This window comes from Tenrec ecaudatus, chromosome 10 (genome assembly GCF_050624435.1).
Source record: "Tenrec ecaudatus isolate mTenEca1 chromosome 10, mTenEca1.hap1, whole genome shotgun sequence".
NCBI lineage: Eukaryota > Metazoa > Chordata > Mammalia > Afrosoricida > Tenrecidae > Tenrec > Tenrec ecaudatus.
This window is the reverse complement of record NC_134539.1, coordinates 44519765-44591853: the sequence shown is the minus strand read 5'-3', so window position 1 is coordinate 44591853 and position 72089 is coordinate 44519765. Positions and strand designations below refer to the sequence as shown.

General features: G+C 46.1%; 1 non-coding gene across 1 annotated transcript; it reads left to right on the top strand.

Annotated features, from left to right (window-relative positions):
* Positions 1 to 54246: 54246 nt before the first annotated feature.
* LOC142460454 (small nucleolar RNA SNORA73 family) lies at positions 54247 to 54453 on the top strand. The gene has a single exon (XR_012786655.1). It is a non-coding gene; the product is annotated as a small nucleolar RNA SNORA73 family (small nucleolar RNA).
* Positions 54454 to 72089: the final 17636 nt, after the last annotated feature.

The window sequence follows — 72089 nt, the reverse complement described above, 5'->3', positions numbered from 1 at the left end:
GACAAGACCACACCATATCATGGTGTCTTCACCCTAAACACATCTGGGCAATCAAAAGAGCAGAATGGACACACAAGCCGAACCACACCCACTGCGGATTCCTACTCACAGCGAAGACTCTACCGAGAGCACTTCTTCCATGGTGGGGCTCGTAGCTGAACGGGGGCTGGAGGTCAAGAACAGTATGGTCACTGTGAACGGCTTCTGAACCTGCAAAGACCAGAGCAGAATTCAAAATCAAATGTGCAATGACTCCCAGGTGTTTCTGGCAGCCCTTGCCTGGGCTGCAAATTTCCCAGGAGAAGAGACGTCACAATGTAGGCAAAGTTTAAGAAGGCCCGCATTGTGGGTACCTTTTTGCAGAAGCAGGAAGCCGGGTCTTCCTCGGAGGAGCAGGTGATGGGTGTAGTTAGCAGCTTGGCGCTTCAACCACCGCACCACCGGGGATCCTTAGGACGCACGCAGAGGCATGCAAAGGGGAAAGACAGATGCCATGTGGAGGTCTGACCATTTACAAACCGAGAACCCAAGGAAAGTGGAGGACTACAGACAAGGAAGGAATGCCTGCAACCCTGAGGTGGTTTGGGCCTCCAGAATTGAGGGGAAATTAGTTGCTGGTCTATAAATCCACCCACCTGTGATATTTTTGCTACAGGAGTATTAGGAAATGTCGGTGACGATTGTCTAGACTATCCCTACAGATGTCAGAGTGAGTTAGAGCTGCAAGAGAAGCCTTAGAAGAACCCTGCCAAGCAGATGGGGAGTCCTTGAGCCAGTCACCCAGCAGAGGAGGCCCCATCTTTCAGCCGAGCTGTGTCATGAGCCAAGAGCTGTCCCTGGGAGAGTCATAGCAAATGTTGGAGTGGAGTTCAGAGTTCAACAACAGGGGCTAGTGGCCACTCCTTGACCCCGTAGTGGGAGATGTTAGGGGTGCCACTGTCCTATACCATCACGAACTGGTCTCTACCTCACTCCCCCTACTCAAATCTGGCACGAGTGCCTCTCATTGGCAGAGTCTAACCTGCATGGCGAACCCTTAGCTACTTGCCAGCCAAGGAATTTTAGTTTTGATCTCTAGCTTCCCTAGAATATGAAGGCATGACTGTGAATGGTGATGGATGCATCGGGCATAGAATATGAAGACATAACTGTGAATGGAAATGGATGCATTAGGCATCGCTGGACCCAACAAAATATCCACACACATGTCAGCGGCTGTATACTTAGTGTCTGCGTAGCTGGGTTAGGATCCAACTCCCATTCGTGGGGCTCAGCATCACTCCTTTGCTGCCAGGGACCATGTGGTACTTGAGATCCAGCCTCTATGCTTCACTTCCTCTGGCTTCTATGTTCTTCTCCCTTCGGGACCAGTCTCAATCCTGATTCCCATTGTAATGTCTAGACTCAGTGACTGGCTGCCAGAATTCTCGGGCTGTCATAGTGGGGTCCCTCAGTGGCCTGATTAGCTAACCACTCTGCTGTGCTCTCCAAAATCTGCCCCTGGCTTACTAGACTGTCCTTTTTCTTATCATCTGGGACTCATCTGAGGGCCTGGTGCTGTAGTGCTAACAGGTAGCAGTTTGAAATCACCAATGACTCCTTGGGCGTGGTGGAAGGGAAGGGGGATGAGGATGAGGTTTTCTATTCCTGTAAAGAGTTGAAGTTTTGGTCGCTGTGAGTCAAAATTGACTAGATGGCAGTGAGTTTGTTTGTGTCTTTTAGGATGCCTCTGGGTGGTGCTCTCACCTTCTAACCAAAATATGAATGGTTTGAACCAACTGAGAGGCACCGCGGAAGAAAGGCCTGGGGACCTACTTTAAAATGCCCTGGGAACTCCGTTGGGCAGTTACGCTCTAAAACACTTGGGGTTGCTACAGGTAGGAATTGATTTGAAGGTGGCTGGTTTGGTTTGGGGTTTCAGGGTTCCCCATTGTCTTTGTTGAGTCCTTAGAACTTGGTTCAATAGGCCATCCCCTTGGCTTTCCCCATCCGCTATGGGTAGGGACTATGAGGGAAAATTCCAGGCCCTGGGAATTTAAAGCAACAGAGCATGAGCCCAGCTGTGGCCTGTGTGCTCCTGGCACCAGGAGCAGAGACAGCATCACCGCTCCCGGCTCCACAGCAGCAGCCAATCACTTGGCACGTTCAACTGTTACCCAGCTTCCAAGGATCAACAGCCACACTGTTTGTTAAAATCACAATGCGCCCCTTCTGTTGCCAAAGATGGAACTGTAATTTTTCCCTCCTCTCAAAATAAATACTTTGCATGGTTCTGAAAAATTTTAGCAATTAGCTCATACCCTCACCTCTAATTAGCCACTGGCAAACTCAATTGAGGTAATAAAGCTTCCTGATGGAGAAGCATGAATAAGCACCAGATTCTAAATCTACTGGGGAAGTGACCCTGATAAATCATTTAATAGTCACCATAATGTAATTTTGCAGGTTTGTTGTACACACACCACAGAGAACATATTAAGTGGATCTGAGCCATAAGAGAGTCTTAATGATTAATTTGCCATATGCTCCTGAAAAATCTCACTTTTTGACAATGTGCATCTACTCTTTTTCTGATTAATAAAACCATCAAGAAAATCTACTTCTCTTTCTGCCTCACTAATGACTCCCTCTAATTCACACAGATACCCTGGGATTTGGTCTCTTTTTTTCTTAATTATATTTAAATTCCCATGGAAGTTAGTAGAACATAGCTATTTACTCTTTTATTGTGTATTTGATTTCAATTGTTGGCAATTGCTTTTTAATAATTTTTATTGGCTATTCCGCAGTGACATCATGAGGAAGATAATCACTGTTCCTTCTTATTTACAGAAAAAATGTTGCTGTGGGTTCAGGTGACTGACTACTTTGAGACCTTAGCCAGTGGTTGGTGGTGGTGGTGGTGGAGGTGGTGGTGGTGGTGGTGGAGGTGGTGGTGGTGGTGGAGGTGGTGGTGGTGGAGGTGGTGGTGGTGGTGGTGGTGGTGGTGGAGGTGGTGGTGGTGATGGTGGAGGTGGTGGAGGTGGTGGAGGTGGTGGTGGAGGTGGTGGTGGTGGTGGTGGTGGAGGTGGTGGTGGTGGTGGTGGAGGTGGTGGAGGTGGTGGTGGTGGTGGTGGTGGAGGTGGTGGTGGTGGTGGTGGTGGTGGTGGTGGTGGTGGTGGTGGTGGTGGAGGTGGTGGAGGTGGTGGAGGTGGTGGAGGTGGAGGTGGTGGAGGTGGTGAAGGTGGTGGAGGTGGTGAAGGTGGTGGAGGAGGTGGTGGTGGTGGTAGGCCTAGATTAGAACCTGTGGGATATAGAAAGATTTCTTCCAAGTTGTCTCCCCCAAATAATGCCAAACCTAGCTGCTTGCTACTCATGGTAAATGACTGTACACTAGGAGGTCAATGAAAGCAGGTCAGAAGTTATTCTCCCTGGGGGTTGTCAGCCATCTAGAGCAATTAGATATATAGTCTGTCCCACCTGAAGTAGGGACCACTTCCTTCTGATAAGGATAGTAGATTGTTTCTCTGAAGCAGAGTCCAGAGAGGTCAAGCCCACTCCAGGGTGACCAAGGTTAGGCATCCATATTGAGTCTAAGGTCTGCCCATTTTGTCACATGTATATCCCTAGTCCCTCCCCTTCCAATTACGTGTACATCCCTAGCACATCCCCTTCCTGTCATTCTCATGCCTATCGTACAGCCCCTTCCTGTGACAGGTGTGGTCACCTGTGATCACGACCCCTAAGTATATAGGGGCCTTGGCCAGAAATAGGGAGACTCCTCCTGCCCTTTCTGCCTGCCCTGTGGGCGGACCTGGCTGGTGAGATCACGGCCGTCAAGGGGGTGAGCATGCTACTATGAAATGTGTCTGACTCCTTTATTTTACTTTCTCTCTTGTTCTCTATGACTTTACGATAATCTTTATAAGTATTTTAACCATGCAATTGAGCCTGCAGAACCCATGCTTCGTTGGGGGCTGGTTTTCCCCACAGGAATCCATATATCTCGCACAGAAGAACTAGAAACTAAAAACCACTAGCCATCATGGCAACAATTGATAGCTGTGGGGAGCCCTAATTCTGAGCAAGAAATTCACCCCACTGAGTCTCAGTTTCTAGGTCTGTCAGTGGGCTGGTCAGGAATCCTATTGCGAGGCTCTAATTAAATAGCAGCCGTGGACGGAAGATGGGTCTGTAGAGCACTAACAGCATCCTGGCTCCCAGGTTCGCCCTGTGAGCAAATGCTTGGCATATTAAATGGTTACCCTGGTGTTTGTGCTGTCTCCTTTCTCGCTTTTCCCCGAGGGATGGTGTCTGTCTGTCTGATCCTCCAGGGATGCTGTCTGTCTGATCTCTGGGCAGGTGCAACAGAAAGACTACTCTTCAAGTGAATCATTGCCCGTGCACACCTTTGTGCATCATTGTCCTGCACACCTTTGATAACAAGGGTGCCACTGCCCTTCCTGACCAGGGCAGAGGGGGCTGCCCCTTCTCTATCTGTTCAGTTACTCTAGTACTCAGTTATCAGCTACCAGTGAGAGCTTCAAGTAGCTCTCCACAAACGGGGTCTCTGATGATTTCCCAAAATCGTACAGAACACCAGGACAGGGAGAAGTCTGCCTGGCTCCTCCTTTCTCAGCAGTGGCGAGGTTCTGAGCCCAAGGCAGCTTACCGGGTGGCCCAGGGAGCAGGGGCTTGTGCTTCCCGGAGGCTGCAGGCTGGTGAACTGCGCTCGCTCCCTGTCTCCTGCTCCCTGCGTCTAGTCACTCTCTTTCCCTTGAAATCACCACCTGCCGGCATGTTCTGCCTTTGCTGGCTACTTCTTAGAGAAATAATTGGTACCTTTTCCCTCTCTCCTGGTGTCTGCATGGAGTCTGCACAACTCACTCACTCACTCACTCACTCACTCACTCACTCACTCACTCACTCTCTGCCACTGAGTCAATGATGACTCACAGCGACCCCCTGTGGGTCTCCGAGAGTGTAACTGTTTACCACGGGAGTAGAAAGCCCAGTCTTTCTCTCGAGCACATTTTGCATAGTTTTGAAACACTGAGGTTTTCATTGGCACTGGCACCTCACATGGGCCACAAGCAAACACGCGATGAGGCGAGGGACATCTGCGGCCAGCATCTCCCATAGCTCACTCAGCACCTTGCTTCAAATGAGGAACAAGTGCCTCGTCTGTGGGCATGCGGCTTGGGAAGTGGGCAGCACATTCGTGGGAAGAAATCAGTGTCCCTTTCTCCTGGTGGATGCAGGCCCATGCCTTGGCCAGCAGAGAGGAAGAGGGATTTCAGTACTTCTCCAATTTCCCCCTCAGGGGAGAGCTTTTGGGCAGCAGCTGAACCACTGTACGGTGAGGCCCATCAATGGCTTTGGCAACCCACAAGAGAAGGAAAGTGTTTGAACTGCATGACCGGGTCTCCTTCCAAATTAAAACTCGTTCTCTTCTGATCTATCCCAAGTCAAGAGCATCTGGTTTAGACTTCTCCCTCTGTGTGTCCCCGTCCCCTCCCCCGCTACTTACTTCTGACACCTGCTACTGTCCCCTCAGGAGTGCTTGTGCCCTACCACCTCCAGTCAGGGAGGGCCACCAAGTCCTCTTGAGGCGGGGTTGGCCCATTGACATTCCTCCCTTAGCTCTAGGGTCTCTTCTCTCTCCTGTCCTCACCTTAGTTTCAAGGTAGGCGGCCCTGCCTCCACTCCTCAAGGACCCCAAACACCCTTCAGTGGACTTGTCAGGGGCAGGAGGCTCCCTGCTGGGGGGAAGGAGGATCTGGGAGTTGCTAGCTGAGTCTTCCTGTTTTGCAAAGGTCAACCCTGCCTCCCTCTGCCCCCACCTCCCCATGAAAAATTGTCAACCTAGAGGTTCTTCTAAGCCCATGACAGCCAGGCCCAGCCTGGTTATCCTAACAACATTTTCCTTCTCTGCCCTAAGTTAGATCCAAATGAGCCTCCTAGAAAGACTCTTGGCAGCGAGAGAGAGAGGAATCTCAACCCACCCTTCAGTTTTTAAGCACGTGGAACCGGCTCTGCCCTCTCCAGGCTGTGAGCAGAGCAGGCGCCTGCGCACTGACTTCAGTATCGGCAGCATTGAACACAGAACTTGGCACACGGCAGGTGCTCAGCAGCTGGTCATTAATTAGACCGACCAACTCTCCCAGATTGCAGGGTTTCCAGGGACTGGGAGCTGCAGGAGGGAGACCTGGTGCCGCACTGGTTAAGTGCTCAGCTGCTAGCCAAAAGACTGCTGGCTCGGACCCGCCAGCTGCTCTGTGGGAGAAGCTGTGACAGTCTGCTTCTGCAGTGATTTACTGCCTTGGGAACCCCGGGCGGCATTTCTGCTCTGCCCACAGGGTCACGGTGATTCAGAATCCACTCAAAAATGGTTCAAATGACTGTTCTGTTTTAACTTAAACTACTTTAAAATTTTATTTTAGAGACAAATAATAAAAATTTAATTTGGGGGAAGGGGTCCAAATATCTAACCTAACAAGCACATTCTCTTCTCTCTCTCTCTCTCTCTCTCTCTCTCTCTCTCTCTCTCTCTCTCTCTCTCTCTCTCTCTCTCTCTCTCTCTCTCTCTCTCTCAGTTTGGTTATTTTGGGAGGTTTCAGTTTAAAGCTGGACTGGTCCTGGACAACCTGGGACGGTTGGTCCCTGTAGTCACGCTAACAAATGGGTGCATCCCCTGACTCCGCTGTGCTTGGGGATAATCAGGACTCAAGACAAAGCTCTTCCGTGGGCGGTTTCCTTCCTGGTGAGGAGGACTCTGGGGAGAGTGATCACTTAGGCAGCAGCTCCCTCAGGGCTCCGCGGCCTTCTGCCTAGCACCCTCCTGGTGAAGGTCCTCTAGTGCCCCTGTCACTGGGCTATGGGAATAAAAGCGAGGCTTGCGTAAGGCAGAGCCTCTTAGAGAAGCGAAACTCAAACTCTGTCCTCGACCAGTGGCAGGCAAATGAGTGATAATAACTACGTCGGAATAAATAGATGACACTTTCATATAGTGACTCACCCTTGCTGTCCTAAGGAGAGTTACAGTCTCAGAAGCACCCCAGGGCAATTCTACCCTGTCTTACAGGGCCACGATGAGCCTCAATCAACTCAAGGGTGGCGAGTTCGAGTTTTAGGCCACAAATATTCCCGTGAAGAGAATAAGAGATCAGTGGTGAAGTTCAGAAAACCTCCTAGCCACAATCCAACACTTCGAGAGAAGGAGTTGCTGGGCCTTGGGGCTCAGGACATAGTCATCTCTGGAGACAACCAGGACAACTGGCATGCCTCGTGCGTGAAGGTGGATTCTACATCCTACTTTGGGGAGCAGTGACTGATGTTTTAAAAGCTTGTGGGCACCCATCGAAGGTGGATCTGTGGGGATTTCCTCATCTGGAGCACAGCAGCATGAAGAAAATTGAAGATACATGGAAAACAGTCCACGGGACCAGTGGGCCACAGGAACCTCAGTCTCCACAACCCTGAGACCAGAAGTAGACGATGCCCACATACCATCGCAACTCCTCTGCAATGGATCCCATTAGAAGATTCTGGGTAGGGACGGAGAAAATTGTGAAACAAAACTCAAAATGATAAAAAGTAAAAGACTGGGCCTACTGGTTGGATAAAGACTGGATGGTCGCCCTTCAGGCCTGGAACTGAGCTCGCCACATTGGCTCGACTTTTGTTAGCCTACAAGGGTAACAACAATGTTAGGGACGTATGCACCCTTTAGAATAACCAACCACTTGAGACCCAAAGGGTAGCATTTGTCCAAGGACAAAGTTCAGGAAGGTAGGAAAGAAAAAGGCACGGAAGTGGGAGGCAGCGGGAGAAAGTGGGATAAGCATCGTTACATTGAGAGGATTGAGAACAATGGCAGGAAACAACATACGTCTGACTTGTTGAATGGAAAATTGATATCTCCCCCCATTCACACAAAAGTGAGAACATGAAAAGACGAGTGAGCGGTAAACCTCCTCGCAGTCAAAGGCAGAGAAACCAGGTATGACCCAGGAAAACAAGACCGTCCTGGGTTTTCTCCGGAATCTTTCCGAAGCTGTTTTTTTTCCTCCTACTTCTTGAAAGTCGAAGTTCTTCAAGATTCTATTCCCTTGGTCCGCTTCTTAAGAACGCCTGGATGACCTCAAAAACGGAAATTGAAAAAATAAGAACCGCCACGGACATCATTAATCACTTTCACAGCCTCCGTTGAAGCGGTCTTTTGAGTAAGTATTAAATCCATCCCCTTTGCTCCATCTCCAGGGGGGGTTCCATATGCCAGGACACCATCCTTCTTATTGGCCTCATCATATTCTCCACTGCCAATCTTAATTTTCCCAATTGATGCTTCTTATTCCACCCGAGCCATTCCATCCTGCAAATAGGCCTGCTTCCCTTTCCATCTTTGGCCGACTTAGTGAGTGGTCCAACCCCTCTTCTCTCCTCAGTCCAGTCACTGGGGAAGACTTCTCCCAACCAGGGCCAAGGACCTTCTGACAACCTTCTAACGAGTCTCCCTTTTGGCGTGCCAGTCATTTACTTGGAAAAGTGCCAGGAGCTTATGATTCCATATAGGCCCTGCGTTTGGTAAGCCGACGATCAGGAATTTTTTCCCCTCATGACCTGACTAGAAGGCGAGCTGAACCCTGGGGCTTGAGAAAGGTAACCTCTGCCCGAGTGACACTTGCGTGCATCTGCCCGAGTGACACTTGCGTGCAATGCTGTGCTGGAGGCACCTAAAAGCACAAAGACTAGGGACGCCGTGGGGCTTTCTCTGAAGCGACATGCCTGTCTGTGCACCGGCTTGCTAACAGATGACAGGTGACGTGCTGACTTTTACCTGGTATTTGCTTTCATGGTGACTGACAAATGACTCAGGTCAGGTCTAACCACAGGGTCATGAGAGTGCTCCGTGTTTCAGAACAAGACAAATTTGGGCCAACACCCCAGCTCCACCACGGACTGCGGAGTCGCCTGCGATGCTACTTCACAGGGCGGCAACGGCACTCCCTGCTCGCCTCACCGGGTTATTGCTCTAATTAAATGAGATCAAGTATGCGAAATGCTTCAGGTCTTAAAAATGTTCAGTTATTCAGTAACGTGTACACAGGCGCACAGCGAAGGGGTGAGGTGCTGTCTGGGGTCTCACCCCGGGTACGGGACTCTTCCCCCTGAAACAGGCAGGGGCTTCTCCTGAGGGATTTGGGCATTCGTTAGGAATGGAGGATGTACCACCTCATGCACTTTCACATACAGTTCCTACTTTTATCCTCACCAAAGCCTTTTACATGAAAAATTCCTATCCTCACTAATAATATATAAGTTAGTTTGGGAAATGAAGCTCAGAGATTGGGTACTGATTCTCACAGTATCAGCGAGCAGCGGCCCAAAGCCAGGGCTGCACATGAGAATCACCTGGGAGCTTTGAAAAATCTCATTCTCCGGCTCCAGTCCAGGCCAATGAAATCACAATGGTAAGTGCTGGGGTCCAGGTATTGGAACATTGAAAGACTGCCTAGGCGACTTCAAAGGTACCCCTGTAGCACAATGGCAAGGCATTGAGTTGCTAACTCAAGGTCAGCAGTTCGAACCCATCAGCTGGTCCCTGGGAGAATGATGAGGCTGTCTGCTCCTGTTGAGATCGACAACCTTGAAAACCCAAAGGACGGCTTCTACGCTGTGCTCTAGGTTGCTATGGGTTAGACAGTGGATTTGGTTTCTGGCTGGAATGGCCGTCCAGGGTGATGCTCTGCACACTAGAGTTTTAAGAAGCTGCCCCTGGTGGTGCAAGTAGCTAAGCACCTACCTCAGAACAAAAGAGTTGGCCCCTCAGGTCCCCCTGGCCGCACCTGGGAGGAAAGGACCGGTTGTCTGCCTTAGAAAGGTCATCCCAGTCACTGAAGACACGAGGGAACGTGGTTCTACCCTGACACAGAGGGCGGCTGTGAGTTGGAAGAGACTCGCCTGCTTTTTAAATTATTATTGTTCAATCATTTTATTGGGTGCTTGTACAACTTTTATCTCAATCTATCCCTCCATCCATGTGTCAAGCACATTTGTACATTTGTTGCCATCATCATTCTCAAAACATTTTCTTCTACTTGAGCCCTTGGTATCAGCTTCTCATTTTCCTCCCCCCCTCCCTCCCTCTTGAACCCTTGATAATTTATAAATTGTTATCTTTTCATGTCTTTCGCTGACTGATGTCTCCCATCACCCACTTTTCTGTTGTCCACCCCCTCACCTGCTTTGCTGATGTTGCTGTTTTGATAAAGAGTTTAGAAATGCCTTTTCCCTAAACGAAGCGATTCACTAATTCACTGTACACTCCCCTAGGAGGTCAGCCTGACAGACTCCCCTCAGCCCCCCCCCCACCCCCGTCCCTGTGAATGCTGGAAGGCCGAGGGGTGCGCATAACCACGTCTGTGAGGATGAAGCAGGATCGGGCAGTATTGTCAGAGACTCCACACAGGCTTGCTTGTATCGGAATGGATTCGAAAGCACCTAAAACAGAGGGCGTTCTAGAGAGTATGTCGACTCGCAGCCAGAGGCTTGCCTCTGCTCCAATACGCAGTCCTCCAGTTGACCAGCCCTGCGGACTCCCTCTCGGCGCCTGTGTGCGCCCTGGAGAATGTGATGTTGGGGCCATGGCACCGATTACTGCTAAGCAGCCTGAACAAGGGCCACGGGGACAGCCAATCTCCACGGCTGGCATGCCTCTGCCATCCACGGGTTCCCTGGCATGCCGAGCAGAGGCCAAGGGCCTTTCCACTCAGCCTGTCAGATCCATTTCCCTCCCCCCTTTGGTTTCCCATCTGCTTCCTCACGCGGTGTGTGGCTCAGGTTTGTCTCCGCCAAAGGCAACCACAGCGGCTCTGGCATGGGAGGGCAGCATGGCCCTGGTGGGCGTGTGCCATGGGAAGAGGGGGCTGTTGCTCTCCCTGCCCTGGGGTCTCATGGCCCACACTGTTCCCAGGGGTTCACTCAGCTATGAAGATACAGGTCTGGAAAGCCGAAGGCCGACAGCCCCTCCAAACAGCCTCTGTACCCTCACCCCAGCAGATCTGCCCGGGCCCCTCCCAGCCCAATGCTCTGTTGAGCTCTCTTGAGCCAGGGAGCCTGAAAACCCCTAGTCAGGACAGAAAGGAGAGGTCACTCTTTCTGGCTGTTGGTGTGCGAATTCAAAAGAAAGCCTTTCCTGCCCCTGTCTCCCTAACAAAAGCGGACCTCTTCTTCGGGGGGCACTTGGTAGGTCTGGAATCAAGCTGGGGCTATTTCCCCACCATCTCCATAGTCATAGCAACAGCTTTGATTAACGAGGTGGCCCATTAGAGGGGTAATGTCAGCCCTAATCAGAAACGCCTCAAGTGGCTCTCTTTGCATTTTGGTAAATGGTGTAATCACATTACGGGTTCCCTGAGTCTGGGAGCTGATTGCTGTCGTGCAAGTCTGCCTGATTTTCCAGGTTAAGGGGTGTCAGGGGGCCCAAGATGCAGCTAATCACTGCACATTGTTTTGAGTGTTTGGAGAGAAGAAAGAGGGTTCCCAGGCCGCCCGGGATGTTCCTTGCCAACCCTGCCTTCTGAGTCGACAGACGTGCTCTGGGCTGGTGGTCTCCTGGTCAGGGACCCCTCCCTGAAGAGGGCTGGCTGCGACAGGAGCTGGTGGGTGATTGTTGTGGCCGAGAGTGAAGAAAGCAGAGCATGGCGGGCATGAGCTGGACTTGGCTCTTCCTGCCCCTCATCCATCAAGGGCAGTCAGCCCCAGGTCATGCCACTGGGCTGGAAAACTGGCAGGAGAAGGCCCACTGAGGGCCTGGAGATAGGAAGCAGCAGGGGGACAGGCACTGCCGCGGCACATAATGAGTGGGGACTTGACTTGTCATAACAGCGCTTGGCTGTTTGGCAGGCCCTTGCTTTGCTGAAGAATCTGTCGAAGCTTCCCACCGCAGGGTAGATTCATTGCCCCCCTGGGGAAGAAGGATGTGCCCTCCTCTCTCCTTTTGCCAGTAGGGAAAGCCAGGCCAAGAGGGGCGGCACCTCTCATCACCAGACACAGAACCGATGATGCTGGGTTCCACCTCCCAAGGGGCACTTTCCACCTGCAGCCCCCTCTCTGTTGTCCAGCGGAGCCGCGTTTGTCTCGGCCAGCCTGAGGATGATGAGAACAATACATCGTCACCACCAACACTGAGAAATGAAGGGGACGACTGGGAGCATGCGCACTGAGCCCCCTGAGGCTATATCTGAAAGCAGAACAGAAACAGAAGACAGGGCACTCTGCTTTTTCCCCCAGGTTGGAGGTCTGCAAACACTTTGGGGCCATTAGATCTGCTCCTTCGGGGTGCTATTTAATGCTGAGCAGAACATTTCCAGTGTAGGCCGGGGCGCGGGTTATTTATTTGTTTTGGTGTTGAAAAGCATCTCTGGTGTAGCTGAGGAAAATGAGGCAGTGGAGCGAGAAAACCCTCAAGTCTTCAGACTGGGCGGCTGGAAGCAATGCTCTGGCCAGTTGGGCCAAAGTTCACATCAGAGGGTTGGACGCCCTGTCCCAGGGCCGGTTTGGAATTCGGAGAGTTCCCCAGGGCCGACCCAGCTCAACTCACAGAAAAGACATCATGACACCACGAATCAGGCTGGCTTCAACCTTGATTTTCATTCCAGGCCAGCTTCCTGCTCGCCAGAGTCAATGTCGTTTCCACGCCTAAGTTGGATTTGACATTTGAAAGGACCCAGGCTCACTGCCTGTCCTACGAGCTCACAGACTTTGCGTTGGACAGCATGGATTTTCCAGGTGGGGGTGGACCTCAAAAGGAGGTACCAAGGGAAGCTGGCATGGGAGCTAGTAGGGCTTCCCCAGCCGCTCTCTGAAGCATTACAGTGTACTTCCCACTAGCCAGGCCCTTGATCATCTCTTCCTGTACAGCCAGCGGATGAGAGAGCAGGAAATGAATGCAAACCAAAGACCAGGGCCAGGCCCCACGCAGCCAATAGCTTTACGCTCGACCCACTAGAGAGGGACGTTTGTCTGACTGGAAAACCACAGAGAAATGAATGAACATGACGGTCAGGGTTTTCATCTGGCCCCTGCTGGTGCCCTCACCGCAGAAGTCGCCTTCTCTCAATGCCTCCTCCCTGCTGGCTTAGCCGGACACTCACCCTGGGCCAGGCTCGATGGAGGTAAGATTAATAATCTCCTCCTTCCCCCAATATGCAGGGCTCCCCAGACCTAGGGCTCAGGGGTCTATGTTTGTTACTGCCTCTTCTCCACTAACAAGCTGCCCCAGAGCTGGGCATGCCGGGGCTGAGCCCTCCATGGCCGGAGAGTAAGGCCCTTCGCCTTGAGGCCCTCCCATACCTGGCTCTACATTGTACCCTCCCTGACTGGCTATTCTAACTGGCACCCACCCCCACGGGAATTTGATTGGGCACTGCCGCCATTTCTGGACTGGCTATAGCTGATTCTAACTGTCTTTGGTTGCTCGCCCCACGTCCTCACTCACCCCAGGGCATGCAGGATCTGTCGTACCACCTTGCACAGTCGTTGCTCATAACTTGTGTGTGGTCCCCGCCAGAAGGTGGACCCCCGGGAGCAGCACGCTCGTTTGTTTTTCTCACAGCACCGGAGTGAGCGCAGCCTGGCAGGGTCTCTTAGTGTTTGTTGAATGAACGCCTACCTGGGAACGCAATGCCCCAAGCCCGCAGGGGCGGAGGTCCTGCACTTGATTTTGCTGATGCCCTTCCATCTCTGTGTTCAATTTAATTGGAGGCTTGAGGTTAGTAGGAACCAACACCGAGAGAATTTTGTCACTCCTGAGAAGACACCCTCTCTTTAAAAAGGTCTGTGCTTGATGATGGTAGATAGATAGACAGATATAGATAGATCATAATCACAGACATGTTTCTCTTTTGTTTGCTTTGCAGGACTGTTTCATTTCTCACCATTTCACCAGTGTGCAAATTCCCATTTCTTAACATTAAGAAATTCTAGCTTGATATAGACAGGTTGGAGGGGAAATAGCAGTTGGTGATGAAGAGTTGACACTGGCCACTGACAACTAGCCAGCCATATGCTTTTGTTTGCTCAAATGGAAATTAAAGTGATTGTTGTATCCAGTGAGTTCTACTTTTTCCCCCCTCGCAGGTATATTTTCCTATTAACGTAATAATTCTGTTTCACTGATGTGAGTCCCAAAGCAGGTCCTTGCTGTCCAGGGCTTTGGGCCAAATCAGTTAAAACCTTGGCATGACTTCCCCGATGCTGACACCAGGTGGCAGTAGCGTGCCACAGTCCTTTGGCCCCAAGCACAAGGCGGGTGAGTGAGCATCATACCAGAGGTTGAATGAAGACAGTAGCTTTTTGACCTGGGAGGCCAAAGCCATGGAGCGATTTCCTTCCTTTCCCTGCACCCCCAGTAGAAAAACTCTCTGCTTTTTAGAACAATTATTATTTAAAATTAATTTTTGGGTCCAAAAACAGTTTGAGGGTAGCCATGGCCAAACCCAGGGTGCTCACACTCCCAGATTTCCATGATGCATCATTTTGAGGGCATGGTCGGCCAGGTCTGGTGGCCTTGCTGCTCCCCTCCATCTCTGACTCAGTCATGAAAACCCACCACCCAGCAGGCAGCCGTGGCATTCAGCGTCCCCAGGGGAGCATCCATCCATGAGCTGAACCATGGTTGATGGGTTTATCCGTTTCCTTTTGTTCTTGCCTGCCACCTTCAGGAAGAGAGAGTGCCGAGCCTAGGCAAAGGTGGGTCCGATCCTGAATTTCTTCTCAAACATGCAAGATGATTCTTTATAGCAACATTTTAACAAAGCCCAAACTCAGCAAGAGCAGTTCTGTTTTCCCCAAGAGTGGCAATTTGGTTGTATAGGCATTTAGCCTATGTGAACTGAGCACCAATTACAGTAAGTGCCTGGCCCTATACTAAGTTCAGGGACTAGGGACATGAACTCATCTCACCTGTGTCTTGCCCACCGGGAGCTCCTAACCCCTGGGATGGGGTGTGTGTGTGTGTGTGTGTGTGAGCAATCTGGTGCTCACACAGAGGTACAAAGATGGCAGTGACCAAGGTCACAGGGAGCAGGAGCTTCTCTGGGAGTCTGATAAGGTTGGGAAATAAGGGGAGACTGAGTCACCAGGTAGCCACTGATCACAGGCCCAATTAAAGCTGGAAGGACTTAAAGCTAAATACAATGGGAAAAAAATCACCCCCTTGGGCTTTGATCAAAGACTCTATAGAAGAATTCTTATCCAAAGGCAGAGAAATGTCCAGACTTTATGGATCTATGGAGGCTGAATGAACCCCTGAAGTTATTGTTCTGAGATAACTTTTAAACCTTAAACCAAAGGTATTCCTAAAGTCTTTTTTACATGCGATAATAAACCGAAACAAGCCCCACTGCCGCCCAGTCAGTTCTGTCTCCTAGCAGTCTTTTCTAGGGTTTCTAACTTGTTCAAGGGTTTGTGGGAACCAGCAGCCTCATCTTTCTTCTCTGGAGCAGCTGGTAGGTTTAAACCATGGGCCTTGCAGCTAGCAGCCCACCATGGATTCCGCAGTATCACTGAGAAAGGGGCCTTGTTAACATCGCGGTTACATGTTGGGCTGTGATTCTCAAGGTCAGCAGTTTGAAGCCACAAGCTGCTCCTCAGGAGAAAGACAGGGCTTTGCTTTCTATTCCTGTAAAGAGCGACAGCGTCTGAAACTCACAGGGACAGTTCTACCCTGTCCTGGAGGGTCACTAAGAGCCGGCATCGACTGGATGGCAGTGAGCTTGGTTTTGGGATCACTACAAAATATCAGCCAAACTCACCGCCATTGACATGAGTCTGATTCACAGCGATGAGTCGGAGGATCAAAGTCCCTTTGGGTTTCAGAGGCTGTAAATCTTTCCAAGAGCAGATCTTTCCTCCATGGGGTGGAATGGCAGGTGGGCTTGAGTTGCCAACCCAACACTGCCTGGCTCCTTACAGGGCTGCTTCATTAGTGAGGAATGTCTGCCTTGAGCATTGCCCTCTTCAAAAGTGCTATCGATGAAGCATCAAATTGACAACAGAGACTTGGTTGGTTAGTTTGGAAGCCTGGGGGCAGTGAGTGCCCCTGGAAGGGTGGTGGGGAAACAACTCTGAAAAGGAGGATGAGAGGGATCACACAAAGAATGTAAACAATGCCCAAAGAATGTAAACAATGCTGTACTAAACTATACAGGTGGTTGAGTCCACGTAGAGTGTGCTGGGTAGGTTTTCAAGAATGGTTAAGCGAAGAAGACAAACCACACACAAGTCAGTTCCTCAGTGGCCCTTGCCACATGTTCCACTGCGTAATACCTGGTGGGATGCGTGGTCACCTGACCGGACAGCTCCGATGGTGCTCCTGTGCCTGCTGGTCCAGAATAGTTTCCCAACCTCACCACGATGGGCATTTTTATTCTTAAAAAATGTTGCCAGATAATTTTTGTGGCAAGGGGCCTTCCTGTGCACTGTGGGACATGTAAGGACATCAACAGATGCCAGTCGCCCGTCTCCTCCCCTGCCATCTAGTTGTGATGATGAAAAGTATCTCCAGGCATGACAAAATATCCCCAATTGTCAAGGACTGCTCTAAAGGACACTTGGAGGGAAACGAGTGCAGGCTAGATCATAAGCAGGGGGAAGAGGGCAGAGTGCCAGGGTGCTGGTGCAGTGTGAGCTGAAGGTTCTTAAGTCAGTCTCGAGAGCCCAGGTGCAGACTGCCTGAAGGAGCCCACTCCAAAGACCCACCCTGAAAAGCAAGACGATGGCAGCAAGACAGACTTGGTCCCATTGGCCCGTCCCAGGCCCACCTGCAACCTGCTTCCCGCCGTCTTCATTGGCTCCTTTCGCCAGTGGTCCCAGGAGGAACTCCAGAATCACTGTGAGAAGGCTGCTTCCTTCTCGCCGGACCCCTATCTCTCTCTCGGTTGCTAGACTTGGGGCCTTGTGGGAGGATCCCCCAGGGTTTTCTGGTAACAGTCGTCAGGGCTCACTCCATCAACAGGGCATCGTTTTAACGAACGAACGAACGATCTAAGCGGTCTCCCATGGTGATGCTGTGAGCACAAAGTCGCTCGCACTCTGGGGGCTCTCTGCCCAGGCCCTCTCGTCTCACCCCTTTTCTGGGTCGGTTTCTTCCTGTCTTCAGTTCCAGATGCTTCACAACGGACATCCAATCCCCTTTGGGTGTGATAACTCTGGGCAAACCCTTTGACTGGAAATGGTCTATGTAAATTTTGGTGAACATCCTGAAACAGAAGTATACTTGATCTAATGCATCCCCCTTAAGCAAGGTCACACAAGTCATGGCTCCCGAGTCCACGGAAGGCTCCATGCTCTTCCCATTGTGTCCATTTCGTGGGATCTGCAGTAGGAGGCGGGGCAGGGCAAGTACCCTGGTTCATACACGCTGGTCTGCCTTGTTCTAATCTCAGTTCCTAATTTCTCTTTTCTTGTCATCTGTAGCCCTGGAATCGAACCAACTCCTTTGAGTTTCTTTTGTAAAATAAACACTTTATTTTCTTCCTATAGCTGAGCACAGTACCTAGTAGAAGTTTAATTAATATTTCCTGTATTGGAGCCCACCAAAGACCGCGAGGCACCTACGTGTAGCCAGACAAAGGCAGGCTTTAGCTTGCTGCAGGAGAAGAGAGAGCAAGGTGTGCTGGGAAGAGAACCACATGGAGAGTGTAGGCAAGGCATCGGCTTGTGCTGGCTGATGCTAAGGAACTTACCGTTTTCCATGGACTTGACTGTGACCTCCAGTAACCCCATGTGTGTCAGAGAAGGAGAGTTCTTCATAACTGGTCTTTCAGAAGCTCACACGGCCTGCTTCCAAGGTGCCTGTGACTGGACTTGAACCTCCAATCTTTTGGTTAACCACCAAGTGTGTTAATTGCACTATCCAGAAACTCGGATTCTAAGGAAGGATAAAGGAAACCGCCTTTTTTTTTTAATTGGATACTGTCAGGAAGTGAGGTCAACCCAGCAATTTAGTGTCTCAGAGAGCGTTGCTCAGGAAGTAAGATGAACATAACAGGGCTGTGAATGTCTTCGGCTAGAAAGCAGTCGTCTCCAAGAAGTAATTTTTCAGCTGCAGTGCAGCCTTGACTCTGTTTTGTTACAAACATTAGTTATCACAGCCTGACTGACGGCAGGGTTGATCTTCACGTTTTCAGCTAAATGAGAAAATGTAACTGGATGACTGTTTAACTGGAACCAAACGTAGAAGCAATTGCAGTGGATCGCAGGCCAGAGGGAGATGCCATTTTTAAACCAGCCTTCCACATTGATTCAGGTGATTGCTTTTTTTACTGACTTTGAACTACCTCAGTCTTTAGTATAGTGACGTGACCTAGATTCTTCGGTGGCTCCATCTACCATCTTGGGATAAAATGGGATGTACTTGGAAATGTTTTGACCCCTCTTCATTTTGATAAAGGTCTCTGGGTGACACTGCCTAAAGGTCAACAGTTCAAAAGCACCTGGAAAATGAGTCCTGGTGAGCTGCTTCCAAAAAGATCGCTGCTGTTGGGAGGTGCCATAAGTCACTATCGATTCATGAAGACCTCCTGATGCAGAGCAGAACTGCCCAGTAGGGTTTCTAGGCTGGGATGTTTGAGAAGCAGATCACCAGGCCTTTCTCCCGTGGAACTGCTGGGGTTGGGGTGGGTTGACCCAGCAATTTATTGGTCAGCAGCTGCGTGCTCAACTGTTACCCCAAAAGACCACCATGGAATAGCTGCCCTTTGTAACACACTTGGGCTCCGTGATGTGGACCCTACTGGGTAGCCCTGAATTAATCAGATAGCTCTTCCCAGGACACTTTGCAGGTGGTCAATGCTCCCCTTTGGATGTGCTCGCTACACTCCAGATGTCGCCGGCTCACAGCCAAGAAAAATAAGCTCAGGACTTCTAAGCTCATACACCAAGCTCACGCGACTCACCTTTTTCAAGCTCACCTGAATGGAAGGGACTTTCCTAGTGCTGTTCCCTCTAGCTGGGATATGCTTCCCCCATTACCTCTAGCTTCTCAGAGTGACTGGCTACTCATGATTCAGTCCTCAGCCCCAACATCGCCTCTTCAGAGAGACTTAACTCTTCTGATGCTCCAGTGTACAGTCTCCTCCTGCACCCCTATCTAAAATGACTGTATTTCGTCTTTTTTCCCCCACCATTCCCATCTGCTCACTCAACGTTGAGCTTCATGAGAGCAGGGACTGTCTGTCTTATTCGTGAATGGATTTCCAGTGCCTGACACTTGTTTGTTGAACAAAGGAATAACATGGAGGAAGCATATTTAAGTGAAGATTTTTAAAAAGGAGAGGACTATGTCTTATTTCTTTTAGCACCTGGACATCTGGCATCAAAAAGTGCACATGCGATTGGCAGGTGTAGCCAAAGGATCATTCGACTCCCAGGTACATGCCCAAGAAAAATGAAAAGTGTCCAGATAAAGACTTGTATAAATGTTCAATGTAGTCTGGTTCCTACTAGATAAAAGACGGGAACAATCCAAATGGCCATCAAGTGATGAGTGGGTGTATCCATAAAATAGAATATTATTCAGCCTTAAAAGAAGTGACATACTGATACATGCTACAGCATAGATGAATCTTGACAACATTATGTTACGTGAAAACAACCCGACCCGAAAAAGCCACATATTGTATGATTCCTTTTATCTGAAATTGGTCCAGAAGAGGCAAATCCATAGAAACAGGAAACAGATGAGTGGTTTTCAGAGGCTGGTGGGATGGACGGATGAATAGAATGGGGAGTAGCTGGCTAATGGGTACTGGTTTCTTTGGGGGGCAATGAACATGCTCTGGAATTGAGAGGTGGTGAGATTTGTACAACATCGAGAATGTGCCTAAAACCACTGAACTGTATGCTTTAAAATAATTAAAATGATGAATTTTATGTTAATGAATTTTACCTAAATTTTTAAAAGTGGGGAGTGTCTAAAACACAAGGGGCTGACTCTCCTAACTCACCTACAGATAATCTGAGAACAACTTAAGGCAAGTCTGTGACATGATTTTACTCCCCCACCCCCACCACAACCCATGCTCAAAAACCAATCAACCAACCAACCAACCAACCAACCGACCAACCAACCAACCAACCAACTGAGCCTGGAGTTGGTTCCGACTCACAGTGACCCTATAGGACAGAGTAGAACTTCCCCACAGGGTGAATCTCTTTTCCCAAGGCTGCCTAATTTTTCTCCTGAGGAGGAGCTGATGGGTTCAAAGCACCCATCTTGCAATTATGAGCCAAACACTTAACCACTGCATCACCAGGGTGTTTATGAACTTACCAAATAGATATCATTCAGTTATCGAGTCACTGTTTATAGGATTAAAAAGATTCCTTCAGAAACATCTTGGCTTCCAGGCAGACCTTTGGGAAGATATTGACAAGTATGTATGGAAGGGAGAAGACCTGCATTGGCTAATATTACTGAAAATGCTGCTAATGGATGTAGAAATGTTGACTTAGGCCCCAGAAACCACCTCTTCATCTCTCTGCCTTCAAGCCAAGGCCCTCAAAATCAACATTTCTAAGAGGATGCCCTTTGGTGGGATTTAGGGGAAGGGGTCCAGCCTGGCAACATCTGGAGGGCAAAGAATACCCCAACAGCTGGAATATGGATTCAGAGGAATTCCCACCAACTAAAGAAACAAATAAATAAGCAAACAAATAAAAACCAGCCCATTGCTGTAGAGTCTAGTCTACAGCCTTACAGAACAGAGAACTGTCTCACGGGGTTTCCAAGGTGGAAGCAGCCAGCACATCTTGCCCTTCAGGACGATTGCTGGCTTCAAACTACTGATTTTCCAGTGAGAAGCCAAGGGGGTGACTACTGGGCCACCAGGTCTCCTTACAGGGATCCCCGGGAGCCCTAGAAAGATAGGAGGGAGGCCTCTTTTTATTGTTAGCTGTGACCAGAACTCTAGTGCAGCCACTGAAATGAACCTACTCTCTCCTGAGACGGGTGGCGTCCCCTCCTGCATGACTTTCTCTCAGCCCTTATCCCCCGGCGGCCTGGTGGGATCACATTTGATCTTTCAAACCTGAGCTAAGCTCCTTTATTGCCCATCTTCTACTTTCACTGAACCCTGCACACACAAAATTCCCTGTGTTGGAAGTCACAAGCTTCCATGTCTGTTGGCCCTGGGGAAGAGGTCTAAAAGCCAGTATCTCTTTTGTGTGAGAAGAGCTTGGGGGTTGGGCACATGTGATTGCTTCCCTGTAGAAAAACCTTGTCCGGCAGTTCTACTCTGCTGATCCGGCAGGGTTGCTGAGAGTTGGGATTGACTCACTGACAATGGATTTGGTTTGGTTTGCGTGAACACAGGCCGGGAAGGGGGTCGCTGGACATGAGTATTGTTCATAGGATGGTTGGGGAAGGGATCTCTGACAGGGGTACACTTGAGCGTTCATCTGAGGCACTCTTGGAGCAAACCAGGCTGAGGAGTGGAGGCAAAAGAAGAAGAGGATCTGACCACAGGACGTTCTGGCCTCTGGGGCCTGGGGTGGGGACATGGGGGTGGGGTCAGAATGACAAGGAGCTCCAGGAGATGCAGAGGGATCCATTAGAGCTCATGGCTGTCACACAGGTGGAGGTGGACATGACTCAGACCCAGTGGAAGCAGTGGACATGGGAAAACGTGGTCAGGAACAGGACACATTTTGAAGGTAGACCTCGCAGGATTTGTTGGTCAAAATGTGAACGAAGAGTCCAAGAGGACTCCAATTTAAGTCACCTGGAAGGATGGAGTCACCATGTCCCCATTCAGCAAAAAAGTGGGAGAAAAGCTCTATATGGAGAAACCAGATTTGGTCTGGGGCTTGTTACATCTAAGGTCTTGTTTAGCTGTCCAAGGGGAGATGACAAGAAGGCAGTTGTAGATCAAACAGACATGTCTGATGGAAGCTGTCCACTTGAGAGTTGACTGAGTACTGGTGCCCTGTAATGCACAGACTAAGAAGGGAGCATTGTCTGGCAGGTGAAACAGATACACAACAGAGCCGAGCTACACAAGGCACATCTGACGAATCGGGCCCTGGCTCAGCTAATCATTACAGCATGGGGCACGAGGGGACCCTAGGCCAAGGACACTGAGAATGAGTGACTAGCGAGGCAGGATGCGGCCAGTCATGTTCTGGAAGGAGGGAGTAAGCTGAGCTGGGAGCTTGAGAAAGAGGACAAAGGACGGACTATCGGATTTTGCAACTTTGAGGTCACTGGTGACCTTGCAAAAACTCTTCCAATGAAACCATTGGACCTCCACACTGATTAGATTAAGAGAGAAAGCGCGGTGATGAAGTAATGATGGTGAGCCTGGACAATGCCTTTGAAGGGTTTGTATGTTAAGTGGAAAATGAAGCCTTAGGTGAGAAAGTCTTTGAGCAAGTGGGAAGGGACAGGGGCCGTTGACGAGGGCAGGATGTGGCTTAGAAAGGAGTGTGGATATTGCGGTGATTTCGGATTTCTCCTTTCAAAAGAGAAGCCTGTGCGCCAGGGACTTAATCTCAGAGCCACTTTATACCCTGCACTGTGGGCAGGCGGAGATGGACAGGGGAGGCAGCGGGCTGACATTATCTAGGTCTTGAGGTGGGCTATTTGTGGAACACCATAAAATATTGATATATCACATCTAAAATAGCTAAGTATATGAGACATCATTGAACACTCAATTCTATCATGGGCAGGTGCCACAGGTATCGGGAAAAACTTAGCATTTGAAAACTTTCCAGCCACTAGCTTAATGTACACATGAATTAATTGGGAAATGCCCGACCCGGTGGCATTTCTGCAGCTCGCACCTGGTCTAGGCTGCAAAATACTAGGGCGCCAGGCAGCCAGAGATTGCCTTCTCTTTCCTGCAATCCTGACAACATCCAGGAGAAACATCCCAGATGCTGTGGTCATTCCTGCACGAACATGCAGCTCACTGGTGGGAGGAGCCCTGGGTTACCCTTGGCCTACTAACCACAGGCCAGCAGTTTGGATTCACCAGCCACGACCTGGAGAACAGGAGGCTCTCTGCTCTGATAAAGCTTTACAGCCCCAGAAACTCATGGGTCCTGCAGGGCCCCGGTGAGTCAAAACCCAACATGTGTTTGGCTTTTGAGTCACCTGAAGCCCAAATCACCAGCACTAAAATTCAACATTAGCATAGCAGCTATGGACTGGCTTGTGATTACAAAGCCCCCAAGGGTACTCTCACCTGAGCCAGGTAAGTGCCACAGGAGCACTGAGCAAGGATTGAAGAGGGAATCTACAAGTGGGGGAGATGCAATGTCACAAAAAGCAATGGTACAGATTTCTCAGAAAGCAAGGACAGACTATACTCCAGGTCAGGATCCACTCCTTTGTCTCAGTTTTAAAAGAACCAGGCTTCCCTGGTCGATAATCCTTGTCAATCACACGCGGTAGTTTATTAAGCTCTGACAAAATCCGTAAGTCTCAGAGAGGTAGATAACGCCCAGAGGCTGCATGAGCCACAAACAGCAGACCTGGGATGAAAAGAAGGCTCCGGACACCCATTTCAGTGCTTGTTCCATGAAAAGAAATTGTTAATGAGGAATTGGGTATCAAATAGTAAGACATATACATAAGTCAAGATGTGAAGTAATACTGGAGAGCTTATAACAACAACCAAAAAGCTGACCTTTGACCTGCTACCCTGTCCTCAGAGGTAGCCAACCCACTTCTAGTTTTTTCTAAAATGTATCAGCATAATATGATTATACCATACTTGTGCTTATAATATGCTATACTTACATATAAATAAGTAATATATATAATATGCTTATAATTTATAGAAATAATCTGCTTATAATATACTATACTTAAATTTCATGGAATTATAAGGAAGCTTCAAAAATTTATGGAAAAATTGAATTAAAAGATAATGGAATCTTTCTGTGAACTTTTTCAAGTCCCTTCATACTGAGTGAGCTCTTTTTATAGTAGATGAAAATTTCAGTTTTTAAAATATAAACACCATCCTGTTTTCCATTTTCTTTCCAAAGGGAATCTTCCTCAAACAGTTTCGTCATAATTTATTTATTAAATTTACAAAGTTTCGATTATTCTGATTATGCACTTCTCATGGCTGAGTCAGGTAGTGTACTATGATGATTTCTTTTTCTTATACAATTATTATTATTTTAATTCCAGAAGTAATGTGTGCTCTGCATGTACCCTTTGGGTATTACTTATTTATATAATTCTCTTCCTCTTTAGACCCGAACGCCTGCGGAGCAAGAGCACAATGTTGTACATTTCACAGACTGCTTGCCTCCTCGGTTACATAGGAACTGGCACATCGTAGATTCTCAATAAAGAGGCTGCACATTTACATGGATACTTTCTTTAGTGGATTTGTCAATCCATTTGTTTTCCAATAGAAGCACTGTTAGCATGTGGGGCCAGACACATCTTTGTTGGGAGAGATTGTCCTGCATGCTAGGAAGTTTAGGATCCCTGGAACCTGCCTACTAAATACTAGCAGCTGCTCCCAGTCTTTGTGACCACCCCAAGGCATTCCAACCCACTTCCAAACACTTCAGCAATGTTTGTGGGTATGATATCACCCATGATTGAGACTAACTGCATCCCACAGTGTAGGTGTCCAGCACCCTCAGCTATGACAGTGTATCTGACTGGCGCTAGAAGCAGCAGAAATGCAGAATTAAGAACAGAATGAGAACTCATAATTGTTGTATAGATGGAGGTCTTCGCTCTTTGGGGAGAAAGATTTAGTATGGTGCAAAGATTTGAGGTTGGCTTCCATTCAGAGATATAACATGGCCTAATCAAAAGCAGCGACCTCATGCTAAAATGTTTTGAGGTATCTCCCTCCCTACATTTCCCAACTCAGAAAATCCCACTCGTCACCCTTACGGGGGGCATCCCTCAGTATCATGTGATGATTTCTCAACTATATTTGATTGAACCAAAGATAAACACTGTATTTCCCTTGTGGGTATTACTTATTTACCAAATTCAAAGCGAATTTAGTTCATCAGTGGTGGGTACTTGAGTGTAAGGGTTATATAGACTTGAGATGAAGTTTGCCACGTGACAGAGGGAAAACCACACAATATACAAGTCAAAGTTTTTGGAGAAGGGTATCCCCTAACACCACTCTTACTCAACATCATGGTGGAAAGTCTGAGCCCAAACCACTAAACAACAAAAATAAATCAGGAATACAATTAGGCAAATAAGAAGTAAAGGTATCGCTACTTGCAGATGATATGATTTTATGATAGAGAACCCCAAGGACCCCAAGGACTGTTGGAAACGATTGAGAGATATAGTAAAGTGGCAGGCTCCAAGATTGACAAGCATAAATCAATTGTGTATGTGTGTGTGTATATGTATATATATATCAAAGAGACCTCCAAAAACTACAAGAAAACAATGCCATTTAAAATAGCCACACATAAGATGAAATACCTAGGAATAAACCTAGTCAAAGAAACAAAAGACCTATACAAAGTAAGATTACACAAAACCAAAAGAGACCTACATAAATGGAAGAACATCCTGTGTTCATGGATAGGAAGATTTAATGCTGTGTAAATGTCATTACTACCTAAAGCGATCTACAAATACAATGCAATTCTGATCCCCAACGTCATTCTTTAAAGAAATGTAGAAACTAAATGCCAACTTCACATGGAGAGGGAAGAGGTCCAGGAAAAGCAAAGAACTCCTCAAAAAGAAGAACCAAGTAAAAGAACTTGCCTGTCACACAGCCACAGTTGTCACAACCGCCTGGTACTCGCGCCATGATGGACACACAGACTCACAGAGCAGGGTAGGAACCCCAGAAATAAAAGTATCCGCCTACAGGCAAGTGATTTTCAACAAAGGACAAAACATAATTACGTGGGAAAGGGACACCCATTTCAGTAAATGGTGCTACAAAAATGGGAACTCCACCTGCAGAACTAACCAGGACTCATACCTGCCTCACGGCCAAAAAACAAACTTAAAATGGATTAGAGACTTACATGTAAACCCCTGAGCTATAAAAATCACCAATGGGAAATTTGGGACAAACTTCAGGGCCTTTTTGTAGGGCATTCATGGACTACCAAATATAATAAAGGAAACACTCACAGTGGAAATCAAAATAGATGACTAAGACCTATTAACAATAAAATATGCATGCACATCAAAAGATTTCATTAACGGAGTAAAACAAGAATCCCCAGATTAGGAAAAAATCTTTAGTAATGTCACAATGAACAATGGACTAATTACTAAAGTCTATAGAATCCCATAACACCTCAATAAGAAAAAAAAAACGAATTCAATTAAACGATGGGAAAAAGACATAAATAAAAAATTCTCCAAGGATGACACTTGAATGGCTAACGAACACCTGAGGAAATGCTCACGATCCCCAGCCAGTCAGGAGATGCAAATCAAAACAACGAGATTTCCCCTTGCCACAATGATAGCCCAGTTTAAAACTAAAACAAGAAACAAGAGAACAACAAAGGTTGGAGAGGGCGTCAAGAGGTCATTATGCTTATACACAACTGGTGAGCTTCTAAAAATGTAAAACTATTGTGGAAAGTGTTATGCTGATACCTAAAACAATTGGCAAGAGAAATGCTGTACCATACAACCAACAAAACCTTTGCTCGGCATACACCTCAAAGAAATGAGACAGAGCACGAACAGACATAAGCGCTCCCATATTCATTGCAGCACTGTTCACAATAGCAAGAAGCTGGAAACAGCCCTGATGCCCATCAGAAGAGTGGAGAAGAAGCTCTGATACACACACACAATGGAATACTATGCATTCCCTCAAAATCAGCAATGAGACCATGAAATACCATGATGAGAAGAGAGGCAGAAGACCAGCTAGTTGCTGCCATACAGCACTGCTATGGTCACCCCAAATCAATAGATGCTTCAACCAGAGTGATAAGTGAACCTTACTGGAAAGCCAACTAAAGATGGAGGGGGAAAGGAGGGCACCTATGTCTCTGAGAAGGCAAGTACACTTCTGTTAGTGAGTAAGCCAGGAGAAGCAATTTCCCACCAAGGGAAAATATGTAACAACATTTACCTAGAACCCAAGGGGAGAACATACCCAACACTGCATCCCTAGTTGGACAGCTATGACTCAGTTTCTACCCAGACCTTGAAGAGCCAGGCTGTGTGCGAGAGGTGACTGGGACTTTGGGCTCTGTTCTTTTGAGGCACAAAAGGCTGCATCCAAACACCTTGATATGGAAAGCCCACCAAGTGAACTGGGCTTTACCTCACTCGCCTGTAGTGGATTTAAGGAACCGACATACTGTGTTGGGCTTCAGACTGAACGCCATAGTGTGGAAAGAAAGATGTATATAACTACTCTCTGAAGGTTATGATATTGGTGGCCGTGTACCTTTTGTTTCAGGTCTTGCTTTGAGGGTGCCCAATGAATGGTGACCCGGGCCTACTATATTTACTATTTTAATGCCCTTCTTTATTTTTAATGGCATGCATTAATTTGGTAGGCATGATTCTGCTTTTATGAATGAGTGTTTTTGAAAGTTTTGCCCTACCACCAACCCCATTATTTGTGTAACTAGTGTCTAGTCACTTAAGAATTTAATCTGTACAGTCAATAATTCACGTATTCCCTTTTTTCAAAGGCAATTGATAATTTCCCTTTCTCAACAATATTTTAAGTTCTATATCATTGACGAGAGAAGGACATCACGCTTAGGGAAGTACCAAGGCGGCACAAAGGGGAAGACCTTTGATAAGCTGGAGAGACAGGGTGCATCGATGGGCTCAAGCATACTCCTAAGAAGGGTGTGGGGTGGCACAGGACCGGGCATTTTCTCATTCTATTGTACATAGTGTCACGATGAGTTGCAACCAACTCAATGGCACGCAACCACATGACTATGATTTATTGTTCTCTATCATAAAATGATAATGATGTCTCTAATGAGAACTAGAGACATATATAAGCCACAGATCTATGGATTGGTTTGGGCTTTCACTTAAGTCTATCCCCATCTAAAACAACTGGTTCTTACGACATGGGTCTGCTTAATGTTTGCTCTCACGAAGAGATCGCTGAAGATGCGGGTGCTATTGAAAAGCGCAGAGAAGAAATCGGGCTATCAAAAAGATTAGTTTCTGGGATCTCAAAGGCCTGTTTTTAACACAATCTGCCATCTAAGTGAGGTGTCAACCAATTCCACATGGAAGAAGCACACCAGCCAAGGGTTGTAAATAATAAAGTCCACATCTAAAGGAGGGAATGGTATCAGAGTTTAATTCTGAATATCCCATTTACAGAAGGACAGTGGAGCCCAAAATTCATTTACAGGGTCCCCACAGGGATTAAGCCTCAGGTGAATCCCCTCTGACCATAGCTGATGAACGTGAATAGCCTGGCTATTATAAAGTATTTTAAAGTTGATTAGGGCATATGTAGGTGGGTTAGTGCCCTGTTCCCCCACTACCCATGTAGTTTTCTTTTTTTCCCTGCCTCCTTTTTAGTTGGCGGCCATAATGTACCCCTGGATTTGATCTGGCCCTGTCATACTACCTGGTCCTCACAGTATATTCTTATATGTATAGCAAAGAAGGAAAGCATCTGATGTATAGATCTAAATAAATGTGGAGTTGTAGTCTCATGCCTTTACTTATCTGAATATAACCATTAAAAAGACAGCCCCTGCCGTCATGTCGACTCAGACTCTTATCAGTCCCCTAGAACAACGTGACCCGCTGCACAGCTCAATCAAAGCCTCCACTGCCACTGAGTCCGTTCCTCTTCTTCTCCTTAAAAAATGTCCTTACGACCTAAGTCTACACCTTTACGGAGAAGTATGAACATCTCGATCTTACCTGAGAGCAAAGTGTGCAGATTCAGAAAATATAAATTGTCCTAATGGAGTATTTCTGTTTTGTCTAGTCTTTGTTGGTGGGTGTTTTTGTTTGCTCGCTGGCTTCTGTCCGTGTTTTGTATGGTTTTCTGTATAGGACTTGGACTTTAGGTAGCTCTATAGAGCCAGTAACTGTATTGCTGATTGCCTAGGAACGGGGCAGGGGGACAGCAGGGGAAACGGGGAGCTAGCACTGAGTATGAGAAGAAAATGTTCTGGAATTGAGTGTGGGGATGATTACACAGGTCTTCTTAATATGATGAAAGGATTAAGTTGCATGCTATATGAAACATACACGGAAAAGCTATTAGAAAAAAAATTTTCTGGAGAGCAGAGAAGCCATAAACAAGGAGAGGAAGTACGCTATTGGTCTAGGAGGAATATGATTCAGCCTTACGGACAGGAGGAAAGAAGTGAGAGTATGTGGCCCCAGAGAGAGGGGAGAGAAGCAGAGATGAAAATAGTCTGCCATTGTCTTAATCTTAGCCTACTCTCTTGACTATCAATTGGTTTCTGGCCTGTGCAATCAATCACATTGACTGTAATGCCTTGATTTGAGCTGTCATCAGAGTTGGATCATTTCAATCACTTAAGCCAGGAATTAAGAACCAGAGTCAGGAAGGTGCAGGGATTGGTCTGTGGGGTTAACTTGCTTGGACAATGTTGGAGGAGACTCAGAGGCTTTAGAAGTTGGGTAGCCCCTGTAATGGGAGTAGACAGCTGGGTGATGTGGCCTCTCTACATGAGAAGCAGAGAGGAGGCTGTCATCTCTGTGAACTTTGTTTGCTGCCTTGCTGGACTTGGCTGATAATTTTATCATTCAGCCAGAAGTGGAAGAGGCTTAGGGACTTCTATTCTGGACCTAATTCTGACCAACTAGGAAAAATTGCTTGGCAAAGTGAATGTGACAGGAACCCGGGAGAAAGCAACAACATCATCTTGATGTTTGGAAAGCTGAAGGGATTGGAGGTTGGGCAGGTAGAATGCTGAGCCAGGGGCCATTCACACATTTATCCAGTACGTTCTTACAGCAGACCTGCTCTGTGCCAGAACCACTGTGCGTATCGGGACCACAGCCTAAAACCAAGAAAAATCCCTACCTTCAGAAAGTTTATACACAAGGGCTTCAAATGCTTGTGGAAAAATTGAATTTAATGAAATTTTTTTCATGAACTTTTGGAAATCCCTTCATATTTCATAGTAAACAAATGAATGAACACAATAATGTCAGCTATCTTAAATTCTACCAAGACCGGTCAATGGAAGAATGATTGGGGGTGAACCAGGAATTGGAGGTCAGGGAAGATTTCCCTGGGGAGGAGATAGGTGACCTAAAACTGAGTGACAAGAAAGGACCAACCATACAAAAAGCAGCTCATGAGAGGGCTCAATCAATGCAATCCTCTTGGTAGATTTGGCTTAGTTTTTTCAAGGGCACTAAAGTAGTATATGACCTCCCTAGGAATGACAGTGGGCCTGTGGGATTCACAAAGAACATTTTCTCACTGCCATTACTCTTGGCTGTCAGCGTAACGGTCAGAGGCAAACCTCCAGGAAGGAGTTATCGATTGAATTGTGTCCTCCCAAATATGTACCCTGTCCACTGTATAAAGGATCCGATTTGGAAATGGCCTTTTGTTCTGCCAATTAGGTGTGATTATGTTAACTAGTGTAGGTGGGTCCCAAACCTAATCACCTGAGTTATAAAAAGAGCACAGTAGACACAAAGACACTTGCATAGGCAAGAGAGACACCAAGCAAAGACCAAGGAAGACCAGGGAACCCACTGAATACCCAGGCTACCGAAAAGGGAGGAATTGACATGGCCCAATCCTGATTTAGACTTTTTTCCCTTAAAATTTTCCCCTCATATTGTCAGTGAAAATGCACAAAGCAAGTCAAACATCAGAAGAGATTTTCACTCAACAATTTTTGTACCATTGGTCGTTTGGTGACAGCGGTTGCTATCTCACCCCATCTCTGCTCCAGCTTCCCTGTTTCTATTTGCCCAGTTTTCCTGCCTCCTTCACTTTGCTTGTGGGCACATGGTGCCTGTTTGATCTCATATAGTTGAATTTTTAGCCTCTGGAACTGTTTTTTAGAAAACAGATTTCGATTCGCCTAAGCCACCTCCTGGTGGTGTGTGTGTTAATAGCAGCCCTTGGGAACTAAGACAGATGGACTACTGAATGCATAGAATGAGTGGGCACTTGAGGGTCCCGTTTATGTTTACTCACATAGCTAGACATTGTTTACTTTGGGTTGTTTGTTGGTGGTGGTGGTAGACTCATGGAGACGAGACAAGCATACACCATGCATTTTGATTTTAACCAAGAATTTGATGAGATCTCCCCTGGTTTTTAATACACGAATTGTAAAAATGAAAGTGACCTTCTTGTTTAGCCAGATGAGTGACAGCGTCCAAAGGATGGTCTTGGAGGAGGGGCTCCAAGCTCAGTCAGTGTGTTTGTAGAAGCCACCTTGTACCAAAGATAGGAATTAGGAGAATGTAAATTTAAACTCTGTCTAAAGCCAGCCTGTCTAATAATCAAAGCTATCTGGAGCTGCTTTAGAATCAGGACACAAATGAGCAAAATTGATGGAGCAGATGGCGAATGTTTGGGGGCTGGTCTCATCCACCATGATCCTCTAGGATTGTGTGATTCAGGAAAAATAACTGAACAATCCCTTTGTTTATGCACCATTTTCTCTCTGTGGCTTAATAAAAGTCCTTCCCTAATAAAAGCGGCAGCAGTCACCCACACGGGAAAGCTTCAAGTCTTTGTTTGCTCCTCTCTCTGCCCCCCCCCACCACTGTGCCAGTGCCCTGTGCATGTCCTGCAGACCACTCCTCTTCCTTGTTCTCACTGCCATTGACCTAGTTCAGGCGCCCATCCTCTCCTGCCAGAAATGTTGTAGAAGTCTCCTGTTTTCCTACCTCTGCCCTCTTCTGCCCTTTCTTTGTGGGTGACCAGAATGATATGTTGACCAGAAAGAAACACGTGACGACTGGGACTGAGTGGGACGGCCTTGTTTTTCTGGGTCTTGCAAGTTTTCTGCCTTTGACAATCCCACCACTTTTCTCGCTCACTGTTTAATGGGAAATATTTTTATTTTCCTTCTCTGTTTGTTTCCCTCTCTGTACTCTTACACAGGTTCCAGCATTCACAGGTTTTATTATATCATCACATCTCTCCCTATGCTAAAATCTTCACCGAGCCTTCTTTCCCCAGAGAGAAACTCTGCAGTTCTCAGATTGTCCGCTGGCTCCAACCTCTTCTCCTGCTTCTCTGCTGCTCCCACATGCCTTGCAGTCTTCTGGTGGGTCCAGCACTTTGGGCTCTTCTGAAGGCTACATCCTCAATGACTATGTTGTGTTTCCCCAAGAAAGAATAATTACTCTTCCACCCTTATTCTACACTAGAGTAGCAGAACTATTTAAAACTGTATAAATATAATGGTATATATGAAGGGCTTTCAGAAAGTCCAAGGAAAAATTCCATTTTCTTTCAGTTCCATTTCCCCACAAATTTTTTGAAGTTCCTGCACGCGTGCGCGTGTGTGTATGTGTGTGTGTGTGTGTGTGTGTGTGTGTGAGAGAGAGAGAGAGAGAGAGAGAGAGAGGATTTTTTATTATATGAAATTGGAGACGGTGGGGTGGTGGGGGGAATGGGGAGAATGAGGAGCTGGTAGCATTGATGATTGTATACTCCAGATGATGGCACTGACCAACAGAATTGTATGTGAACGGATATATTGGATTGTATTAGATATGTCAATAAAACTATTATATAAATATAAAAAAATAAAATAAGAAATTGGCTCCTGTGATTGTGGGGCCTAGTAATTTCAAAATTCATAGGTTAGGTGACAGACTGGAAATTCCCCAGTCTGCGTCCCACAACAGTAGACCAGGCAGAGGGCAGCGAAGAGCGCTAGCAGGATGTCTTTTTATAGTCTGGACACAGAGTGCTCTCTTGGGACCTTTCCAGCGTGGCTCTGAAGGCCTTCAGCTGACCGAGTGAGATGCACCCAGACTGTGGCAAGTAATCCGATTTACTTACAGTCAGCTGACTTAGATGCTGGTCAAAGAACTACTTCATAGCAACATATAGACCAGTGCTTGCGCAAATGCCCGGACACCACAGCCTAGCTACATCGACACATAAAACTAGCCGCTAAAATTCCCATGCAATAATTGGGTTCATTCATTCATTATTTTTCATTCATGTAAGACCTAATAGGTGCCTACTATAATCTAGATCTATGCTAGGTGCTGGAGATGAGTAAAATGATACTATTTTATTTATTATTTGGCGGGTATTTTGATACGTGTTTCATTTTCATGACCTCACGTTTCATCCAGCCCGAACAGAGAGGCGATTATTACCTTGATGTTAAAGATGAAGAAACTTACACTGTGAGAAATTAGCCAGCGCACTCAATCAAGAGCATACCATAGAGATGAGCCTGGACTGGGATTCACACCTGGGAAGCTTCACCCTAAAACGTAGACTTCCAATCCCTGGGCCAGGATGCCTTTCACCTCGGACGAAGGGGGACAAAACAAACCTTGTCCTCCTTCAGGGAACCCAGAGACTGGTGCTTCTTGTTGCTGAATGTTTACTCAGTGCCCAGGTATTTCTGCCTTGAATTGCAGTTAGCTGATCCCATGCATAGCTCCTTCATGGGACTGCAAGTGCTTAGAGGACAGAGCTCACACCAGCCCATTGTGTTCACCCCCAACTCCCAGGTGCAGAGACAGTCTCATTGCACATTTGAAGACTGAGTGCAGAATACTTAAAGTGTCAGTCCAACTCTGCTGCAAGTGCTCCTGGGTACTGGGGTTTAATTATAGGCAGCTCTGGGCTTGCACAATGGGGACATTGACAAGCTGATGCACATTCACCAAGGAAGTGGAGGGGTCTGTTTGGAATGTTATTTATAAATGCTGCCTTCCTTGGCATTTATTGGGAAAGTATTAAAATAACCTGTGAATCTGTTAGATCTTTCTGTTCCTCGCTTTATAAAGGATTGTTTTGGTCTTGAACAAAACTGTGGTTTTTGTTTTGTTTTTTTCTTTTGCATGTAGCATTGTGTTTATATGCTGAGAGTAGTGTAATGTTAATAGCAAGAAAGCAATTATAACTGTAAAAATGGAATTCAGAAGTAAAAAAATTTCTAAAGCCAAGCGTCACCGGAGGACAGTAGCACAGTGTGCACTCTCCCATTGCTAATGGTTAACAAGTCTTGAGAGCCCCCTATGTGTCTGGAACTGTTTTAAGAGCTGTGCATATGTAGACTTAGCTATTTTATTTTAGACTTAATTACATTATTATCTCACTTTACAATCGAGGGATGCATAGGGGTATAGAGCAGTTTAAACATAGGTCTCTATTTAGTATTGATCACATTCTGGTTTGGGTATAGGAGGCCCTGACTGCTGAAAATGGTTAGGCATGTAGCTAGTCACCAAAATGTAGGTAGCTCAAACTGACTCAGAGATGTCTTGGAGATCTACTTCCAAAAGGTTACTGTATTCGTCTGGATTCTCTTGAGAAGCAAAGCCAGTGATTATTTATCTATCTACCTATTGATCTATCGAGAGAGCAAACAAAAGAAAAAAGAAAAGGGTAAAGACAGAAAGTGAACGGGCACTGTCAGATGTCAGATTGTTGACTGCAAAGTTAGCAAGTTGAAACCACCAACAGCTCCCCGGGAGAAAGATGAGGCTTTCTACTCCTGTGATGATTTAGAGTCTCAGAGACTCAAATTGATAGTGAGTTTGTTGTTGTTTAGAGAGTGAAAGTAACGTCAGGGGCTGATGAATTCCAGATCAGTTGGAAGACTGAACATTGATATCATTTTGCAAAAGCAGATGAGCCCAAGGTCAGCAGGAGGATAGGTCAGCTAGCACAGCCACCGATGAGTCCTGGGATTGACGGGCAGTATGGCAGGCATTTGGCTCAAGTCCACAGAACTTGGAGGTTGACAGTGTCTGACCTAGATGCAGGACGTAGACCCAGTCAAAAGCAAGCACGCTTCCCTCCAGCCTCTAGTTATATGGCAGTTGGCCACCCCCTGAGGAAACGTCCTTTCAATTGCATCAGGGTTGTGACATGAGTGAGCCAGGGAGTTGTACCCTATTCTAATCTTCTTGGAACGGATTGGTTGCTCACCAAAGATTGCATTATGGAGTTGATTTCACTCTGTTAGGTCATATCATGTCCTTAATTTCCAAGCCACTGAGAATCCTGGCACAAAACCATCACAGTTACCCATTGCCATTAAATAGATTCCAACTCATAGAGAGCCTATGAGACCAAGGAGAACTTGCTCTCCTATGAGACCAAGGAGAATTTTTGTGGAAGTAGACTGCCTTATTTTCCTCCCATAGAATGGCTGGCGGGGTCCAACTTTTCCCTTAGCATCCCAGCATGTAACCACTGCACTAGAAACTCCCTGCCACATGTGAGTTACCACAGCGCAGAAGAGATTCAAGGGCAACATTTTATTTTATTTTTGGATATGGGTATGTCCGTCTTTTCTACCAACTAGTTCTTTGAAAGTCACGACTGTCTGCAGCACCTCTGTACTTTGCAGCCCGGTGTGGTGTTTGGCACAGAGCAAAGCCTCCCACTGTATCGTGAAACTGATCTGGGACCAGGATTCCCCCACCCCCTCTCCTACTGCTCACTGTGGGAAAAGCTCTCCTTTCCCAAGAAATGCCAACACATTCTTCCAGGACTGACCTATGAGGAAATTGCAAATTAAGTTGAGTTTTTCTCCAGTTCAGTAAGTCAAGTTGATGATTGATTATTGAGTTCAACCAGGGCATGCTTAGATGGTTGAAATAGTTAATGGTCTAATTCTAAAGCAGGAGCCCTGGGACAGAGTGATTAAGCAGTTGGCTAACCAAAAAGTCAGAGGGTTAAACCCATGGGAGAAAGACTTGCTCCATGGGAGAAAGCTTTGGCAATCTGCTTCTATAAAGATTCCCAAAGCCACTGCCCTGGAGTCAATTAAAACTCATAGCAACCTTATAGGAAGAGCAGACAGAGCAGGATTTCCTAGGAGATCTCCCTGTGGTATGGCATAAGAGTTAGACTGCTCGACCCCACCAGGGAAGGGAGTGGAACAGAAAAGGAAATAGATTGTCTGGTGAGGGAAAGGAACTGACTACCATACCCAGAAGGAAGCTGAAGCAAATGAAGTGGGAGGAAGGGAGTGGAGCACACCAGGGCCCACCAAGCTCAGAGGACGATAGCCTGGCTCAGAACAGCCAATGCACAGAGAGGACCATATGGGCAGCCCCACTGTGAGATGCGACATCCTGCACTGACCCACCGGACAGTGCTCCAGGACAGTGCACGGGACAGCACCGGAGACACAGTGTGGGATGTGTGATCGAGCTGACCCCACCACACTAAGGCAAAACACTGGGGGCATGCAATAGAGCAGCGGGGGAAGCAGAGCAAGGCGGTCCCGAGGGAGTATCAAGGATGGACTTTGGGGCCAGGGCATGGCACCCCATCAGATTCATCTGGAAAACACTCCTAAAGGTCAATAAACAGACCTTGAACTATTAACAGGTGTTTCTTTCTTTTTAAATTTTAATTTTCTATTTATTTTTTCTCTTCTTTTAGATTGTGTATGTCAGTGGCTTTTTTGTTTGTTAGTTTGTTGGTATTGCTGCCATCGCCATGTTCTTGTGTGCCACTTCGTTTGGTGCTGTGGAGACTATCTGTAATTTACGTGCTTATTACTATCTCTGCAGGTCTATCTAGATAAGATAGGCTGGATAAAAAATGTGGAGAAGAAAACAATGGAACCAATGGTCCTGGGGGACATGAGAGTGTGCGAGGTGGGGGAAGGGAGGAGGTGTTGGCCAACACAGGGACAAGGGAACAACGAGTGGTTCAAAACCAGTGGCAGGGAGATGGGAGGACTGGTAGGGAGTGACCAAGGACAAGGTAATTGAGAGGAATTACTGAAACCAGAATGAAGGCTGAACATGGTAGTGGGACAGGAGGAAAGCATAAGGAAATGGAGAAAGGAATGGGAAGCAAGAGGCATACATAGAGGCCTAAATACAGACATGTACATATGTAAATATATTTATGATTATGGGGGAAATAGACCTATGTACATATATTTATAGGTTTAGGAGTAGGGTAGCAGGTGGACACTGGGCCCCCTCACGCACATTCCCTTAATACAAGAGCACTTTGCTCAGCTAAATGGTCATTCTGTGATACCCACCTTCCTGACATGATCGCTGAAGACAAACGTGTGCATAAGCAAATGTGAAGAAAGCTGATGGTGCCTGGCTACCAAAAGATATAGTGTCTGGGGTCTTAAAGGCTTGAAGGCAAACAAGCGGCCATCTAGCTCAGAAGCAACAAAGTCCACAAGGAAAAAGCACACCAGCCTGTGTGATCATGAGGTGTTGAAGGGATCAGGTAGCAGACAACAAAGAACAAAAATCATCATTGTGTGCTCACCTTTCCCATGTAAACGCTGAAGACAAATGTGTGCATAAGTAAATGTGGTGAAGAAGGTTGATGGTGCCCGGCAATTGAGAGATATAGCATCTGGGGTCTTAATGACTTGAAAGTAAACAAGTGGCCATTTAGCCCAGAAGTAACAAAGCCCACATGGAAGAAGCACACCAGCATGTGTGGTTGTGAAGGGCCTAGGGGACCAGGTATCAAGCACCAAAGGGGGAGGGGAATCAGATCATCATGAATGAGGGGAGCATGTGATGGGGACCCAATGCTCATCTGTAGACAACTGGACATCCTTTTCAGAGGGGTAGTGGGGAGGAGATGGGTCACTCAGGGTGCAGTGTAGCATTGATGAAATTCACAACCTTTCTCTAGTTCTTAAATGCTTCCTCCCACCCCCCTCCACTATCACAATCCCAATTCTACCCTGTAAACCTGGTTAGACCAGAGGATGCACAGCGGTGCAGATGGGAACTGGAAACACAGGGAATCCAGGACAGATGAACCCCTCAGGACCAGTGGTGAGAGTGGCGATACTGGGAGGGAAGAGGGAAGGGGGGCTAGAAAGAGGGAACCAATTACAAGGATCTACATATAACCTCCTCCATGGGGGATGGGCAACAGAAAAGTGGGTGAAGGGAGACGCCGGGCAGTGTAAGATATGATAAAATAATAATTTATAAATTATCAAGGGTTCATGAGGGAGGGGTGAGTGGGGAGGAAGAGGAGGGGGTAACAAAAATGAGGAACTGATTCCAGGAGCTCAAGCAGAAAGCAAGAGTTTTGAGAATGATGAGGGCAACAAATGTATAAGTGTGTTTTACACAATTAATGTATGTGTGGATTGTGATGAGTTGCATGAGCCTCAAAAAATGATTTAAAAAAAAAAGAGTTAAGCTGCTAACTGTAAGTTTAGTGGTTCAAACCTACCACCTGATTTTTTTTGAAGAAAGATGGAGCTGTTTTGGTAAATATTTACAGTCTCAGAAACACTATATAGCATACTTTCAATTGCCTCATATGCATGTGAAATCAGGATAATAAACAAAGAAGAAGAGGAGTGGATACATTTAAATAATTATGCTGGTGGAGAATATTGAAAATATTCCACGGGCTGCTAGATACATGCTGTTCCATGTATCTGTGTTGGGGGAAGAGCTAGAATGCTCCTTAGAAGTGAGGACATAAGATTTTGTCTCTAGAACTTTGGATATGCTATAAGGAGGGCCAGTCTCTGGAAAAGGACATCATGCTTGCTAAGAGTCCATGAAAAAGAAGATTCTCAGCCTGTCAAGAACTCTTTGGTGGCATGATCTCCCATGGACCTGTTCACACTTTTAGTCAAACCCTTGCTCAGTTTGGATGCTTCTTCTGCCTTTTTAAGATGATTTCACCTGTTTCCATTTTGACCTGTAACCTGCTGATTTTGCACTTTTGATTCTCAGAAGTCTACTTCATTCCCCTTCATTTAAATTTGCCTTCTGGTGGGTGTTAACAAATCCAGGGACAAGGGAACAACAAGTGATCCAAAACCAATGGTGAGGAGGGGGTAATAGGCCTGGTAGGGCTTGATCAAGGGCAATGTAACCGAAAGGAACTACTGAAACCCAAATGAAGGCTGAACATGATAGTGGGACAAGAAGAAAGTAAAAGGTAACAGAGGAAAGAACTAGGAGGTAAATGGCATTTATAGAGGTCTAAATATAGGCATGAACATATGTAAATATGTTTATATATGATGATGGGAAAATAGATCTATGTGCATATATTTATAGGTTTAGTATTAAGGTAGCAGATGGACATGGGGCCTCTAATCAAGTACTCCCTTAACAGAAGAGTACTTTATGCTCACCTTGCCGACCCAATTGTTGAAAACAAAGCAGGTGCATAAGAAAATGTGGTGAGGAAAACTGATGGTGCCTGGCTATCAAAAGAGATAGTGTCTGGGGTCTTAAAGGCTTGAAGATAAACAAGCGGCCATCTAGCTCAGAAGCAACAAAACCCACATGGAAGAAGCACACCAGCCTGTGTGATCATGAGGTGTCAAAGGGATCAGGTATCAGGCATCAAAGAAAAAAATCATATCATTATGAATGAAGGAAGTGCAGAGACGAGACCCAAAGCCCATCTATCTGTAAGCAACCAGACATCCCTTTACAGAAGGGTCTTGGGGAGGAGATGAGCCAGTCAGGGTGCAGTATAGCACTGATGAAACACACAACTTCCCTCTAGTTCTTTAATGCTTCCTCTCCCCCACTATCATGATCCCAATTCTACTTTGCAAATCTGGTTAGACCAGAGGATGTACACTGGTACAGATAAGAGCTGGAAACAAAGGGAATCCAGGACAGATAAACCCCTCATGGCCAATATTGAGAGTAGAGATACCAGGAGGGGAAGAGGAGGGTGGGGATGAAAGGGGGAACTGATCACAATGATTTACATATAACCCCCTCCCTGGGGGACAGGCAACAGAAAAGTGGGTGAAAGGAGATATCAGTCAGTGTAAGACATGACAAAATAATAATAATTTATAAATTATCAAGGGTTGGTGAGGAAGGGAGGGTTGGGGAGGGGGGAAATGAGGAGCTGATACCAAGGGCTCAAGTAGAAAGCAAATGTTTTGAAGATGATGGCAACAAATGTACAAATGTGCTTGACACAAAGGGTGGATGTATGGATTGTGATAAGAGTTGTATGAGCCCCTCATAAAATGATTTTAAAAATTTTTTAATAAAATAAAATTGCTTTCTGCTCTCCCTTACTTGCCAGCACCAGCTATGTTATTCTCCCCATTCTCTTGATGAGAAGTAACAAAGTTGAAGCATGTAAATACATAGCTAAAGCCAGTCCAGGTCTCCTGACGTCAAGTCCAGCATTTTCCCCAGCGTATCAGCAACACTTCCACAGTCCCTAGTGTTCCCACCTGGGCAATTGGACGGTAGGCTCCTCATGTGGTCAACCTCTTCACGCAATGAGTGCAGCGTGTGGGGCTGGCCATTATTCCTGCTTGGCTCGTTCAGAGCAGCCCCTGAGCCTGCTCCTTTCTTTTCTATGCCCTGAACTATAATGTCAAGCAGCTGCGGCCCCTCTATCTTGCAATCTTCCTCTGCTTGCTCTGGAATCCTTCTTTTTTGGCTAGGTTTCTCCTCTTTGTAAACATGCCTTCTTGTACGTTGCATGCCCCCAATAGCACTTCCCATAATCGCCTCTCCTGAGACCCCGTCTATGCTGTATTCTTGAATCTACTTTGCTGTCTTCCTTTTCATTTCTTCTTTCTTTTATAACCGGGGTTTGTCTCTTCTCAACACAGGCCATTTTCCCAGATAGCCAAGTTGGCTAGACTCCCCCTCCCTCTTAGACAATCGGAACCTCTCCACTCTGCCTGTTATTTACCTCTTTATCTGAGAGCGCATCCCATTCATTATTAAATTTCATTTACACAGACCTCAGGCCCCTGAGTGTGATTTCCCAGCCTTCAGCTGCTTGCTCCCCCACTTGCAAGCAGACGTTAGTAATCAGCACAGAGTTCCTCTGATCATCAAATTAGACAAGTGGGACTCTGCCTTTATTTTCTTCTTAATCACTGGGCGTGATAGTAATATTGTCAGCTCGAATAATCTCTCCATGTTTTCTCTTCTCCCCCCCCCGCCCCCCGCCCTCTCCAGACTCTAGTGTAACCCCACAGCTAAGGAATACAAACTGTGTCTTCATCCAGACGCAGTTCAGAATCTCCATTTGGACAACTTCAACTGCTTCAAGCCTGGCTGAAGCTCATAATTGGATGGTAGTTTATCATGCGGGAATTCCTCTCCCCCCTCCCCCTCCCCTTTTATCCGGAACTCTACCTGATAATGAGTGTGTGCCCTGCAGCTAAGAGGCTGGGTAGCCCTTGACATTCCCTCTTCCTTCAGGAGGGAGACTGCCCTTGTTATTCTAGTCTTTGCTGGGGGGTAGAGCAGCCTAGATGGGAGCCATAGGAGGGCCAGCTGCCTTTGACTCATTCCTTTAGTGACCTTGGACAAGTCACTTTACTGAGTTGTAAAATGAGGGTCTGTTCTCCAACCCTCTCCACTGCAACACTACAACGTTGAGGGACAATGAGCCCTTTTTCTGTTTCTGGAGCTCTTGAAGTCACTGAGCATAAGGATGTTGTCTATTAAGAAATAGGGTGACAACAATTCTGTGAAGTTGATGATTATGATGGCTCGAAGATAATAAAGCAGGGCCCTTGGGCCATCTGGATCCCCCTCTCAAACTCACTGTCCTCAAGTCAACTATGATTCATGGTGACCCTATAGGCCAGAATCGAATTGCCCCTGTGGGTTTCTGAGCTCTCTAGATCCCTCCAAAGCCAAGCCACATTCCCTGCCCTCGAGTCCATGCCGACTCACAGTGATTCTACAGCACAGGGTCGACCTGCCCCCTGTGAGGGTCTGACACTGTAACTGTTTAGAGTAGAAAGCCCAATATTTCTCCCAAAGAGCTGCTGGTAGTTTCTAATTGCAGATCACGCAGTTTGCAGCCCGGTCCATAATCACAACACCACCTAGGTGGCAAAAATGCGTAAGTACTGTGCTGCCAACCAAAAGGTTAGCAGAGTGGATATCCCAGATTCTCTGCGGAAGAAAAGACCTGCGATCTGCTCACTTAAAGATTACCCAGGACCACTGAGTTGGTTCTAAACCCTAAGGTTCCTGAGGCTATAACTCTTTAAAGAAGCAGACAGCCTCACCTCTCTCTTGCAGAGCAGCTGGTGGGTTCAAACTGCTGACCTTCCGGTTAGTAGCCAGACACATGACCCACTGTACCACCTGAGCAGCTTTCATAAAGATTATATGAAAACCAAACTCACTGTCATTGGCTTGATTCTGACCCATAGCGACTCTGTAAGAGTGCAAACATGCCCTGCAGAATTTGCATAAAGATCGCAGCCTAGGAAATCCTACGGGGCTGGTTTACTCTGTCCTGTAGGGTTGCTATGAGTTGGAACTGACTTGAGAGCACACAATAACAACAACAGGGGCTGTAGTGTGCCTTTGACTAACAGTTGGGGGTTCAAACCCACTGGGGGAGCCGGGGAAGCAAGGGTGACAGTCTGCTTCTTTCAAGATGTCAGTCAAGAAAGCCTTATGGAATTCTGTCCTCTCACCTACAGCCACCGAATCAGTTCTGACTCAGAGTGACCCTGGGTGGGCAGAGAACTATCCCCTGGTTTCTGAGGTGCGAAAGCTTTAGCGGAACTGAAAGCCTCAATTTTCTCCCCCAGAGAGACTAGGCTGTAACATAGAATCTACTGGACACTAAGGTTGGGTTGAGTCTAGTAGGCTTAGAATTTCAGCTTTCGGGCGTGAAGGAAGAACCAGGTTGCCTGGGGAGGCGGTGTGAGGCTCTGAAAGGTAACCCATCCACTAAGTGACCGGGCAGAGGGTTCCCGGTTTATGCCGCGCAGTGAAGCCGTGATTGTGCTAGGCTGTAGGGGATGGGGCTGGAATATGGATATTTGCAGATGGTTGTGGACTTTGGGTAAGTCATTTAATCCAAATCTCATTTTTTAAATCTGTAAAATGTGGACAATGCAGATACCGCACAGAACTGTTTCCAGATGTCGGGAAGAAGAAAGGAAATAGTAATAAAAGCAGTAGTGTGCTGATCCATTGTATTTCTAGAGAAACACAAGGCAAAAACACCCTGCTTTGCAGCATTTGCCAATTCCTACGGTGTGAATGAGGAGCCCTGGTGCCATACTGGTTATGCTTTGAACTGTTATCTGCAAGGTCAGCAGTTCAAAACCACCAACCATTCCTAGAGAGAAAGACCGGGCTTTTTACTCCCATAAAATTACAGTCTCAGAAACTCATAGGACCAGTTCTATCTTGTCCTATGGGGTAGCTCTGAGTCAGAGCAGGCTCCACGACAGTGGACTTGGTTCTTGGTTTATGGTGTAAATACTGCCACCATGACTGATTTCAAGGAACTCATGGCTTAACACAGGACCCCTACAGTAAAGTGCTCGGTAGCTAACCAGGATAGCAGTATGAGCCCACCAGAAGGAGAACCATGTGATAGTTTTTGTAAAGTTGGCCTGTGGGGCAGCTCTACACTATCCCATAGGGTTGCTATTGTAAGGAAAATCATGAGGGAATTTTAACCTTTGGAAAAGAAATCCAACATACTGCCATATCCCGTGTACTTTCTCATTCCAAGAACGCGTCCTCCCTCCAACAACCCCCCTACTCCCCACCCTGTACTAACGACCACCTTTACGCTGGAAATTCCTGCTGCATCCACTTCTGTGGCCTTGCTGTACAGATCAAGTATAAAAGTGACACCCACCGGATGTTCAGGGCCCAGATCTTCCAGAATGCTAGTTCCTCGGGGTTGCCGGCTAATAAATGTTTTTTCTTTCAAGTTCTCCAAAAGTGTTGCCTGGTCATGATTTTGCTGTTACACTGTGAGTTGGAGTTGAAATTGATGTCGAGAATTTGGGCTTCGCTTTGAAATCATCGAACAAGAAGGCTGATGGGCCAGCGGGGAAGTGTGTGTTCATTCACCAAAGGGTCTGGTCTCCAACCCGTCAGCGGCTCGATGGGAGACAGATGTGGCAGTTGACTTTTGGGGAAGCCCTGGGAAGCAGTTCTACTCTGCCCTATACAGTTGCTATGAGTCAGAATCAGCTTGACAGCAACAAGTTAATGGTTTAACAACTGGCTCGCAAAATTCCTGAAATTTTAGCAATTGACATCTCCAACAGCATCAATCACTCACTCACTGTCATCGAATGGGTCCCAGCTCATAGACTTTGTGGGTGTACTGGTTATACAATGCGCTGCTAACTGCAAGATCAGCGCTTCAAACCCACTAGCTGCTCCCAGACAGAAAAAAGAGGCTTTATGTGAAGATTTACAACCTGAGTAACCCAAAGGGGAAAGTTCTACTCTGTTCCACAAGGTTGCTATGAACTATTCAGGAAATGCCCTGCATGTACCAGGTGTTACACATATTATTTCATCTCTACAGTTATCCCTCTAGACAATTATATTTAATCCTGATTTATAGATGAAGAAACTAAAGCTTTAAGAAATGATGCAACTTGCATAAGTATCATACTGGCTGATTTTAAAACTGAAGGAAGTCACTATCGTCCCTTATCTGAGATGTATGCTAGATTCTCACGTCTGTCTTCTAGGTTCCTCCTGGGATCTTCAGAACCATCAAGTATGTGAATCCACCTGATGTTCTTCTCCTGGCCACCCAAGTGCCCAATAAAAGGGAGACATCCATTCCTATTTCTCAGGTGGAAATGCTTACCAATTTTTGTCAAAGAAATATAGTGTGAAAATATTCCTGGGAGGCCGTTCTAATTAAAACTGGGAGATGAAGCAAGTCAGGATTTGGCCAAATTCCAGTGTAACATGCCATTTTTTCAACGGGAAAAAGGAGCATTATTTCCTAGATCATGCTCACCTTTGAACATATGGTCCTGGTTGGCCAACCTGGAGCTGAATTCCACTCTGGACGCCCCCTGGTGGTGTTTTCCTTCTAGTGGCCCAGCTGGTCATGTCCAGTCTGCCACCTGCATGCCCTCCTGTGAGGTCATGACAGCCAACTTCTATCAGACTTGCTATGGGGTCCTTTGGGAGTGCAAGAAGTTAACGTGCTAGCCTGCTAACTGAAAGGCCACCTCAATGTGCCTCAGAAGAAAGGCTTGGATCCAATTGCCAAGAGTCTTTTCCTGAAGAACCCCCCTGGTGCACATTTTTACCCTGGAGCACACAGGACTGCCGTGGGTAGGGGTCAGCTTGATGGCAACTGGCACTAGCTCCGTGTGGTCCGAATCTCTCCCATTCCCGACAGGCACTGCTTCACAATTGTACCACTTCCCCAACATTGTGTCTCCTGCTGCATCCAGAAAACAGAAGGAAGAAGACCCTCAGCAGCCTCCTTCTCCGGTCCTTAACTACAACGGTACCAGGATTCCTTCAAAGTGTCCTTCCTGATCCCGGCAGTGAGACTTCCTTCATCTGGTTTGCAGCTGATTTCTCCACCTGTGTCTACCTGCTGACACTTCTGCAAGGACCTGCGTCCATCAAACATATCTTCATTTGTTTCTCTGAGATTGTCAATCTCTTGCTCTCCATTCGGCATATTCAGTATATTCTAATGTGTACCAACTTAAAAAAATCCATCTTCAACCTAATAGTTCATTCAAGGATGCTCCATTTCTATCTTTCCCTCCACATCCAAACTTTAACCAAGAACTAAGAGCTTCACCTCACTATACATGCACATGGAAGAATTCATTTAAAATAGCCGAATGGCCCACACTGGTGAATCTTTCCCTTTATTGTAGGTGACTTGGCTTCTATGTAGTAATTGACAAGGTAGACTACTCATTCCAGGAAAATGTCCCCTCAGGTGGCCTTGGTGTCATCAATGACCAGGGTGCCTTTCATTCTCTTAATTTCTTCTCAGCAGCGGTGGTATCCCCCTTTGTCCAAGGTTTGTTGCTTTCCTGAGGGCTCAGTCTTTAATTCAAGTAGTCTGGGTACTTTAGAGAAACAAATCCACAGAAACTCATATATACATATGAGAGAGTTCTATATAAAGGTTAAGTGCACATCAAGAACATCCCAACCAGTGCTGCCCAAGCCTACAAGTCCAACATTAACCCATATGTCAGCCACTAATCCACAAAGTCCTCCTTCATCTCACAAAACACACATTATGGTACCTTGGGAGTGGGGCACTGGAGAAACAAATCATCAGATGGAGAGTAGATGTTTGTTTGACCTCTCCCTCACGGTAGTTTTTCTAGTCTAGCCAGAGGTCAGATAAAGCCACACTGTTTACTCAGTTGTTTTCTGGGGAAAATATAGGAAATATGAACATGTAAAGTTTGTAAGCCCACTTGCTTTAGCCATTAAAATTTGATCTTTAGATGGGGTTAGGCCATTCCTGTAGCGAAAGCTTTGAAAAGATATGCCCCATCAGTGCTTTGGAGTACTCAGGAACCAATAGTCTTTGTCAGAAGCTGGAAAAAATCTGGAACCATGAAGAAAACTCCCCTCTAGGACTGAATGTTAAAGGGAGCCTGAGAGGAGGCTGAAATGCTTGCTGGGTGACACCTGGATCTACTTGTTGAGTAGAAGTGGGAGAAATGCAGCAATAAAGAGATGGGTTGAGTTTGGCCACTGACACCTGTGGACTTGGTTTACAGGAAAAATAGATGAGAGTGGTTGACTGGTCTAAAGTTCATGACCTAGCATAGGGAGACTTGGCTTGTTGAGTATTGGTGAGAGCCCATGGTCTAAAGGCAAGGTGACCAATGGGCACCCTGTGGAGACTGGGTGAGGCAGCCCACATTGAGTTGACCAGAACCCGAGCAGAAGGAGATTTTTGAGCCTGTGAACTGGTGCATATTGTTGCTGACTTTATGGATGGCCTGTCCAGATTTGACTATGCATATGGATGCAGACTTCACATGGTTCGAACTGGAATGAAGTTCTTCATGTCAAAAAATATGATTGTCTCCTCAGCACACTGGGTTGATGTAAGTGAGCAGTATATAAATTGGATACCCAAAATTGTGGGGATAAAGGCGTGAAGTGGTTGGCTTACAAACTTTCATAGGTGGGGGAACATATTCACAGAATTAGGTGTTACTTAATTGCAATTGTGAGCCTAAAGAATTACAGGTGCCAAGTTGGCAAGGGGTGGATTGAGTTAGTTTGTTGTGCCAACCTGGCCGATAAACACATGTGGGATTAATTGAAGTACAGAGAGATAAATGGCTCAGTGAGCCTCGCCTTTTGAGTTCTTGGGTCTCTTGCTTTGTGATGGTCAACCAGGGTGCAGCTGCCTTATCCAGTTCCCTGCTTCAACTGACAAGGTTGACTTCCTGCAAGACATCCCTGAGGGGAAGCCGCATGGACCTACCCCAATGCAGCCCTGGGTGCTGGAGCAGCCATGTGGAGACCCCTGCCAGCACTGAGATGCTTACACATTCACTGATTTGGCTTTCCTCCTGCAGTCAGCATCATTGTGTCTGTTTTATGAGATGGAGTAGGACTTTGTGGATTGGTGTCGGACATATGGGTTAATGCTGGACTTGTGGGCTTGGGCAGCACTGGGTTTTGATGTTGTCGACGTGTATTTAACCTTTATCTAAAACTCTCTCTTATGCATATGAGTTTCTGTGGATTTGTTTCTCTAAAATACCCAGACTAATTCACTCTAATCTCTGGGTTTTGGAGTCCTCAAATCATAACCGTAGCCCTGGCCCTTCAGATACACCTATTCACCTCTTTGTATAGCATCTCCACGCCCTCCCTAATTTCAACACTCCCCTTCGGAAGCGCCTCATCTTGTCCTCCCCCGAGACTCTCATTTTGCTTGCATGGCACCAGTAAGGTGCCATCCCGGATTCCTTCCTTTTTTCTTTTTTTTTTTTGATTCCTTCCTTTTCCTGCCCTCCACGTCTAGTTGTACCCTAGGCTTTTGTAGAAGAGTGGCATCTGTCCTTTTGGACTATGCACTCTAAGAACACTCTGCCCCTTTTGGGTAACTCCAGGATGGGTGGGCAGCCGAGCCCTCTTCCCACAGTAGAAGCTGAGGTAGCACAACAGTCTGCGGTGTTCGTCTGGAGCCCGAACACGGGCTTGGGATGGAAGTTCGTTCAGTTGAATTTTCCTAATCTTCGAATAACACAAAAAAACAGGTGAGAATTTGTTCTGGTGATGGTGACGGTGATGGCGATGCCCACCCTTCGTGGGGTAGATGGTGGCACTGGTGTCCATGATTTCATCTAGTGTCCAGTGTTGGTGCCGCGACTTTCTGAATCTGGGAGCGGTGCTTTTCATGGCAGGTGGGTTCTGTCATTGACTATCTTGGCTGCTAAGCCTCCTCGGTCCCTGCCAATTTTCGGGACCAAATTCTCTAGGCTGCCTAGTGATTATGCAAACACCCAAGGTCCCTTTCCTCAAATATCTTCTCTGCTTAATTCAAGAGTTCATTTCTCCTGCTAACAATAAGAGACATAGCAAGATGCTGTCCATTCCCCATTATCCATTCCTTTCCCTTGTATTTCTTTTAGTTATAGCAACTTGTATGTTTTAGCTCCACCACCCAGGCAGGAATTCTACGCATACTTCCCAGCCTTTCTTAGCGTTGGTGTGAAATACAGGCAGAAGTGCTCTGTACAGCTTCATGTCATTAAAAGCAAAGCTGTGGGCCCTGGATTCCCTCCCTCCTTGCCCTCATGCCTTCACCAGTGGGAATAGAATAGCTGCAATCATAGTAACCATCTAAAATCCCTGGGTAATTTCATGGCATAGATTATTCTACGCACTCAGAGCCACTCCCTTGGCTTTGGTCTGTACTTAAGAAGGAAAACAGCAGTAGCAACATCAAAACATGTTTAAAAATAATCAACAAATCATTTATTGGGGGCTCTTACAGCTCTCATAACAATCCATATATCAATTGAACAATCCATACGTTTGTACGTATGTTGCCATCATCATTTTCAAAACATTTTCTTTCTGCTTCAGCCCTTGGTATTAGCTCCTCTTTTTCCCTCCCCCCACACCTACCCTCATGGACCCCTAATTATTATTAAATTATAAATTACTATTATTTTCATATCTCACACTGTCTGCTGTCTCCCTTCGTCCATGTTTTAAGAACAAAACACTTTTACCTCATTTAAGCCACTACAATATACAGGTTTGAGTCTCTTTACTTTAGCTACTTAGGAGTCCTGGTAGTGCAGTGGGTTCAGTGTTGGGCTTACCATATGGAGGGCAACAGCCACCAGCCAATCTGGGGGGGGGGGAGTTGAGGCAGTCGGCTTCCATAAAGATTTACACCCTAGGGAACCCTATGCAGTAGTTCTACGCTGTCTTATATGGTCACTATGAGTCAGAATGACTCAGTGGTTTATTACAGCAATGGACTTGGTGTGTCCATGAACCAGGACCCAATGCTACCTCGTTAGTCACATCCCTACACTGGACTATCTCATGTCTCACCAGAATGACTCAAGAGCTTTTTGGTTGATTTATTTTACTCTAGCCTGTCAATCCATTCCCCACACTATTGCTGAAGAGTTACATATATCTAAAATTCAAATCCAGTTGGGAAAATTCCCCATCATAAATCAGCAGTCCGAATTTCTTACACTAAGACATGGAGTCTGAATGGTCTGTCAATCTTCTTTCTCTATTCTCCCTGGCCACCTGCTGGCTAAATCACCTCTTAAGAACCTTGAAGCTTCCTGGCCACGGACTGAGAGTCTGTCTAACTTCCATTTCTTTACACACGTGTCTTCTCAGTTCGAAATGCTCCCTGCCTGGCTAACTCTGTCTTCTTTTTCAAGACTCTGCCCTAGAAGCCTAGTTGGGCTCCCTTCCCATCTAAGGTTGGGTCTGTGGATCCGTCTTTTGGGCTCCCACTGCTCCTGGGGAGTCTTTAGTAGTGTTCATCACAAACCAAAAAACCCAAACCACTGCCAGAAAGTCAATTCCAACTCCCAGCAACCTTACAGGACAGTATAACTGACCCAGAGGGTTTCCACGGCTGTAAATCTTTCTGAAAGCCCACCGTCATAGCTTCCTCCTACTAAGTAGCTGGTAGATTCAAACTGCTGACCTTTTGGTTAGCAACTGGGCACTTAACCACTTTGCCCCCAGGGCTCTTAGCCCTCACTAACTGGATTATGATTGCTTATTTGCCTGCTGGACTAAGCTGCCCTCAGAGCTTGCACAGCAAACTGTTCTTCCTGCCAGCCCCACATTTCCAGCCAGAAGCTGTCCACAGGCCCAGGAACCACGCGTCTCCACAAGGACTTTGCCCACATGAAGTACAACAGCTCTGCCGACCATTAACATCAGTTTCACTCGCTGTCCTAGTGCCACCTAGATCTGGTGTGCTCCCCCGCTCTTGGTGTGTCCAGCTTGGGAAGCTGACCAGAGGCATTCGGACACACAAGTCATTGACCGAGATGCTGCTGCTCGGTGTCTACGTGTTGTCAGCAGAGGAGTGAGTCCCCCTGTATAAGTGGTAGTCTGGACCCTGAACATGCTGGGAGAGAGAATGCCTGACCTGGTATCTACAGTTCACAGTGTTGGTCTGCTGGGGCCGAGCTTACAGGCTGGACAAGAATGGTGGGGGTAGGGGTGGGTGGGGGGAGGGCAGTTTTATCAAGACAACTAGTACACCAACAGATGAAGGATTTGCCATTTCTGTGATGCAGATCCTTCCTCTATGGCCAATTACAAGTTGACAAGATGCCATCACTAGCTAGATGCCATCACTCAGACTAGCTAAGAGCCCCTTGGCCTTCATGTCCAAAGTATCCCCCTTCAATAAACTCACTCTTTCTGTTCAAACCTTAAAAAAAAAGTTTGTGAAAAAATAAAACAGAAAGAGTGGATTTTTCCAAAGAAGCCCCCTAATTCAGTATTTCCACCATAAAGCTGCAATCGGTGCAAATAACCTCTAGGGTTAGCAGATAGTGAAATGCAGTAAATTAATTCAGGAAGGATGGGTTAGAGGATTTATTACTTTGTCTTAAATAATTATCCGAAAAACCTATTATAATACACCACCTTTTCCCAACTGCCTCTTTGTTCGGGGCCAGGTGTTCTTTCTGTACCTTTGTGGATATAACAGGTCAAGATAATGCAACACACGGATGCAAAAGCAGATATGATGATCCAGCTTTCCCCCAATTGGCCAGAGAAGGAGACTTGGGAAATTCAAAAACAAGGCCATTTTCTCCTCTGCTTCATTTGTTTTGTAAAATATAACACATGCTAACCCTCCCTGTCTTCGAGTCAATTCCAACCCATAGTGACCCTATAGAACGGCCGAGAGGCGGTAACTCTTTATGGGCAGTAGAAAGCCCGTCTTTCTCTGAAGGAGGGGCTGGTCATTTGGACTGCTGACTTTGCAGTTAGCAGCCATTGTGTACCCACTACACCAGCTTGTGTAAATCATCATTACTTTAACTAAGGTCATTTCCTTTATGTTAAAGGTCACAGTGTGACTGTTACTTTAAAATAAACTGTCAGCATTTACATTTTCTTTGTTTGAATATGTAATGCATCATTATTGAAAGATATAATCCACATAGCAAAAAGCACGCTGAGCTGGGCTCCTCTCTATTTCTTAGGCGTATCAAAGAGTCCTGGATCCAGAAAGATTGAGGATCTGAGTCCAAGAGTCTTGGGGGCCTGTTGGCCTCCCTGCTGCCTAGTGTGGCCTCCTCATCCTGGGTTCTCCGAGTCGCCTGAGGCCCGGTTCCACAAACCTAACTTGGAACCTCAGCTCAAAGTGGCTTTGGGAAAATGGCATCTTATCGTCTGGGCCTCAGTTTCTCTGCTTTGGAAATGGAGGCCACTGATTTAGAGGCTGGTCTTCATTTTCTCAGCAGCCAGCCCAGGCTGCCAAGGCAGGCACCAGGTTGGTCTCGCAGTCAGTGCCGCCTCGCAGCTCCAGCAGCGGTGCAGGCTCATGCACACATGTCTCCTGTGCAGTCACTTGCTGTGAACCTACCGTATGCATGCGCAAGGCATCCCTGTGGGTGTGTTACAGGCAAAAACACAGGATGCTCACACACAGTTCTGCAGACGCAAAGGCATTTTCTTTCAGATAGTGAATAAGACCATATTTTGAGGGGCTAAAAGAAGACCCAGAAGAGCTTTCTATCTTTGTAGGTACTGGAAGCAGGAAAGGAGAAAGCCCACCCTTCAGTCAGCACAGAGGACGTGGACACACAGATGCGGGGCGAGTGTCCCATGAGCATTCGAATGACCCGTATATGACGGCGCTCTCTCAGCTGTCATGCTTATCCTCGGGCACTTTCTAAGGAGCCCTGGTGGCACAGTCGTCAGAGCACTTCACTGCTGACCCAAGGAGTGGCCGCTAGGACCCTCCGCTGCTCTGTGAGGGAAAGAGGCGGCCGTCAGGTTCAGAAAAGGTCTCTCGCTGTGGAAATCTTTTGGAGGGAAGGACAGGACGTCTTTGTCGGGTCGGACCACTACGAGTCGGCATCTGGTTGACAGTGGGCTTGGGTGGGGGTCTGGCGCTTTCTAGAAAGGCGGTTTTGAGGGGAAACCCTGTGGGCTAGGGAGAGGACCAGGGTCACTGAACTGAGCAGGAAGTACCCCCAGAAAGCCGACATCGAGAGTACAGGGCTGTTTTGAGTCCCATTCACCACTGGGTTCCAAGTCCCCAGAATGGTGGCTGGAAACCTATATGGGCCCAGCACAGATACAGTAAGTCATTGTATCTCTGGTATCACATGTCTGTCAGTTAGTCGTACTGTGGCGGAGTGTGTGTTGTTGTGAGGCTGGTATTTCAAATGCCAGCATGGTCATCCAAAGTGACCAGGTTTCAGGAGAGTCTCCAGAATAAGAGAAGAAAATGAAGACGGACCTGACTGTCCACTTTGGGGAATTAGCCGCTGGACACCTTAGGCGTCGCATGGAAACACTGTCAGATACTGAAGGCCTAGTGAACAGAAGGAGGCACTGTCAGCGGTAGTGCCTGAAGGTGAGCCCCTCAGGGCAGAAAGTAATCAAATTATATGACTTTCTTTGCAGAAGAGCTTCTTCTGAAAGTACAGCCAACCATGATGATGGGAATGGAGTCAAACCCGTGGGAGGGAATCCTATGGGATCTTCATTAGGTGATAGGCATGACTCAAAATGAGAAGAAACAGCTGCAACAATCTACTAATAATCAGAACTTGGAATGTATGACGTATGATTCTCGGAGAATTGGAAGTCATCAGAAATGAAATGGAGCTCATGAAGATGGACATCTTAGGCTTTAGTGAACTAACGTGGACTGGTACTGACCATTAGAACCAGAACATCCTGTGATCTCCTATGCCGGGAATGACACAATCAAGAGGAATGGTGTTGCATTCATAGCAAAAAGCACATTTCAAGATGGATCTTGAAGTAAAATGCTGTCTGCAATAGGATTTTATCCAATCACATACAATGAAATCTAATCAAGAAAACGATTATTGAAATGTATGCACCAACCACTAAAGCTAGTGATAAAGAAATTAAAGAATTCTACCAACCTTTTCAGTCTGAAATTGATCAAACACTCAATCAAGATGCATTGATAATTATTGGTCATTGGAATGTAAAAGTTGGAATCAAAGAGGAAGGAACAGAATTTATTTCCTCCCAAATATGTAGTTGGTTCCTTCCAAAATATAGTATTGGTGATAAAAACAAAACTTCAGATCTCATGATAGAAGTTTACAAGACCAATGACGTCTTCATAGCAAATAAACTTTTTCAATGACACATAGGGCAACTATGTACTTGGACTTCTTCAGATGGAATAAACAGAAATCATATTGAGTACATTTGTGGTATAATCGATAGAGAAGCTCAGTATCAGAAGCAAAATCAGGTGAGGGACCGATTATGGAACTGATCATCGACTGCTCATATGTAAGTTCAGATTGAAGCTGAAGAACATTAAAACAAGTCCATGAGAATCAAAATATGAGCTTAAGCCTATCCCACCTAAATTTTGAGAACATCTCAAGAACAGATGTGATGCATTGAATATTAATGACAGAAGAGCTGATGAGCTGTGGATGACATCAAGAACTCCTTCATTCATAAAGAAAGCAAAAGGTCATTAAGAAGATTGGAAAGAAATAAAGGACCAAAGTCCTTGTCAGAAGAGATAGAAACTTGCTCTTAATCATGGGGTAGCTCAGGCAAACTGAATAAATGAGATAATCAAAGAGCTGAGCAGAAAATCTCAAAGGGTCCCAACATGGATACTCCTAGGAGGTCGCTCTCCCCAGGCTCTGTCCAGGAGGCTCAGGGAAGCACAGGGCTCGGTGCCCCATGACATACAGTCCTTTTCCACAATGTCAGAGATCAAGTCTGGCCTGGAGCCTGTGCCTGCATATTCCTACACCTTCTCAGAGGCCTGTGCACAATGACTGAGGAGATAAACCACGCAGGAAATAGTCCCCCCCCCCCAAAAAAAAGAAAAGAAAATTTCAAGGGCAACTTGAAAAGACAGAATAATCTATTGTAATGAAATGTGAACAGATCCACAATTAGAAAACCAAAGATGAAGAACACACTCCGCATACTGAAAGATGATAAGAAAAAATTAAAGCTTCTAGTTGCAGTATTGAAAGATTTTATCCACAAAATATTGAACGATGCAGGAAGCATCAAAAGATGATGGAAAGAACACACACAGTCACTAGACCAGAAAGAGCTAGTAGACATTCAACTGTTTCAGGAGGTAGCAGCATATAGGCAAGGGCCAATGAGGCTAATGGAAGAAGGTCAAGCTGCACTGAAATCATTCGCCAAACACAAGGGTCCAAAAAGTGATGGAACACCAATTGAAATGTTTCAACAAGCTGATGAAGCACTGGAAGAACGCACCTGTCTATGCCAGGAAATTTGGAAGGCAGCTACATGGCCAACTGACTGTGAGATCCATATTTGCACCCATTCCAAAGAAAGGTGACCAAATAGGATACTTAAATCATATAAAATAGCATCAATGTTACTTGCCATCAAAATTTTGCTCATTCAACAACAGTTGAAAACAGAGAATACCAGAGAAAGATGGATACTTGTGAATTATTGACTATTCAAAGGCATCCGACTGGGGATCATAACAAATTATGGAGAGCCTTGAGAAGAAAAGGAACTCCGAAACACTTGATCGTGCTCATGCGGCACTAGCACATGGTCAAGAGGCACTTGTGGGCACAGAAGGGAATACTGTGTGCTTTAGAATCAGGATTGCATCCGCTCACCGTACTTATTCAATCCAAGAAGACAGATTATATGTAAAAGAATGTGGCATCAGGATCGGAAGAAGGCTTATTAAGAACTTGCGAATGCAGTTGACACAAACTTGCTTGCTGAAAGTGAGGAAGACTTGAACCATTTACTGATGAAGAGCAAGGATTGCAGCCGTTAGTATGAATGATAATGCAATGTAAAGAAAACCAAAATCTTCACAACTGGACCAATAGGTAGCATCATGGTAAATGCAGAAAAGATTGAAGTTGTCACAGATTTCGTCTTGCTTGAATCCACCACCAATGCTCATGGAAACAGCAGCCAAGAGAGCCAAAGAGGAATTGCATTGGGTAATTTGCTGCACAAGGCCTGTTTGAAGTGTTGAAAAGCAAGGATGTTATTTTGAGGACTAGGGGCACCTGATCCAAGCCATGATAGCTTTAATTGCTTTCTTTATATGCATGTGAAAGTTGGACTTTGAATAAGGAAGACGGAGAAATCACTTATCCACTTGAATTATAAAACTGGTGAGGAATATTGAATGTGCCATAGACTTGGCAGAAGGACAGCCAGGATGCTTCTTAGAGGCAAGTATGGCCAGATTTCATGTCACATACTTTGGACATGTCAGGAGAGACCAGTCCCTGGAGAAGGACATCATGTTTGGTAAAGTAGAGGGGCAGCAAAAAAAGAGGAAGGCCCTCAACATGATGGATTAACACAGTGGCTGCAACCATGGTCTCAAGCATAAGCACAACATTGAAGATGGCGCCAAACCATGCATGGGCCACTGGGGGCCGGAACTGACTGGATGGTGCCTAGCAACAACAACAACAACAACAACGTGCAGAAAACAAGGGCATAGTGGGGGAAAGTCAAACAGTCTCAGAGCAGTCATATTTAGGGGTAAGTTTTGACTTTTCCCAGCTTACTTAGTAAATAGATTTTTAAATTCGACGGGTTAAAAATGTAAAACAAGCTTCTAAAACATTTGAGATCAAATTGTGGCCTGGTCAGTGATATTACAAATATCCACCTCATTAGGCCAAGAGGCAGATATGGGGATATTGAAACAGAATAAGGGGATATTGTTCTGTTATGACATCAGGAAAAGGTGGGCAGCAGAGTTGCGTATCTTTTCACTATACTTATACAATCTGTATGCTGAGCAAATAAACCTAGAAATTTGAAATATATGAAGGATTCAGCACCAGGATTGGAGGAAGGTTCATTAACAGGCTATAATATGTAGATGACACAACCTTGATTGCTGAAAACCAAGAGGACTTGAACACATACTGATGAAAATCACAGAATGAAGCATTCTCTGGATTACAAGTCAATGGGAAGAAAACAAAATTCTCACAACAGGACCACTAAACAACTGTTCATTGATAGCTGTTTATCATTCAACAGCTTCTGTTCTATGATAAACAGAAAATATGTAAGCTGTTAAATATTTTCATTGGATTTATCATCAATGCCCACGGAAGCAATAATCAAGAAGTCAAATGACGTGTTTCTTCTTTAAAGTATTAATAAGCAAAGATGTCACATTGAAGCCTAAGGTGCCTGACGCAAGCACTGGCATCTTCAAACACCTCCTCCGCATGTGAAAACTGGAGTGAAGAAGGAAGGACAATTTGAACTATGGTGTTGGTGAAGACTATTGAATTAGATATTCAATACTTAATTAGATAGAGGGAGGGAAAAGTCTATATAGGAAGAACAACGAAGGATGGTCCTTAGAAGCAAGGATGGTGAGATCACGTCTCCCTTGCTTTGGACTTGTTATCAGGAGGGACCAGTGCTGAGAGAAGGACATCATGCTTTGTAAAGTGGAGGGTCAGTGAAAAAGTAGACCACCCATGACGTGTCTCCTTCCAGTGGTTGTAAGAATGGGCCCTAACAGTGGCCATTGTGAGGATAGCATAGTTCCTTCATAAGGTTGTGATGAGTTAGAATCGACCAGATAGCACCTAACAACAACGATGTTATTATGAGGATTAAATGAGGTACTGTCCAGGGACACTCAATGTTAAATGTTCATTGTTTGCATACCGGTCAAGCTTTGAAAATTCAGATAGGACCTTGAGACCTGCCTTGAAGTCTCCAAGGGAAGAGCCAGTTGGCAGGGGTAAGCGGGGGAGAGTGGACTTGGAACTTGTTGACCCGCCACTCTCAGGCCGAATGACCTCACGCAGGGTGCTGCCTTCTCCGAGCCTCTGTCCTTTTAGCCTCTCAGAAGCTTCTGTGTGACTCAACATGCCGTGATGATGTCAGGTGCCATCCAGGTGTGAGCCATCATCTGTATTACCTAGAGGTTACAAAGCGGTCTCCCCGCGTTTCTCCTGTCCTTACTAGGGCTCCTGCTCTCCTTTGCCTGCAACAGCGAGCTCCTTGTCCCTGAAAGCCACCAGGGGCTGGTCACGGGGCAGAACTTGCAGCCAAGGGTGGTTTTTTGCTGCCAGGCTGGCGAGGCTGCTGCCTTCAGATAACCCTGGTCCTCCCCTTCTCCTGCCCCAGCGCTTCCCACACAGCTGTGGCCTCATTATCCAGGGTGGCTGCCAGCGCCCAGGCAGCCGAAAGGAGCTTAACCAGGGTAGGCTTTCAAGCGTTCATAATAAAGCTTCAAGGTTCACACCTTCATTAAGATGAGAAGAGTCAGGTCCGCCCCCCATTTCTCTGGGAGCTATTGTTCCCCTCCCATCTGGCTGCCCATTCAAAAGACAAGTGGGATTGGTTTTCTTTGTCCAGACAGCTTCCCTAACCAGAAAGGCTAGACCTGTTTGTTAAGAAGCGAAAGCTTATATCCTGCAGCCCCCCTCCAGACCCGCTGGGAAGGTTTCAGAGCCGCTGGAGAACGGGAACATTTCTCATGGCTGGAAGGGCTGTCTTCAGGAAGGAGGATTGGCCTTGCTCTGGGGGCTTTCAAGGGGGTGGGTCAAGGACCAGTGGGTGGAAGGGCAGGGAAGCAGGCACCAGAACACTAGGAGAAACAGCTTTCTCACAGGCAGAACCGGGCAAGGGATTTCGAAGTGCCAAGCCCCATGTGAGCGGAGAAGTGCCAGGGAGCTGCAGAAGACACGGAGATGAGATCTTAGTCGGCCCCTTCCAGCCCCTGCCTGTTGGGACCCCATGACCTGTGCTCTTGCCTACCTTGAGGTTTCTGCTTTGAACTATTTTGACCCGAAGACTCCCAGCCGTGGGTTTTTCGTGGGTGCATGTTGGCCCCCCACCTCCTTTCTTTCTGTTTTACTTTCCCCACGTGAAAGCTAAGCCATCAAGGCATCTTGGAGCCTCCTGTGTTACTGAAAGTGCTCGCTTCCCTTGGCTAAAAGCACAGGTCCTGTGGAATCTGTTCCATTTTTTCTGTGCCCTCAGCAGGACAAAGCAGACTTCCCAGAACCCCCAATCTCCAGTGAAGAGAGTTCTCATGCGTAGGAGAAAGCCTCACCCAAGAGGTCGCTCTCCGGCCTCCTGGGAATGATATTCTCTCTTTAGAATAGATGATGAGTCAGAGGCAGTGGTGGCCCAAGTGGTAGAATTCTTACCCTTGAGGTGGGAGACCTGGGCAGCGCATCTCAAGCAGAGGGACCACTCATCTGTCAGGGGAGGCTTGTATGCTGCTATGATGTGAACAGGTTCCGGTGGCGCTTTCAGATGAATAGGGACCGGAAAGTAGGCTTTAGCTATCTACGTTGCAAAATCAGCCAATGAAAACCCAAGTGGATCACAGCGGCCCAATCCCATTGTACGTGAGGCTGTGCTGAGTCGGGGCCCAATTCAACGGCAGCCAATAGGAGGAGCCTGATGTCTAGAGGAGACACCTGCTGACTTGGGGTGGATGATTGCAGATGAGCAATTTCCCAAGCCACATTTTGCCCCTTTCTAATGAAAGTAGGAAGAGGGTGGCAAGGAAACGCCCTGGTGTGTTGGAAAGAGGGATGGGCTTGGAGCACCACGCTGCCACTTACGAGCGGCGGGTCTTTGAGCACGCAACCTCAACAAGTCTCGGCTCCTCACTTTACACGGGGCAACCGGCACAGCCACCCTTCAGAGTGGTTGCCAGGCTTCGTGTGAGGGATCCGTGGACAGTTCCTGTTACGTGTTCTTTCCCTCTCCCCTCTAAATCGGATGTTGGAGCTTTGGGAAATTGTGTTATTGTGGATCTCCGAATAAGTTTCTTTTCTAGAATCTATTTCTGTTTGTAAGTTGTCATGAATGTGATGGAGACGTCTCCTTGATACTTTTCGTTGTCTTTCCGACCGACGTAGGTAAGTGCAATACCTTATGGATGAGCAGGGACAAAGAGGTCTGTTGTAGTAGTTTGTAACAGCCCAAAGTAGGGACTGACTTATATGTTCCGCACGGCCTTATGTAAAGTATGCTGACACCAGGGAATCCCCGGCAGCCACTAAAGGATGTAGAAGATCTGAGCTGTCATGGAAAGATCTATGCGAGTAATTTGGAGCATAACACTCAGCAAGAAAGCATTTTTTAAAGGGAAATGAATATGCATATGTGTGTTTGTTATTGCACAGACAAGCTCTGGAAGGAAATCTCAAACCATTGCCAGTCGTTTCTGGTGGCGATGGAGGACAGTGAGTGAGATGGGAGCAGTGAAGGTAAAGAAAGCAGAGTGATCTACTCTCTTACACAGTAATGTCAGTATGTTTTCTGAATGGGGATCCATCCATTTTATCACCAAAGTACAGTTTTAAAAGACAGTAAAGATTGCATCTTTGCTGCTACTCAAAAGAAGCATGCAAAACAAAATGAATAATCATAAATAATTCCAGGGATCAAACTAAGAGAGCTGTTCTTTCTGCTAAGGAGATATGATTGCTAGAAGCAGGGGCTTTGGGGACAACCATCTACTTACCTATATAGGGAGTGGCTATGCGAAGAGAGCAAGGTAGAATTCATGATCCAGACATTCATTTAATCAAATCATTTTTTCCATCTAATATATATCTACGAAGAGTATTTTACCTGTCATAGGCACCAAGGATAACAAAATAGGGGGGAAATCTATATACTCAAAAAACTAATTTGAATGGGGGAGATAGGTCAAAATCAAGCACAAAGTAGCATGATGTTAATACCACACAATGACAAATGCAATAGGATAAAAGGCTATATAGAGAAAGAGCTGAGGTTGGGATAGGGCTAGGGAGTCATAAGAGGCTCTTTGAAATAAGATAATTAGGCAAGATCCTTCTAAGGATGTGGTTTGACTCAATACCCAAAGAACGCTGGACTTGGGAAGCAGTCATGGTCGGTCCTTGGGGGACATGGCAAGAACTTTGGATTTTGCTATACACACAGTAAGAAGTCATTGAAGTGGGGACTGGAGGGGTGGGGAATCATGAAGGCCTACTTACAGGTCAGCAGTTGGAAACCATCATCCACTCTGCTGGGGAAAGATGTAGCAATCTGCTTCTGTAAGGATTTACAGCCGCTGAAACTTTGTGGGGCCGTTCTACGCTGTCTTATAAGGTCACTACGAGACAGAATCTACTCAATGGTCCGAGTTTGAACTGGGTTTTGGAGGGTCTTTAGGGAAGAGTGACATGATATGACCACATTCTGACAAAGTATTTTGGCTGCCTCGAGAGAAGAGAGACTGAAGAGCACACAATGCGAGGCTTTTGTGATTTTCCAAGACAGCACTGATGCTATCTACAGTGATAGTGGCTGTAGTAGTGAGTTGCCTTCATGGTCAGAGGTGTATTTCCATGATTTAAAAAAATCTGTAAATAGAGAAGACTTATGTAAAACTTAAAATTTTACAGCAATTAATTGAAATGTTGCAACAAGCCGATAAAGCTCTGGAAGCACTCACTCACCTGTAACAGGAAATTTGGAAGAGAGCTACTTGGCCACCTAACTGGAAGTGATCCATATTTGCACCCATTCCTAAGAAAGGTAAACCAACAGGATGCTCAAATTTGAGAACAATATCTGCACTATCACATGCAGTTAAAATTTTGCTGAAAATCTTTTTGACAGGAAGATGCCAAAGGTTCAAGCCCAATTCAGAAGAGGACATGGAACAAGGGACAGCATTGTTGATCTCAGATGGATCTTGCCTGACAGCAGATCATACCAAATTATGTTTACTTGTGTTTTATTGACTGTGCAAAGGCATTCAAATGTGTGGATCATGCTAAACTATGTAGATATAGCCTGGTGAAGAATGGGAATTCCAGAACACTGTATCATGCTCATGCAGAACCTACACATAGATCAAGAGACAATTGTGGGAATGGAGCTAAAGCATACTTCCTAGTTTAAAATCAGGAAAGGTGCGCATCAGGATTTATATCCTCTCACCATACCTATTTAACCTATATACTGAACAAGTAATCAGAGAAGCTGGATTATATGAAGAAGAATTCCTCATCAAAGGGCATTTATAGAGGTCTAAATACAGGTATGTAGACATGTAAATATATTTATATACGATGATGGGGAAATAGATCTATGTACATATATTTATAGGTTTAGTATTAAGATAGCAGATGGATATTGGGCCTCCACTCAAGTATTCCACTCCCTCAATGCAAGAACGCTTTGTTCTATTAAAATGGCAGTCCATGATGCTCACCTTCCTAACATGATTGCTGAAGACAAAGTGGGTGCATAAGCAAATGTGGAGAAGAAAGCTGATGATGCCCGGCTATCAAAAGAGATAGTGTCTGGGGTCTTAAGGGCTGGAAGGTAAATAAGCGGCCATCTAGCTCAGAAGCAACAAAGCCCACATGGAAGAAGCACACCAACCTGTGTGATCACGAGGTGTCAATGGGATCAGGCATCAGACATCAAAGAACAAAAAATCGTATCATTGTGAATGAGGGGCAGTGTGGAGTGGAGACCCAAAGCCCATCTGTAGACAACTGTACATCCCCTTACAGAAGGATTGTGGGGAGGAGAGCCAGTCAGGGTGCAGTGTAGCAACAATGAAACATACAACTTTCCTCTAGTTTTTTAATGCTTGCTTCCTCTCTCCCTCCTTCCCCGACCCCTATCATGATCCCAATTCTATCTTACAAATCTCGTTAGACCAGAGGATGTACACTGGTACAGATAGGCACTAGAAACACAGGGAATCCAGGACAGATGATCCCTTCTGGACCAGTGGTGAGAGTGGTGATACCGGGAGGGTGGAGGGAAGGTGGGGTAGAAAGGGGGAACCGATTACAAGGATCTACATGTGACCTCCTCCCTGGAAGACAGACAACAGAAAAGTGGGTAAAGGGAGATGTCGGACAGTGTAAGACATGACAAAATAATAATCTATAAATTATCAAGGGGTCATGAGGGAGGGGGACAGGGAGGGAGGGGGAAATGAGGAGCTGATATCAAGGGCTCAAGTAGAAAGCAAATGTTTTGAGAATGATGATGACAACAAATATACAAATGTGCTTGACATAATGGATGGATGGATAGATGGATTGTGATAAGAGTTTTACGGGCCCCCAATAAAATGAAAAAAATATATAAAGAGTTATATGAGCCCCCAATAAAATGATTAAAAAAAAGAAGAACGCCTCATGAGGATTGGAGGAAGACTTAATAACAACCTGGGTTATGCAGGGGACACACCCTTGTTTGCTGAAAGTGAGGAGGCCATCGAGCACCAGCTGATGAAGATCAAGGATCTCAGCCTTCAGTATAGATTACAACTCAATGTAAAGAAACCAAAATCCTCCCAACTGGACCAATAGGTAGCATCATGGTAAACAAAGAAAATATTGACCTTGTCAAGGATTTCATCTTGTTGGGATCTACTAGGCTCATGGAAGCAGTAGTCAAGAGAGCAAAAGACACATTACATTGAGTCCATGTGTTGCATAAGACCTCTTTGAAGTGTTGAAAAACAAGGATGTTACTTTGAGGACTAAAGTGAGTCTGACCCAAGCCATGGTATTCCCCATTGCCTCATATGCATGTGAGAGCTGAATATTGAACAAGAGAGACTGAAGAAGAACTGGTGCATTTGAATTATAGGGCTGGTGAAAATACTGAAAGTCCTGTGGACTGCCAAAAGAACAAACAAATCTGTCTTGGAAGATGTACAGTCAGAATGCCCTTTAAGGCAAGGATGATGATGTTGAGACTTCATCTCACATACTTTGGACATGTGTCAGGAGAGATCAGTCCTTGGAGAAGGGCATCATGCTTGGTAAAGTAGTGGCGCAGTGAAAAAGAGGAAGACCTTGGACAAGATGGACTGGCACAGTGACGGCTTGAACTTAGGAAGAATTGGGAGGATGGTGCAGCGTTTCATTCTGTTGCACATAGCGTTGCTATGAGTCACATGGCACCTCACAGCGACAACAATTTTCAGAGAGATTTCCTGTCTATTTTCTCATTTGTTGCTCACATCTACCCTCAGAAGTAAGGACTGCCGTTTGCCGTTTGACAAAGAGATTGAGGTTTGCTGATGGCTACGCAGTTGTTACTTAGAGAAGCCATATTTTTATTCTCTTCCATCTTGCGCTCCAGAAGGAAGCCCTGCAGACCACTGACAGGAGCCTCTAGTGGATGCTAATCACCTGGGCGGGGAGCTTCAATAGCGGGCTGTGGAAACGCGGTGGGGACTGGTCTCAGGAGCTCACGGTGGAAGGCATTTGTGATCCAGAGGCAGCAGGGAAGTTGGTGGTGGTGGTTTCATTGAGTCGATGGGACTTCAGCAGTCCCAGATGGAGGTTGTAAAGGACTCAGGCTACAGCAGCTTTGGCTGGGCGATTAGAAACAGGTGTGCTGAAGTGTGCATGGAGATGAAGTGGAGAGAGAAGACCCCATCCCCACCAAGACAGGCACAATGCATTCTTCTTTTGGTCGTTGGCTCAGGTTGCTTCCAGTCAGTTTTAAAGGAGTCTTCTTTTTTGCCTCCTTTTCTCAGTCTCACTTCTGAATGCCCTAGAGATAGGTCCTCCACTCACTCACTCACTCACTCACTCACTCACTCACTCACTCACTCACTCTCTGTCCTATCAAGAAATTGATTCTGACTTCCTGTGGCCCTATAGGACAGAATAGAATTGCTCTTGTGCATTTCCAAGCCTGTCAATGTGTATGGGAGCAGAAAGTCCTTTTCTCCCATGGATCAGCTGGTGGGTTTGAATGCCCAGCCTTTTGGTTAGCATCCCAACGGTGATAGACTGTGCCACCGGGGCTCTCGGGACTCATGTTCATCCCCAGCTGAAATAGGCTCTCGAAGTCTTCTGGCCAAATCCAGAGTCCTATCTTCTCTCTCTTTGCCTGCCCAACAGCCCTACAACCTTTCATCCTGGAAACTCCTCCTCCGTTCTCCACACCTTCTCCTTCCTTGTGCTCCGTGATGCTTCCCTCTTGGGCTGCTTCTCTTATTGCAGCATCTTTTTATTATTTTGATTGTAGCATTTTCCTATGGTTCACTGTTTCACCTCAAACGTAGGTCTTCTTGAAATTTTCTTCCTTTACTGTCCTTTCTCCTCCCGTCCTCCTTTCCTTCTGTTCTGTGCCTCTACTACCCAATGATTCCACCACCTTCAAGGGTCAACTCTGGTAGTGTAATGGTTATGGGTTGGGCTACTCACTGCAAGGTCAGCAATTGGAAACCACTACCCCCTTCTTGGGAGAAAGATATAACTCATAAAGAGGTACAATCTCAGAAACTCACAGGGGAACTTCTTCTATTTCCTATAGGGGTCACTATGAGTTGAATTTGTTTTGAAAGCAATGAATTTGGTTTGGGTTTGAAGTGTCAGCTCCTAATTGTATAGATGTTCTAAGTTTCTAGCTCTAGCTCGCTCAGGAGGTCCTGGGGTAGCTTACAGTAAAGTGATTTCAATTTTTAATTTGTTCTAATTTTTATTACTTTCTGTTTTCTTTGGGGTTGAAGTCTTTGTTTTATTTTGCTGTTGTTGCTGGAGTTTTTTTTTTAGGGTTTTTAAAATGATTTTCTTTATATAAAATCCAGGATAGGTAAATTGATATAGAGAGTAACTAGATTAATAGTTTCTTAAGTTTATGGCAAGGAAGGTTGGGGAAAATGGAGAGCTAAACATAATGAGTACAAGAATGAAGAAAATGTTCTAAAATTGAATGTAGTGGTGATGACACAACTCTTTGTAATATAGTTCAACGACTGAATTGTATGATAAATAAATTATATGTCAATAAAACTATCTATACACACTGTTAGGTACTTGGCTTCTATTCCAAATGTTAAAGATTCAAAGTTACCTAGGCACGTGGATGGGTGATGTGCTTCTGAAAGGTCTAGAGAACTCTCTGGAGCAAGTGGTACTCTGCAACAGGAGAGATCTTCGTGCGTTGGAGTTAACGCCACAGCCATGGATCGTTATGCGCTTGTTGTTGTTGTTGTTGTTTTAAATCTCTAGCTCAAGTCTCCTGAGCTGCCTTCTCTCCATTGCTGACTGGACTTTCACCTCTTTGGGCACAGATAACAATTTGAGAGCATCTGAAATCTCTGGGGAATGGACAGAGAAGGTCAATGTGACCTGAACTGGCAAAAAGAAGACCAGAATGTGAGGGGTCCCACCAGCCAGGCCCAAAGAGTTAAAAGCAGAGATTTGTCAGTCCAGGGAATTACCTGCTAGAGTGCTGGAAAGATCTCTGGGCAGCCTTGTCCACTGGATTTTGCAAGTTCCAGAGAGAAGGGAGGAAGGCTGAAGAGCAGCCGGCTTTGGGAGCCACAAACAAATCAGCTTCTAGTAGGTGATAGAATGGGAGTGGGAGTGGGAGAGGCAGGAAGGGAGAAGAGAGAGAGGTATCAAGCTTTCTGTGCCAGTCTCTCCCCCGTCATGATTTATATCATGCTCAATATTTTCTCCTTAAAGCTTAACCCAGTGTTATTTTTTCATGATTATACAAATGGAACAAAGACCCCAACATTTATCAGTGTGAGACCAAATGGGCTCATTCATGCCTCCGCCACCTGGAAGAGCCAGCTTGTTTGCCATCGTCTCTGACAGCATCAGGTTTGCTTTGTTCACAGGCAGCCCAGGACTTTACAGTCTACATCAGTGGGTCTCATCCTGTGGGTCACGACCCCTTTGGGGGTCGAACGCCCCTTTCACAGGGGTTGCCCGATTCACAACAGTAGCAAAATGACCGTGATGATGTAGCAACGAAAATAATTGTATGGTTGGGGGTCACCACCACATGAGGAGCTGTGTGAAAGGGCCGTGGCGTGAGGAAGGTTGAGAACCCCTGGTCGACATCATAGTTAAGTTCACTCAGTTTCATGTCCTTCTCATCATCAAGCAGTAGCCTGCCCATTCCCGTTCTCATTGCACAGATGAAGTAGTGACACTCAGAGGAGACACGGCCACGGTGAATGGGAGAGTCCAACCTTAAACCCAAGTCAACGGACTCCTTGACCAATGTTTCCATCAGGCTGTGGTTGAGTCCACTGCCAGGGAGTGGGTGATGACTCTGGGTGGCCAGATATTGCATTTCTGAGCTGTCGTTCCTTCCACAGCAGAGGACGCCCTCGTTCTCCCTTGGAGTGGATGGTGAGTGAGAACACTGACTCTGGTTAGCACTCCCATGCTCACCCAATAATGGCACTCCTCAGATCATGGCTACTGGCGGGTTAAGCATAGAGAGACCCCCAAGTCCCCCAAAGCTAACATGCTCTGTGGTGGCCATTAGCTAGTTTTGCCTACTCACGTGCATGTGAAAGTTGGACAATGAATAAATAAAGAAGATGGAGAAGAATTGATGCGTTTGAATTATGGTTTTGGCAAAGAATACTGAAAGAACATGGGCTACTAGAAGAACAAACAAATCTGTCTTGGAGAAAGGACAGCCAGAAGGCTCCTTAGACGTTCCGATGGCGAGATTTCATCACATGTAGCTTGGACATGTTACCGGGAAAGACCAGTCTTTAGAGAAGGACATCATGCTTCCATCAGTGACTTGACTTGATGCAGTGCCTCCAAGAAAGGGTTTAGAGAAGACAACAACTGTGAGTCTGGCGCAGGATAGGGAAATGATTCATCATTTTGTTAGACACAGGGTTGTAATGAGTCAGAGCGGTCTCAACAGTACCTAACAACCACAATATCTCTATTCAGGCATGTCAGAGCAGTCCCACCCCTGAATTTTCCATATAATCAAGCCAATAAATCCTCTAAAAAGTTGCTTTCTTGAGTTCAGTGTGAACGGAATTTCTGTTACTTACCAACAAGAGACCTAGCTGAGGCCCCTTTACGAAACGTGGGAGCTCCTCTTTCATCCCATCTCTCCATCCTCAAGCCTGATGACCCGCACACACCCACTCTCCTCTCCATGAGAAAACTCCCTCTGCTGGGGAACCAATGAGCCTCTGAGATTCGCCATGGCCTTTGAATCACTCTGTCTCTAGGTAGCTGAACTGCTCTTTTTCACTTCTTTTCTTTGAACACGAATTAAATGTAAAATTTACTGCTTTCTAAAGAGGCCAGCATTCTGTAGTCACACTTCATTGTGGTGGTGGTGTTGTTCTTATAGAAATAGCAACACAAAAACATGTTTAAAGGATGTAAGCTCAACATGAGGGGGCCCTTAGCCGCACATTATTTTCTCATGTAAACAGACCAATTTTGAATATCTTATAAGGAAATTTTTTAATTAATCAACGACATAGAGGTGTTTTAAAGGTCAGAGTACCACACCCATTAACAAAGCTTTCATTAGTAAAAAATACGTGGTGTAAATCCAGTAGAGGCTAGTGTTCATGCGCACACACACTGTTTCTAACACAAGGAATTGCGAAAGACAGTGGCAATGCCATTAAGGAAGTTTAAAGAAAATGTGCGGGAGCTTTTCAAGAAGTTGTGCTACTGTTGAAAGTTTTGTAAAAGAGGTCGCCGGAGCTAGAAGACTACCTATTTTAGGTTTCTGCTGCTAAAGACTGTGATTACTTACAGGAATAGGAAACTCATCTTCTTCTTCAGAGTAGCTAATGGTTTAGAACTGCTGACCTTGGGGGGTGCACCCCAATGTATGGCCACCATACCACCAGCCATGGGAAGCCCATGGGAGCAGTTCTAACCTGTCCTATAGGGTCACTATGAGTCAGTATTGATTCGACGGCACAGTTTGGTTTGGGTTTGGTTGCTAAAGAGGATTGTGGGGAACCCAGAGGCTAACCACTGAGTCCTCTTTGTAACAAACCACAGCCACGCGATATTCAGAGCGATTCCTTGCACATGCTGCCCCCTCAAATATCCTAAACTTGCACCCAGCAGGCACTACCCAACCTTCTTCCCTTATTACATGTTCCTCTAGATGCCTCAAATGTTGCTGCCTCTGAGAACCCGTCTAGAGAAGGAAGAATCATGGTCTTCTCTGTGTTTCAGAGTGCTTTGCTCTTGTCTCCGTGCTTTGTTTTTAAATCATATTGTACACGCTGGTTAATGGCTTCCTCCTTGGTCTCTCTGGCCGAACTGAAAGCACCGACTGTGACACAGTCGTCCTGTGCATTTGGGCTAGGCTGTGGCAGATAATGGACGGAGGAAACAAGTCAAAAACATGGACACGTTACCACAAATCTGACAGACTAGCACAGCAAGATTAATGGGGGTGGATGGGGGCAGGGGGAGGGGGCGAAAAGAAAAAGCTTACTTAGTTCTGAGGAGAAGATGACTGAGAACAGAACTGACTGTTCCAAAAGGTTGTGCCCAGGGTCACTCTGGAGAGGCCAAAGAAACTGTGTGCAGACTTCAATCGTGTCAGACTGTGTCAACCTTGGTCAGGCACATGTGAAAAACCGAGGCAGCTTAGCAAGGGCCCCTTAACGTGGAATGACCATATTCCCACTTGCCCCATTAACATTGACCATTACCCAGTTAATAAAAGAGGAGTCCATCTGCTGGGGAGAGTTCCCACTAACTAAATAACTAAAATGACCCGGTGAAGTCTTTCTTTTTCTTTTTTTTTTTTTTTGGTTTTTAAAAATCATTTTATCAGGGGCTCATACAACTCATCACAATCCATGCATACATCAATTGTGTAAAGCACATGTGTACATTGATTGCCCTCATCATTCTCATTTGCTTTATAAGTATCTCATTGTCAACAGAAATTATTTGATTACCCTACTCATAGGGTCTGAGATATCAATGATAGAATTGACTTAAGACACAATTTCTTTTTAAGTATTAAAAGACCTTGGCTACATCTATTCTCATGTCTTAAGGTCAGGGTGGGAAATTTTCTGCAAGAGGGAAATGTACTCTTTTGGTCTATTAATGTTTGTGACGATAAGAACACAAAATAATTGGCGTTGTCCATATAATTTTAAAATCCTCACAACTCTGTGAAGTGGCCCCATTTGACAGATAAAGAAGCTGAGGCTCAGAGAATTTAAGTTATTCAAAATCATATTGCAAATAAAGTTCAGAATCAGTGAATGAACTGCATGTTGTCTGACTCTAAGTCCATGCCCTTCCCACTTTAAAACATCGCTTGTCATTTAACAAACTCTGTTCACACTAAAAATTCCCTTCAGGTTTTGGAAACTCGCTTCCCCCTATCTGCATTAGGAGGGCCTGGTGTAATTCTAGGCTAACTAAAGAAGACACTCTTTGTCCCCAGTTTGTTATCAGGGATTGTTTTACAATGTGAAGTTCGGTCCATAAATTAATACACGCTTTTTATATGAAATGAGGAGTGCACTTGTGTGAACAAATGTCTACGTTGTATGTAATTAATCCCACTAGTGATCTTTTGACTTAGGAACCATTAACGTGTAATTCAATACGTTTAAATGGAAATCATTTTGCTCATTTATTATAGGGACAAGCGGGGTGGAGTAGATGGGAGTTAGACAACAGGGCTCAAAACTTGCCAGAGATTATTTTAGCATTGAAGGTTACACACTGTTGCTTGCAGTCACTAACCATCAAAGCCACCTAGTGTTGAACTAGACCATAACCTTCTATAGACTGGATGGTAATGAAAGACACGGAATACCAGGTTGCCATGTAACAACTGGCTACAGATACTTGTTGATGTGAAAAGGTAGGTCCAAGATATTGCTAAAGATGAAAAGCAGGTTATAAAGTAGTAGAATTATGATATATTTAAAACAATAGCCACACACCCGAGCTAGAGCTAAAGCCAGAGGTGGCTACCATCAACTACAACACACTTTTGAGTTTCCTTATTAGCTATTTAATAATACCATATATTTTTATAAGTTAGATTGCTTGCTTGCAACATCTATTTACATTCCACATTCCCATAAAATCGTTTTGGTATTGGTAGCAGGTCCCATCTCTAACTGTAGATTCTGTTTTTGTTGTTTGGTCTGTGGGAGTTTCGAAAACAGATAAAACTCTTCTCTTAAGAGTGGATAATAACAACAACAATAATAACATACTCCCAGAAGGAAAAATGTCTGGAAAGGCACATGGCAAGTGTTTCTGTGTCAACATTATTGATTGTTTTCTTTTGTTGTTGTTGTTTTTGCCTTTTTTACCTCTGTCTTCTAAGTTCTGTGTGGTCTTTGTTTGCTGCTGTTGAGCCCGCCTCTGACTCTAGGCGACTCCTGGGTAACAGAGCAAAATGCTTCCCAGTGCTGGGTCAGCCCAAGGTCAATTGCAGATCAGATCATTGTTACGTATGGATATTCATGGGCTATCCCAATGTGACTATTTTCTCCAACTGGAGGTGAAGCTAATTGAGAACCTTGATGATTCCTGTCTCGCTTAATTCTCAAAGAATTAAAGTGGGCGCTCGGAGTGTAAGCCTCACTCCAGACAAGAGTGAAGCAAAACTAGAACTTGCAGCTGTCGCCTCTGTCCTCAACATGCGGCTGACTCCAGTGAGGCGTGCTCTGGGGTCGTCAGCACAGTCTGTGACCCAGGGACCCAGGGGCTGAGCACATTCCTGCACTTCTCCTGGCTTGGAAAGAGCTGGCCTGTCCACAGGGTCAGCAGTGACCACACCGGCTCCGTGCTGACCGGGGGAAGGGTGGGGGAATGTGGAGTACTCACATAAGCTATGGGCTGCATTTCCCCCCCTTCTTATTAAGACTCTGAAGACAAGAACATGACACCATTTTGGCAGCTGAGACTGTAGCCATGTGTGAGGAGAAAGTGATTTGCATGAGCACTGCAAAACCACCTGGTTTATTGCAACTGACTGAAGAAGTTAAATGAATCAAATTCCCAGTTAGATGCCAGAAGACGCTAACACACACACACACACACACACACACACACACACACACCCCACACACCACCACCACCAACCACCACCACCACCACCTCTACCACCTCCACCACCACCTCCACCACCTCCACCACCACCTCTACCACCTCCACCACCACCTCCACCACCATCCCTTGTGCAAGAGAAAACAACCCGTCAACTCCAGTTACATCCAGATAAACTATTAGGGAGCCCTGTGCCCTTCGGCCTTCCTTGCCCCTGCCTTGCTTTCTCTTGGCCTGGCAGCTCTGGCTGGGCTTCTCCTCTCCAAGCACATGCCTCAATGGCCATTCTCCAAAAGATGTCTCCAGTGGTCAAAAGAGCTGCAGGGAGAGGGGTGCTTGTTCGCGCATTATCAATGATTAGAACTTCTGCGCAAAGACTGGCCACCAGCCCATGTTACAGCAGATGGATGCAGTCCACTCTGGATTAGCAGTCCCAGAACCTGTGGGCATGACACCACAGTCTCATCACTGTTTTCATACTCCCCGGGGGGCTCCTCTGCATGTTGAAGCTTAGAAAACAGTGCATGAGATGGTAAATACCGTTTATAACATCTGGCAGGCCCTCACAGCTCCGCAGTCTGTCAGGGCGCCTGCTCTCCCCTTGCCAGGGC